The sequence below is a fragment of the Vanacampus margaritifer genome, chromosome 8 (genome assembly GCF_051991255.1).
Source record: "Vanacampus margaritifer isolate UIUO_Vmar chromosome 8, RoL_Vmar_1.0, whole genome shotgun sequence".
Taxonomy (NCBI): domain Eukaryota; kingdom Metazoa; phylum Chordata; class Actinopteri; order Syngnathiformes; family Syngnathidae; genus Vanacampus; species Vanacampus margaritifer.
In genome coordinates, this window is record NC_135439.1 from 27,644,502 (window position 1) to 27,716,590 (window position 72,089).

Here is a 72,089-nt window from a genome sequence, read left to right on the forward strand (position 1 = left end):
GTCAAAATCTTAAAAATGAGCATAAGCACAATTAAATTAATGCTGGAATCATCTTCAGGATGCTAGAATACACTAAATACAGCAAAAATTTTGAGTCTACAACGTTTAGTTTAGGTGTGAGAGCCAAAATGAACTTTTTATTGCTTTAAACGCGTTTTCAGCCCCTGATTGTACACTTAAGGTGAAAATGTCAAAATCTTTAAAATGAGCATAAGCACAATGAAATTAATGCTGGAATCATCTTCAGGATGCTAGAATACACTAAATACAGCAAACATTTTGAGTGCACAACGTTTAGTTTAGGTGTGAGAGCCAAAATGAACTTTTTATTGCTTTAAACGCGTTTTCAGCCCCTGATTGTACACTTAAGGTGAAAATGTCAAAATCTTCAAAATGAGCATAAGCACAATTAAATTAATGCTGGAATCATCTTCAGGATGCTAGAATACACTAAATACAGCAAAAATTTTGAGTCTACAACGTTTAGTTTAGGTGTGAGAGCCAAAATGAACTTTTTATTGCTTTAAATGCGTTTTCAGCCTGATTGTGCACTTTAGGTGAAAATGTCAAAATCTTAAAAATGAGCATAAGCACAATTAAATTAATGCTCGAGTCATCTTCAGGATGCTAGAATACACTAAATACAGCAAAAATTTTGAGTCTACAACGTTTAGTTTAGGTGTGAGAGCCAAAATGAACTTTTTATTGCTTTAAACGCGTTTTCAGCCCCTGATTGTACACTTAAGGTGAAAATGTCAAAATCTTCAAAATGAGCATAAGCACAATGAAATTAATGCTGGAATCATCTTCAGGATGCTAGAATACACTAAATACAGCAAAAATTTTGAGTCTACAACGTTTAGTTTAGGTGTGAGAGCCAAAATGAACTTTTTATTGCTTTAAATGCGTTTTCAGCCTGATTGTGCACTTTAGGTGAAAATGTCAAAATCTTAAAAATGAGCATAAGCACAATGAAATTAATGCTGGAATCATCTTCAGGATGCTAGAATACACTAAATACAGCAAAAATTTTGAGTCTACAACGTTTAGTTTAGGTGTGAGAGCCAAAATGAACTTTTTATTGCTTTAAACGCGTTTTCAGCCCCTGATTGTACACTTAAGGTGAAAATGTCAAAATCTTCAAAATGAGCATAAGCACAATGAAATTAATGCTGGAATCATCTTCAGGATGCTAGAATACACTAAATACAGCAAAAATTTTGAGTCTACAACGTTTAGTTTAGGTGTGAGAGCCAAAATGAACTTTTTATTGCTTTAAACGCGTTTTCAGCCCCTGATTGTACACTTAAGGTGAAAATGTCAAAATCTTCAAAATGAGCATAAGCACAATGAAATTAATGCTGGAATCATCTTCAGGATGCTAGAATACACTAAATACAGCAAAAATTTTGAGTCTACAACGTTTAGTTTAGGTGTGAGAGCCAAAATGAACTTTTTATTGCTTTAAATGCGTTTTCAGCCTGATTGTGCACTTTAGGTGAAAATGTCAAAATCTTAAAAATGAGCATAAGCACAATTAAATTAATGCTGGAATCATTTTCAGGATGCTAGAATACACTAAATACAGCAAAAATTTTGAGTCTACAACGTTTAGTTTAGGTGTGAGAGCCAAAATGAACTTTTTATTGCTTTAAACGCGTTTTCAGCCCCTGATTGTACACTTAAGGTGAAAATGTCAAAATCTTCAAAATGAGCATAAGCACAATGAAATTAATGCTGGAATCATCTTCAGGATGCTAGAATACACTAAATACAGCAAAAATTTTGAGTCTACAACGTTTATTTTAGGTGTGTGAGCCAAAATGAACTTTTTATTGCTTTAAATGCGTTTTCAGCCTGATTGTGCACTTTAGGTGAAAATGTCAAAATCTTCAAAATGAGCATAAGCACGATGAAATTAATGCTGGAATCATCTTCAGGATGCTAGAATACACTGAATACAGCAAAAATTTTGAGTCTACAACGTTTAGTTTAGGTGTGAGAGCCAAAATGAACTTTTTATTGCTTTAAACGCGTTTTCAGCCCCTGATTGTACACTTAAGGTGAAAATGTCCAAATCTTCAAAATGAGCATAAGCACAATGAAATTAATGCTGGAATCATCTTCAGGATGCTAGAATACACTAAATACAGCAAAAATTTTGAGTCTACAACGTTTAGTTTAGGTGTGAGAGCCAAAATGAACTTTTTATTGCTTTAAATGCGTTTTCAGCCTGATTGTGCACTTTAGGTGAAAATGTCAAAATCTTAAAAATGAGCATAAGCACAATTAAATTAATGCTGGAATCATCTTCAGGATGCTAGAATACACTAAATACAGCAAAAATTTTGAGTCTACAACGTTTAGTTTAGGTGTGAGAGCCAAAATGAACTTTTTATTGCTTTAAACGCGTTTTCAGCCCCTGATTGTACACTTAAGGTGAAAATGTCAAAATCTTCAAAATGAGCATAAGCACAATGAAATTAATGCTGGAATCATCTTCAGGATGCTAGAATACACTAAATACAGCAAAAATTTTGAGTCTACAACGTTTAGTTTAGGTGTGAGAGCCAAAATGAACTTTTTATTGCTTTAAATGCGTTTTCAGCCTGATTGTGCACTTTAGGTGAAAATGTCAAAATCTTAAAAATGAGCATAAGCACAATGAAATTAATGCTGGAATCATCTTCAGGATGCTAGAATACACTAAATACAGCAAAAAATTTGAGTCTACAACGTTTAGTTTAGGTGTGAGAGCCAAAATGAACTTTTTATTGCTTTAAACGCGTTTTCAGACCCTGATTGTACACTTAAGGTGAAAATGTCAAAATCTTCAAAATGAGCATAAGCACAATGAAATTAATGCTGGAATCATCTTCAGGATGCTAGAATACACTAAATACAGCAAAAATTTTGAGTCTACAACGTTTAGTTTAGGTGTGAGAGCCAAAATAAACTTTTTATTGCTTTAAATGCGTTTTCAGCCTGATTGTGCACTTTAGGTGAAAATGTCAAAATCTTAAAAATGAGCATAAGCACGATGAAATTAATGCTGGAATCATCTTCAGGATGCTAGAATACACTGAATACAGCAAAAATTTTGAGTCTACAACGTTTAGTTTAGGTGTGAGAGCCAAAATGAACTTTTTATTGCTTTAAACGCGTTTTCAGCCCCTGATTGTACACTTAAGGTGAAAATGTCAAAATCTTCAAAATGAGCATAAGCACAATGAAATTAATGCTGGAATCATCTTCAGGATGCTAGAATACACTAAATACAGCAAAAATTTTGAGTCTACAACGTTTAGTTTAGGTGTGAGAGCCAAAATGAACTTTTTATTGCTTTAAATGCGTTTTCAGCCTGATTGTGCACTTTAGGTGAAAATGTCAAAATCTTAAAAATGAGCATAAGCACAATGAAATTAATGCTGGAATCATCTTCAGGATGCTAGAATACACTAAATACAGCAAAAATTTTGAGTCTACAACGTTTAGTTTAGGTGTGAGAGCCAAAATGAACTTTTTATTGCTTTAAACGCGTTTTCAGCCCCTGATTGTACACTTAAGGTGAAAATGTCAAAATCTTCAAAATGAGCATAAGCACAATGAAATTAATGCTGGAATCATCTTCAGGATGCTAGAATACACTAAATACAGCAAAAATTTTGAGTCTACAACGTTTAGTTTAGGTGTGAGAGCCAAAATGAACTTTTTATTGCTTTAAATGCGTTTTCAGCCTGATTGTGCACTTTAGGTGAAAATGTCAAAATCTTAAAAATGAGCATAAGCACAATGAAATTAATGCTGGAATCATCTTCAGGATGCTAGAATACACTAAATACAGCAAAAAATTTGAGTCTACAACGTTTAGTTTAGGTGTGAGAGCCAAAATGAACTTTTTATTGCTTTAAACGCGTTTTCAGACCCTGATTGTACACTTAAGGTGAAAATGTCAAAATCTTCAAAATGAGCATAAGCACAATGAAATTAATGCTGGAATCATCTTCAGGATGCTAGAATACACTAAATACAGCAAAAATTTTGAGTCTACAACGTTTAGTTTAGGTGTGAGAGCCAAAATGAACTTTTTATTGCTTTAAATGCGTTTTCAGCCTGATTGTGCACTTTAGGTGAAAATGTCAAAATCTTAAAAATGAGCATAAGCACGATGAAATTAATGCTGGAATCATCTTCAGGATGCTAGAATACACTGAATACAGCAAAAATTTTGAGTCTACAACGTTTAGTTTAGGTGTGAGAGCCAAAATGAACTTTTTATTGCTTTAAACGCGTTTTCAGCCCCTGATTGTACACTTAAGGTGAAAATGTCAAAATCTTCAAAATGAGCATAAGCACAATGAAATTAATGCTGGAATCATCTTCAGGATGCTAGAATACACTAAATACAGCAAAAATTTTGAGTCTACAACGTTTAGTTTAGGTGTGAGAGCCAAAATGAACTTTTTATTGCTTTAAATGCGTTTTCAGCCTGATTGTGCACTTTAGGTGAAAATGTCAAAATCTTAAAAATGAGCATAAGCACAATGAAATTAATGCTGGAATCATCTTCAGGATGCTAGAATACACTAAATACAGCAAAAATGTTGAGTCTACAACGTTTAGTTTAGGTGTGAGAGCCAAAATGAACTTTTTATTGCTTTAAACGCGTTTTCAGCCCCTGATTGTACACTTAAGGTGAAAATGTCAAAATCTTCAAAATGAGCATAAGCACAATGAAATTAATGCTGGAATCATCTTCAGGATGCTAGAATACACTAAATACAGCAAAAATTTTGAGTCTACAACGTTTAGTTTAGGTGTGAGAGCCAAAATGAACTTTTTATTGCTTTAAACGCGTTTTCAGCCTGATTGTGCACTTTAGGTGAAAATGTCAAAATCTTCAAAATGAGCATAAGCACAATGAAATTAATGCTGGAATCATCTTCAGGATGCTAGAATACACTAAATACAGCAAAAATTTTGAGTCTACAAGGTTTAGTTTAGGTGTGAGAGCCAAAATGAACTTTTTATTGCTTTAAACGCGTTTTCAGCCCCTGATTGTACACTTAAGGTGAAAATGTCAAAATCTTCAAAATGAGCATAAGCACAATGAAATTAATGCTGGAATCATCTTCAGGATGCTAGAATACACTAAATACAGCAAACATTTTGAGTGCACAACGTTTAGTTTAGGTGTGAGAGCCAAAATGAACTTTTTATTGCTTTAAACGCGTTTTCAGCCCCTGATTGTACACTTAAGGTGAAAATGTCAAAATCTTCAAAATGAGCATAAGCACAATTAAATTAATGCTGGAATCATCTTCAGGATGCTAGAATACACTAAATACAGCAAAAATTTTGAGTCTACAACGTTTAGTTTAGGTGTGAGAGCCAAAATGAACTTTTTATTGCTTTAAATGCGTTTTCAGCCTGATTGTGCACTTTAGGTGAAAATGTCAAAATCTTAAAAATGAGCATAAGCACAATTTTAAATTAATGCTGGAGTCATCTTCAGGATGCTAGAATACACTAAATACAGCAAAAATTTTGAGTCTACAACGTTTAGTTTAGGTGTGAGAGCCAAAATGAACTTTTTATTGCTTTAAACGCGTTTTCAGCCCCTGATTGTACACTTAAGGTGAAAATGTCAAAATCTTCAAAATGAGCATAAGCACAATGAAATTAATGCTGGAATCATCTTCAGGATGCTAGAATACACTAAATACAGCAAAAATTTTGAGTCTACAACGTTTAGTTTAGGTGTGAGAGCCAAAATGAACTTTTTATTGCTTTAAATGCGTTTTCAGCCTGATTGTGCACTTTAGGTGAAAATGTCAAAATCTTAAAAATGAGCATAAGCACAATGAAATTAATGCTGGAATCATCTTCAGGATGCTAGAATACACTAAATACAGCAAAAATTTTGAGTCTACAACGTTTAGTTTAGGTGTGAGAGCCAAAATGAACTTTTTATTGCTTTAAACGCGTTTTCAGCCCCTGATTGTACACTTAAGGTGAAAATGTCAAAATCTTCAAAATGAGCATAAGCACAATGAAATTAATGCTGGAATCATCTTCAGGATGCTAGAATACACTAAATACAGCAAAAATTTTGAGTCTACAACGTTTAGTTTAGGTGTGAGAGCCAAAATGAACTTTTTATTGCTTTAAACGCGTTTTCAGCCCCTGATTGTACACTTAAGGTGAAAATGTCAAAATCTTCAAAATGAGCATAAGCACAATGAAATTAATGCTGGAATCATCTTCAGGATGCTAGAATACACTAAATACAGCAAAAATTTTGAGTCTACAACGTTTAGTTTAGGTGTGAGAGCCAAAATGAACTTTTTATTGCTTTAAATGCGTTTTCAGCCTGATTGTGCACTTTAGGTGAAAATGTCAAAATCTTAAAAATGAGCATAAGCACAATTAAATTAATGCTGGAATCATTTTCAGGATGCTAGAATACACTAAATACAGCAAAAATTTTGAGTCTACAACGTTTAGTTTAGGTGTGAGAGCCAAAATGAACTTTTTATTGCTTTAAACGCGTTTTCAGCCCCTGATTGTACACTTAAGGTGAAAATGTCAAAATCTTCAAAATGAGCATAAGCACAATGAAATTAATGCTGGAATCATCTTCAGGATGCTAGAATACACTAAATACAGCAAAAATTTTGAGTCTACAACGTTTATTTTAGGTGTGTGAGCCAAAATGAACTTTTTATTGCTTTAAATGCGTTTTCAGCCTGATTGTGCACTTTAGGTGAAAATGTCAAAATCTTCAAAATGAGCATAAGCACGATGAAATTAATGCTGGAATCATCTTCAGGATGCTAGAATACACTGAATACAGCAAAAATTTTGAGTCTACAACGTTTAGTTTAGGTGTGAGAGCCAAAATGAACTTTTTATTGCTTTAAACGCATTTTCAGCCCCTGATTGTACACTTAAGGTGAAAATGTCCAAATCTTCAAAATGAGCATAAGCACAATGAAATTAATGCTGGAATCATCTTCAGGATGCTAGAATACACTAAATACAGCAAAAATTTTGAGTCTACAACGTTTAGTTTAGGTGTGAGAGCCAAAATGAACTTTTTATTGCTTTAAATGCGTTTTCAGCCTGATTGTGCACTTTAGGTGAAAATGTCAAAATCTTAAAAATGAGCATAAGCACAATTAAATTAATGCTGGAATCATCTTCAGGATGCTAGAATACACTAAATACAGCAAAAATTTTGAGTCTACAACGTTTAGTTTAGGTGTGAGAGCCAAAATGAACTTTTTATTGCTTTAAACGCGTTTTCAGCCCCTGATTGTACACTTAAGGTGAAAATGTCAAAATCTTCAAAATGAGCATAAGCACAATGAAATTAATGCTGGAATCATCTTCAGGATGCTAGAATACACTAAATACAGCAAAAATTTTGAGTCTACAACGTTTAGTTTAGGTGTGAGAGCCAAAATGAACTTTTTATTGCTTTAAATGCGTTTTCAGCCTGATTGTGCACTTTAGGTGAAAATGTCAAAATCTTAAAAATGAGCATAAGCACAATGAAATTAATGCTGGAATCATCTTCAGGATGCTAGAATACACTAAATACAGCAAAAAATTTGAGTCTACAACGTTTAGTTTAGGTGTGAGAGCCAAAATGAACTTTTTATTGCTTTAAACGCGTTTTCAGACCCTGATTGTACACTTAAGGTGAAAATGTCAAAATCTTCAAAATGAGCATAAGCACAATGAAATTAATGCTGGAATCATCTTCAGGATGCTAGAATACACTAAATACAGCAAAAATTTTGAGTCTACAACGTTTAGTTTAGGTGTGAGAGCCAAAATAAACTTTTTATTGCTTTAAATGCGTTTTCAGCCTGATTGTGCACTTTAGGTGAAAATGTCAAAATCTTAAAAATGAGCATAAGCACGATGAAATTAATGCTGGAATCATCTTCAGGATGCTAGAATACACTGAATACAGCAAAAATTTTGAGTCTACAACGTTTAGTTTAGGTGTGAGAGCCAAAATGAACTTTTTATTGCTTTAAACGCGTTTTCAGCCCCTGATTGTACACTTAAGGTGAAAATGTCAAAATCTTCAAAATGAGCATAAGCACAATGAAATTAATGCTGGAATCATCTTCAGGATGCTAGAATACACTAAATACAGCAAACATTTTGAGTGCACAACGTTTAGTTTAGGTGTGAGAGCCAAAATGAACTTTTTATTGCTTTAAACGCGTTTTCAGCCCCTGATTGTACACTTAAGGTGAAAATGTCAAAATCTTCAAAATGAGCATAAGCACAATTAAATTAATGCTGGAATCATCTTCAGGATGCTAGAATACACTAAATACAGCAAAAATTTTGAGTCTACAACGTTTAGTTTAGGTGTGAGAGCCAAAATGAACTTTTTATTGCTTTAAATGCGTTTTCAGCCTGATTGTGCACTTTAGGTGAAAATGTCAAAATCTTAAAAATGAGCATAAGCACAATTTTAAATTAATGCTGGAGTCATCTTCAGGATGCTAGAATACACTAAATACAGCAAAAATTTTGAGTCTACAACGTTTAGTTTAGGTGTGAGAGCCAAAATGAACTTTTTATTGCTTTAAACGCGTTTTCAGCCCCTGATTGTACACTTAAGGTGAAAATGTCAAAATCTTCAAAATGAGCATAAGCACAATGAAATTAATGCTGGAATCATCTTCAGGATGCTAGAATACACTAAATACAGCAAAAATTTTGAGTCTACAACGTTTAGTTTAGGTGTGAGAGCCAAAATGAACTTTTTATTGCTTTAAATGCGTTTTCAGCCTGATTGTGCACTTTAGGTGAAAATGTCAAAATCTTAAAAATGAGCATAAGCACAATGAAATTAATGCTGGAATCATCTTCAGGATGCTAGAATACACTAAATACAGCAAAAATTTTGAGTCTACAACGTTTAGTTTAGGTGTGAGAGCCAAAATGAACTTTTTATTGCTTTAAACGCGTTTTCAGCCCCTGATTGTACACTTAAGGTGAAAATGTCAAAATCTTCAAAATGAGCATAAGCACAATGAAATTAATGCTGGAATCATCTTCAGGATGCTAGAATACACTAAATACAGCAAAAATGTTGAGTCTACAACGTTTAGTTTAGGTGTGAGAGCCAAAATGAACTTTTTATTGCTTTAAACGCGTTTTCAGCCCCTGATTGTACACTTAAGGTGAAAATGTCAAAATCTTCAAAATGAGCATAAGCACAATGAAATTAATGCTGGAATCATCTTCAGGATGCTAGAATACACTAAATACAGCAAAAATTTTGAGTCTACAACGTTTATTTTAGGTGTGTGAGCCAAAATGAACTTTTTATTGCTTTAAATGCGTTTTCAGCCTGATTGTGCACTTTAGGTGAAAATGTCAAAATCTTCAAAATGAGCATAAGCACGATGAAATTAATGCTGGAATCATCTTCAGGATGCTAGAATACACTGAATACAGCAAAAATTTTGAGTCTACAACGTTTAGTTTAGGTGTGAGAGCCAAAATGAACTTTTTATTGCTTTAAACGCATTTTCAGCCCCTGATTGTACACTTAAGGTGAAAATGTCCAAATCTTCAAAATGAGCATAAGCACAATGAAATTAATGCTGGAATCATCTTCAGGATGCTAGAATACACTAAATACAGCAAAAATTTTGAGTCTACAACGTTTAGTTTAGGTGTGAGAGCCAAAATGAACTTTTTATTGCTTTAAATGCGTTTTCAGCCTGATTGTGCACTTTAGGTGAAAATGTCAAAATCTTAAAAATGAGCATAAGCACAATTAAATTAATGCTGGAATCATCTTCAGGATGCTAGAATACACTAAATACAGCAAAAATTTTGAGTCTACAACGTTTAGTTTAGGTGTGAGAGCCAAAATGAACTTTTTATTGCTTTAAACGCGTTTTCAGCCCCTGATTGTACACTTAAGGTGAAAATGTCAAAATCTTCAAAATGAGCATAAGCACAATGAAATTAATGCTGGAATCATCTTCAGGATGCTAGAATACACTAAATACAGCAAAAATTTTGAGTCTACAACGTTTAGTTTAGGTGTGAGAGCCAAAATGAACTTTTTATTGCTTTAAATGCGTTTTCAGCCTGATTGTGCACTTTAGGTGAAAATGTCAAAATCTTAAAAATGAGCATAAGCACAATGAAATTAATGCTGGAATCATCTTCAGGATGCTAGAATACACTAAATACAGCAAAAAATTTGAGTCTACAACGTTTAGTTTAGGTGTGAGAGCCAAAATGAACTTTTTATTGCTTTAAACGCGTTTTCAGACCCTGATTGTACACTTAAGGTGAAAATGTCAAAATCTTCAAAATGAGCATAAGCACAATGAAATTAATGCTGGAATCATCTTCAGGATGCTAGAATACACTAAATACAGCAAAAATTTTGAGTCTACAACGTTTAGTTTAGGTGTGAGAGCCAAAATAAACTTTTTATTGCTTTAAATGCGTTTTCAGCCTGATTGTGCACTTTAGGTGAAAATGTCAAAATCTTAAAAATGAGCATAAGCACGATGAAATTAATGCTGGAATCATCTTCAGGATGCTAGAATACACTGAATACAGCAAAAATTTTGAGTCTACAACGTTTAGTTTAGGTGTGAGAGCCAAAATGAACTTTTTATTGCTTTAAACGCGTTTTCAGCCCCTGATTGTACACTTAAGGTGAAAATGTCAAAATCTTCAAAATGAGCATAAGCACAATGAAATTAATGCTGGAATCATCTTCAGGATGCTAGAATACACTAAATACAGCAAAAATTTTGAGTCTACAACGTTTAGTTTAGGTGTGAGAGCCAAAATGAACTTTTTATTGCTTTAAATGCGTTTTCAGCCTGATTGTGCACTTTAGGTGAAAATGTCAAAATCTTAAAAATGAGCATAAGCACAATGAAATTAATGCTGGAATCATCTTCAGGATGCTAGAATACACTAAATACAGCAAAAATTTTGAGTCTACAACGTTTAGTTTAGGTGTGAGAGCCAAAATGAACTTTTTATTGCTTTAAACGCGTTTTCAGCCCCTGATTGTACACTTAAGGTGAAAATGTCAAAATCTTCAAAATGAGCATAAGCACAATGAAATTAATGCTGGAATCATCTTCAGGATGCTAGAATACACTAAATACAGCAAAAATTTTGAGTCTACAACGTTTAGTTTAGGTGTGAGAGCCAAAATGAACTTTTTATTGCTTTAAACGCGTTTTCAGCCCCTGATTGTACACTTAAGGTGAAAATGTCAAAATCTTCAAAATGAGCATAAGCACAATGAAATTAATGCTGGAATCATCTTCAGGATGCTAGAATACACTAAATACAGCAAAAATTTTGAGTCTACAACGTTTATTTTAGGTGTGTGAGCCAAAATGAACTTTTTATTGCTTTAAATGCGTTTTCAGCCTGATTGTGCACTTTAGGTGAAAATGTCAAAATCTTCAAAATGAGCATAAGCACGATGAAATTAATGCTGGAATCATCTTCAGGATGCTAGAATACACTGAATACAGCAAAAATTTTGAGTCTACAACGTTTAGTTTAGGTGTGAGAGCCAAAATGAACTTTTTATTGCTTTAAACGCATTTTCAGCCCCTGATTGTACACTTAAGGTGAAAATGTCCAAATCTTCAAAATGAGCATAAGCACAATGAAATTAATGCTGGAATCATCTTCAGGATGCTAGAATACACTAAATACAGCAAAAATTTTGAGTCTACAACGTTTAGTTTAGGTGTGAGAGCCAAAATGAACTTTTTATTGCTTTAAATGCGTTTTCAGCCTGATTGTGCACTTTAGGTGAAAATGTCAAAATCTTAAAAATGAGCATAAGCACAATTAAATTAATGCTGGAATCATCTTCAGGATGCTAGAATACACTAAATACAGCAAAAATTTTGAGTCTACAACGTTTAGTTTAGGTGTGAGAGCCAAAATGAACTTTTTATTGCTTTAAACACGTTTTCAGCCCCTGATTGTACACTTAAGGTGAAAATGTCAAAATCTTCAAAATGAGCATAAGCACAATGAAATTAATGCTGGAATCATCTTCAGGATGCTAGAATACACTAAATACAGCAAAAATTTTGAGTCTACAACGTTTAGTTTAGGTGTGAGAGCCAAAATGAACTTTTTATTGCTTTAAATGCGTTTTCAGCCTGATTGTGCACTTTAGGTGAAAATGTCAAAATCTTAAAAATGAGCATAAGCACAATGAAATTAATGCTGGAATCATCTTCAGGATGCTAGAATACACTAAATACAGCAAAAAATTTGAGTCTACAACGTTTAGTTTAGGTGTGAGAGCCAAAATGAACTTTTTATTGCTTTAAACGCGTTTTCAGACCCTGATTGTACACTTAAGGTGAAAATGTCAAAATCTTCAAAATGAGCATAAGCACAATGAAATTAATGCTGGAATCATCTTCAGGATGCTAGAATACACTAAATACAGCAAAAATTTTGAGTCTACAACGTTTAGTTTAGGTGTGAGAGCCAAAATAAACTTTTTATTGCTTTAAATGCGTTTTCAGCCTGATTGTGCACTTTAGGTGAAAATGTCAAAATCTTAAAAATGAGCATAAGCACGATGAAATTAATGCTGGAATCATCTTCAGGATGCTAGAATACACTGAATACAGCAAAAATTTTGAGTCTACAACGTTTAGTTTAGGTGTGAGAGCCAAAATGAACTTTTTATTGCTTTAAACGCGTTTTCAGCCCCTGATTGTACACTTAAGGTGAAAATGTCAAAATCTTCAAAATGAGCATAAGCACAATGAAATTAATGCTGGAATCATCTTCAGGATGCTAGAATACACTAAATACAGCAAAAATTTTGAGTCTACAACGTTTAGTTTAGGTGTGAGAGCCAAAATGAACTTTTTATTGCTTTAAATGCGTTTTCAGCCTGATTGTGCACTTTAGGTGAAAATGTCAAAATCTTAAAAATGAGCATAAGCACAATGAAATTAATGCTGGAATCATCTTCAGGATGCTAGAATACACTAAATACAGCAAAAATTTTGAGTCTACAACGTTTAGTTTAGGTGTGAGAGCCAAAATGAACTTTTTATTGCTTTAAACGCGTTTTCAGCCCCTGATTGTACACTTAAGGTGAAAATGTCAAAATCTTCAAAATGAGCATAAGCACAATGAAATTAATGCTGGAATCATCTTCAGGATGCTAGAATACACTAAATACAGCAAAAATTTTGAGTCTACAACGTTTAGTTTAGGTGTGAGAGCCAAAATGAACTTTTTATTGCTTTAAATGCGTTTTCAGCCTGATTGTGCACTTTAGGTGAAAATGTCAAAATCTTAAAAATGAGCATAAGCACAATGAAATTAATGCTGGAATCATCTTCAGGATGCTAGAATACACTAAATACAGCAAAAAATTTGAGTCTACAACGTTTAGTTTAGGTGTGAGAGCCAAAATGAACTTTTTATTGCTTTAAACGCGTTTTCAGACCCTGATTGTACACTTAAGGTGAAAATGTCAAAATCTTCAAAATGAGCATAAGCACAATGAAATTAATGCTGGAATCATCTTCAGGATGCTAGAATACACTAAATACAGCAAAAATTTTGAGTCTACAACGTTTAGTTTAGGTGTGAGAGCCAAAATGAACTTTTTATTGCTTTAAATGCGTTTTCAGCCTGATTGTGCACTTTAGGTGAAAATGTCAAAATCTTAAAAATGAGCATAAGCACGATGAAATTAATGCTGGAATCATCTTCAGGATGCTAGAATACACTGAATACAGCAAAAATTTTGAGTCTACAACGTTTAGTTTAGGTGTGAGAGCCAAAATGAACTTTTTATTGCTTTAAACGCGTTTTCAGCCCCTGATTGTACACTTAAGGTGAAAATGTCAAAATCTTCAAAATGAGCATAAGCACAATGAAATTAATGCTGGAATCATCTTCAGGATGCTAGAATACACTAAATACAGCAAAAATTTTGAGTCTACAACGTTTAGTTTAGGTGTGAGAGCCAAAATGAACTTTTTATTGCTTTAAATGCGTTTTCAGCCTGATTGTGCACTTTAGGTGAAAATGTCAAAATCTTAAAAATGAGCATAAGCACAATGAAATTAATGCTGGCATCATCTTCAGGATGCTAGAATACACTAAATACAGCAAAAATTTTGAGTCTACAACGTTTAGTTTAGGTGTGAGAGCCAAAATGAACTTTTTATTGCTTTAAACGCGTTTTCAGCCCCTGATTGTACACTTAAGGTGAAAATGTCAAAATCTTCAAAATGAGCATAAGCACAATGAAATTAATGCTGGAATCATCTTCAGGATGCTAGAATACACTAAATACAGCAAAAATTTTGAGTCTACAACGTTTAGTTTAGGTGTGAGAGCCAAAATGAACTTTTTATTGCTTTAAATGCGTTTTCAGCCTGATTGTGCACTTTAGGTGAAAATGTCAAAATCTTAAAAATGAGCATAAGCACAATGAAATTAATGCTAGAATCATCTTCAGGATGCTAGAATACACTAAATACAGCAAACATTTTGAGTCTACAACGTGTAGTTTAGGTGTGAGAGCCAAAATGAACTTTTTATTGCTTTAAATGCGTTTTCAGCCCCTGATTGTACACTTAAGGTGAAAATGTCAAAATCTTCAAAATGAGCATAAGCACAATGAAATTAATGCTGGAATCATCTTCAGGATGCTAGAATACACTAAATACAGCAAAAATTTTGAGTCTACAACGTTTAGTTTAGGTGTGAGAGCCAAAATGAACTTTTTATTGCTTTAAATGCGTTTTCAGCCTGATTGTGCACTTTAGGTGAAAATGTCAAAATCTTCAAAATGAGCATAAGCACAATGAAATTAATGCTGGAATCATCTTCAGGATGCTAGAATACACTAAATACAGCAAAAATTTTGAGTCTACAACGTTTAGTTTAGGTGTGAGAGCCAAAATGAACTTTTTATTGCTTTAAACGCGTTTTCAGCCTGATTGTGCACTTTAGGTGAAAATGTCAAAATCTTCAAAATGAGCATAAGCACAATGAAATTAATGCTGGAATCATCTTCAGGATGCTAGAATACACTAAATACAGCAAAAATTTTGAGTCTACAACGTTTAGTTTAGGTGTGAGAGCCAAAATGAACTTTTTATTGCTTTAAACGCGTTTTCAGCCCCTGATTGTACACTTAAGGTGAAAATGTCAAAATCTTCAAAATGAGCATAAGCACAATGAAATTAATGCTGGAATCATCTTCAGGATGCTAGAATACACTAAATACAGCAAAAATTTTGAGTCTACAACGTTTAGTTTAGGTGTGAGAGCCAAAATGAACTTTTTATTGCTTTAAATGCGTTTTCAGCCTGATTGTGCACTTTAGGTGAAAATGTCAAAATCTTAAAAATGAGCATAAGCACAATTAAATTAATGCTGGAATCATCTTCAGGATGCTAGAATACACTAAATACAGCAAAAATTTTGAGTCTACAACGTTTAGTTTAGGTGTGAGAGCCAAAATGAACTTTTTATTGCTTTAAACGCGTTTTCAGCCCCTGATTGTACACTTAAGGTGAAAATGTCAAAATCTTCAAAATGAGCATAAGCACAATGAAATTAATGCTGGAATCATCTTCAGGATGCTAGAATACACTAAATACAGCAAAAATTTTGAGTCTACAACGTTTAGTTTAGGTGTGAGAGCCAAAATGAACTTTTTATTGCTTTAAATGCGTTTTCAGCCTGATTGTGCACTTTAGGTGAAAATGTCAAAATCTTAAAAATGAGCATAAGCACGATGAAATTAATGCTGGAATCATCTTCAGGATGCTAGAATACACTGAATACAGCAAAAATTTTGAGTCTACAACGTTTAGTTTAGGTGTGAGAGCCAAAATGAACTTTTTATTGCTTTAAACGCGTTTTCAGCCCCTGATTGTACACTTAAGGTGAAAATGTCAAAATCTTCAAAATGAGCATAAGCACAATGAAATTAATGCTGGAATCATCTTCAGGATGCTAGAATACACTAAATACAGCAAAAATTTTGAGTCTACAACGTTTAGTTTAGGTGTGAGAGCCAAAATGAACTTTTTATTGCTTTAAATGCGTTTTCAGCCTGATTGTGCACTTTAGGTGAAAATGTCAAAATCTTAAAAATGAGCATAAGCACAATGAAATTAATGCTGGAATCATCTTCAGGATGCTAGAATACACTAAATACAGCAAAAATTTTGAGTCTACAACGTTTAGTTTAGGTGTGAGAGCCAAAATGAACTTTTTATTGCTTTAAATGCGTTTTCAGCCTGATTGTGCACTTTAGGTGAAAATGTCAAAATCTTAAAAATGAGCATAAGCACAATGAAATTAATGCTAGAATCATCTTCAGGATGCTAGAATACACTAAATACAGCAAACATTTTGAGTCTACAACGTGTAGTTTAGGTGTGAGAGCCAAAATGAACTTTTTATTGCTTTAAATGCGTTTTCAGCCCCTGATTGTACACTTAAGGTGAAAATGTCAAAATCTTCAAAATGAGCATAAGCACAATGAAATTAATGCTGGAATCATCTTCAGGATGCTAGAATACACTAAATACAGCAAAAATTTTGAGTCTACAACGTTTAGTTTAGGTGTGAGAGCCAAAATGAACTTTTTATTGCTTTAAATGCGTTTTCAGCCTGATTGTGCACTTTAGGTGAAAATGTCAAAATCTTCAAAATGAGCATAAGCACAATGAAATTAATGCTGGAATCATCTTCAGGATGCTAGAATACACTAAATACAGCAAAAATTTTGAGTCTACAACGTTTAGTTTAGGTGTGAGAGCCAAAATGAACTTTTTATTGCTTTAAACGCGTTTTCAGCCTGATTGTGCACTTTAGGTGAAAATGTCAAAATCTTCAAAATGAGCATAAGCACAATGAAATTAATGCTGGAATCATCTTCAGGATGCTAGAATACACTAAATACAGCAAAAATTTTGAGTCTACAACGTTTAGTTTAGGTGTGAGAGCCAAAATGAACTTTTTATTGCTTTAAACGCGTTTTCAGCCCCTGATTGTACACTTAAGGTGAAAATGTCAAAATCTTCAAAATGAGCATAAGCACAATGAAATTAATGCTGGAATCATCTTCAGGATGCTAGAATACACTAAATACAGCAAAAATTTTGAGTCTACAACGTTTAGTTTAGGTGTGAGAGCCAAAATGAACTTTTTATTGCTTTAAATGCGTTTTCAGCCTGATTGTGCACTTTAGGTGAAAATGTCAAAATCTTAAAAATGAGCATAAGCACAATTAAATTAATGCTGGAATCATCTTCAGGATGCTAGAATACACTAAATACAGCAAAAATTTTGAGTCTACAACGTTTAGTTTAGGTGTGAGAGCCAAAATGAACTTTTTATTGCTTTAAACGCGTTTTCAGCCCCTGATTGTACACTTAAGGTGAAAATGTCAAAATCTTCAAAATGAGCATAAGCACAATGAAATTAATGCTGGAATCATCTTCAGGATGCTAGAATACACTAAATACAGCAAAAATTTTGAGTCTACAACGTTTAGTTTAGGTGTGAGAGCCAAAATGAACTTTTTATTGCTTTAAATGCGTTTTCAGCCTGATTGTGCACTTTAGGTGAAAATGTCAAAATCTTAAAAATGAGCATAAGCACAATGAAATTAATGCTGGAATCATCTTCAGGATGCTAGAATACACTAAATACAGCAAAAAATTTGAGTCTACAACGTTTAGTTTAGGTGTGAGAGCCAAAATGAACTTTTTATTGCTTTAAACGCGTTTTCAGACCCTGATTGTACACTTAAGGTGAAAATGTCAAAATCTTCAAAATGAGCATAAGCACAATGAAATTAATGCTGGAATCATCTTCAGGATGCTAGAATACACTAAATACAGCAAAAATTTTGAGTCTACAACGTTTAGTTTAGGTGTGAGAGCCAAAATGAACTTTTTATTGCTTTAAATGCGTTTTCAGCCTGATTGTGCACTTTAGGTGAAAATGTCAAAATCTTAAAAATGAGCATAAGCACGATGAAATTAATGCTGGAATCATCTTCAGGATGCTAGAATACACTGAATACAGCAAAAATTTTGAGTCTACAACGTTTAGTTTAGGTGTGAGAGCCAAAATGAACTTTTTATTGCTTTAAACGCGTTTTCAGCCCCTGATTGTACACTTAAGGTGAAAATGTCAAAATCTTCAAAATGAGCATAAGCACAATGAAATTAATGCTGGAATCATCTTCAGGATGCTAGAATACACTAAATACAGCAAAAATTTTGAGTCTACAACGTTTAGTTTAGGTGTGAGAGCCAAAATGAACTTTTTATTGCTTTAAATGCGTTTTCAGCCTGATTGTGCACTTTAGGTGAAAATGTCAAAATCTTAAAAATGAGCATAAGCACAATGAAATTAATGCTGGAATCATCTTCAGGATGCTAGAATACACTAAATACAGCAAAAATTTTGAGTCTACAACGTTTAGTTTAGGTGTGAGAGCCAAAATGAACTTTTTATTGCTTTAAACGCGTTTTCAGCCCCTGATTGTACACTTAAGGTGAAAATGTCAAAATCTTCAAAATGAGCATAAGCACAATGAAATTAATGCTGGAATCATCTTCAGGATGCTAGAATACACTAAATACAGCAAAAATTTTGAGTCTACAACGTTTAGTTTAGGTGTGAGAGCCAAAATGAACTTTTTATTGCTTTAAACGCGTTTTCAGCCTGATTGTGCACTTTAGGTGAAAATGTCAAAATCTTCAAAATGAGCATAAGCACAATGAAATTAATGCTGGAATCATCTTCAGGATGCTAGAATACACTAAATACAGCAAAAATTTTGAGTCTACAAGGTTTAGTTTAGGTGTGAGAGCCAAAATGAACTTTTTATTGCTTTAAACGCGTTTTCAGCCCCTGATTGTACACTTAAGGTGAAAATGTCAAAATCTTCAAAATGAGCATAAGCACAATGAAATTAATGCTGGAATCATCTTCAGGATGCTAGAATACACTAAATACAGCAAACATTTTGAGTGCACAACGTTTAGTTTAGGTGTGAGAGCCAAAATGAACTTTTTATTGCTTTAAACGCGTTTTCAGCCCCTGATTGTACACTTAAGGTGAAAATGTCAAAATCTTCAAAATGAGCATAAGCACAATTAAATTAATGCTGGAATCATCTTCAGGATGCTAGAATACACTAAATACAGCAAAAATTTTGAGTCTACAACGTTTAGTTTAGGTGTGAGAGCCAAAATGAACTTTTTATTGCTTTAAATGCGTTTTCAGCCTGATTGTGCACTTTAGGTGAAAATGTCAAAATCTTAAAAATGAGCATAAGCACAATTAAATTAATGCTGGAGTCATCTTCAGGATGCTAGAATACACTAAATACAGCAAAAATTTTGAGTCTACAACGTTTAGTTTAGGTGTGAGAGCCAAAATGAACTTTTTATTGCTTTAAACGCGTTTTCAGCCCCTGATTGTACACTTAAGGTGAAAATGTCAAAATCTTCAAAATGAGCATAAGCACAATGAAATTAATGCTGGAATCATCTTCAGGATGCTAGAATACACTAAATACAGCAAAAATTTTGAGTCTACAACGTTTAGTTTAGGTGTGAGAGCCAAAATGAACTTTTTATTGCTTTAAATGCGTTTTCAGCCTGATTGTGCACTTTAGGTGAAAATGTCAAAATCTTAAAAATGAGCATAAGCACAATGAAATTAATGCTGGAATCATCTTCAGGATGCTAGAATACACTAAATACAGCAAAAATTTTGAGTCTACAACGTTTAGTTTAGGTGTGAGAGCCAAAATGAACTTTTTATTGCTTTAAACGCGTTTTCAGCCCCTGATTGTACACTTAAGGTGAAAATGTCAAAATCTTCAAAATGAGCATAAGCACAATGAAATTAATGCTGGAATCATCTTCAGGATGCTAGAATACACTAAATACAGCAAAAATTTTGAGTCTACAACGTTTAGTTTAGGTGTGAGAGCCAAAATGAACTTTTTATTGCTTTAAACGCGTTTTCAGCCCCTGATTGTACACTTAAGGTGAAAATGTCAAAATCTTCAAAATGAGCATAAGCACAATGAAATTAATGCTGGAATCATCTTCAGGATGCTAGAATACACTAAATACAGCAAAAATTTTGAGTCTACAACGTTTAGTTTAGGTGTGAGAGCCAAAATGAACTTTTTATTGCTTTAAATGCGTTTTCAGCCTGATTGTGCACTTTAGGTGAAAATGTCAAAATCTTAAAAATGAGCATAAGCACAATTAAATTAATGCTGGAATCATTTTCAGGATGCTAGAATACACTAAATACAGCAAAAATTTTGAGTCTACAACGTTTAGTTTAGGTGTGAGAGCCAAAATGAACTTTTTATTGCTTTAAACGCGTTTTCAGCCCCTGATTGTACACTTAAGGTGAAAATGTCAAAATCTTCAAAATGAGCATAAGCACAATGAAATTAATGCTGGAATCATCTTCAGGATGCTAGAATACACTAAATACAGCAAAAATTTTGAGTCTACAACGTTTATTTTAGGTGTGTGAGCCAAAATGAACTTTTTATTGCTTTAAATGCGTTTTCAGCCTGATTGTGCACTTTAGGTGAAAATGTCAAAATCTTCAAAATGAGCATAAGCACGATGAAATTAATGCTGGAATCATCTTCAGGATGCTAGAATACACTGAATACAGCAAAAATTTTGAGTCTACAACGTTTAGTTTAGGTGTGAGAGCCAAAATGAACTTTTTATTGCTTTAAACGCATTTTCAGCCCCTGATTGTACACTTAAGGTGAAAATGTCCAAATCTTCAAAATGAGCATAAGCACAATGAAATTAATGCTGGAATCATCTTCAGGATGCTAGAATACACTAAATACAGCAAAAATTTTGAGTCTACAACGTTTAGTTTAGGTGTGAGAGCCAAAATGAACTTTTTATTGCTTTAAATGCGTTTTCAGCCTGATTGTGCACTTTAGGTGAAAATGTCAAAATCTTAAAAATGAGCATAAGCACAATTAAATTAATGCTGGAATCATCTTCAGGATGCTAGAATACACTAAATACAGCAAAAATTTTGAGTCTACAACGTTTAGTTTAGGTGTGAGAGCCAAAATGAACTTTTTATTGCTTTAAACGCGTTTTCAGCCCCTGATTGTACACTTAAGGTGAAAATGTCAAAATCTTCAAAATGAGCATAAGCACAATGAAATTAATGCTGTAATCATCTTCAGGATTCTAGAATACACTAAATACAGCAAAAATTTTGAGTCTACAACGTTTAGTTTAGGTGTGAGAGCCAAAATGAACTTTTTATTGCTTTAAATGCGTTTTCAGCCTGATTGTGCACTTTAGGTGAAAATGTCAAAATCTTAAAAATGAGCATAAGCACAATGAAATTAATGCTGGAATCATCTTCAGGATGCTAGAATACACTAAATACAGCAAAAAATTTGAGTCTACAACGTTTAGTTTAGGTGTGAGAGCCAAAATGAACTTTTTATTGCTTTAAACGCGTTTTCAGACCCTGATTGTACACTTAAGGTGAAAATGTCAAAATCTTCAAAATGAGCATAAGCACAATGAAATTAATGCTGGAATCATCTTCAGGATGCTAGAATACACTAAATACAGCAAAAAATTTGAGTCTACAACGTTTAGTTTAGGTGTGAGAGCCAAAATGAACTTTTTATTGCTTTAAATGCGTTTTCAGCCTGATTGTGCACTTTAGGTGAAAATGTCAAAATCTTAAAAATGAGCATAAGCACAATGAAATTAATGCTGGAATCATCTTCAGGATGCTAGAATACACTAAATACAGCAAAAATTTTGAGTCTACAACGTTTAGTTTAGGTGTGAGAGCCAAAATGAACTTTTTATTGCTTTAAATGCGTTTTCAGCCTGATTGTGCACTTTAGGTGAAAATGTCAAAATCTTAAAAATGAGCATAAGCACAATGAAATTAATGCTGGAATCATCTTCAGGATGCTAGAATACACTAAATACAGCAAAAAATTTGAGTCTACAACGTTTAGTTTAGGTGTGAGAGCCAAAATGAACTTTTTATTGCTTTAAACGCGTTTTCAGACCCTGATTGTACACTTAAGGTGAAAATGTCAAAATCTTCAAAATGAGCATAAGCACAATGAAATTAATGCTGGAATCATCTTCAGGATGCTAGAATACACTAAATACAGCAAAAATTTTGAGTCTACAACGTTTAGTTTAGGTGTGAGAGCCAAAATGAACTTTTTATTGCTTTAAATGCGTTTTCAGCCTGATTGTGCACTTTAGGTGAAAATGTCAAAATCTTAAAAATGAGCATAAGCACGATGAAATTAATGCTGGAATCATCTTCAGGATGCTAGAATACACTGAATACAGCAAAAATTTTGAGTCTACAACGTTTAGTTTAGGTGTGAGAGCCAAAATGAACTTTTTATTGCTTTAAACGCGTTTTCAGCCCCTGATTGTACACTTAAGGTGAAAATGTCAAAATCTTCAAAATGAGCATAAGCACAATGAAATTAATGCTGGAATCATCTTCAGGATGCTAGAATACACTAAATACAGCAAAAATTTTGAGTCTACAACGTTTAGTTTAGGTGTGAGAGCCAAAATGAACTTTTTATTGCTTTAAATGCGTTTTCAGCCTGATTGTGCACTTTAGGTGAAAATGTCAAAATCTTAAAAATGAGCATAAGCACAATGAAATTAATGCTGGCATCATCTTCAGGATGCTAGAATACACTAAATACAGCAAAAATTTTGAGTCTACAACGTTTAGTTTAGGTGTGAGAGCCAAAATGAACTTTTTATTGCTTTAAACGCGTTTTCAGCCCCTGATTGTACACTTAAGGTGAAAATGTCAAAATCTTCAAAATGAGCATAAGCACAATGAAATTAATGCTGGAATCATCTTCAGGATGCTAGAATACACTAAATACAGCAAAAATTTTGAGTCTACAACGTTTAGTTTAGGTGTGAGAGCCAAAATGAACTTTTTATTGCTTTAAATGCGTTTTCAGCCTGATTGTGCACTTTAGGTGAAAATGTCAAAATCTTAAAAATGAGCATAAGCACAATGAAATTAATGCTAGAATCATCTTCAGGATGCTAGAATACACTAAATACAGCAAACATTTTGAGTCTACAACGTGTAGTTTAGGTGTGAGAGCCAAAATGAACTTTTTATTGCTTTAAATGCGTTTTCAGCCCCTGATTGTACACTTAAGGTGAAAATGTCAAAATCTTCAAAATGAGCATAAGCACAATGAAATTAATGCTGGAATCATCTTCAGGATGCTAGAATACACTAAATACAGCAAAAATTTTGAGTCTACAACGTTTAGTTTAGGTGTGAGAGCCAAAATGAACTTTTTATTGCTTTAAATGCGTTTTCAGCCTGATTGTGCACTTTAGGTGAAAATGTCAAAATCTTCAAAATGAGCATAAGCACAATGAAATTAATGCTGGAATCATCTTCAGGATGCTAGAATACACTAAATACAGCAAAAATTTTGAGTCTACAACGTTTAGTTTAGGTGTGAGAGCCAAAATGAACTTTTTATTGCTTTAAACGCGTTTTCAGCCTGATTGTGCACTTTAGGTGAAAATGTCAAAATCTTCAAAATGAGCATAAGCACAATGAAATTAATGCTGGAATCATCTTCAGGATGCTAGAATACACTAAATACAGCAAAAATTTTGAGTCTACAACGTTTAGTTTAGGTGTGAGAGCCAAAATGAACTTTTTATTGCTTTAAACGCGTTTTCAGCCCCTGATTGTACACTTAAGGTGAAAATGTCAAAATCTTCAAAATGAGCATAAGCACAATGAAATTAATGCTGGAATCATCTTCAGGATGCTAGAATACACTAAATACAGCAAAAATTTTGAGTCTACAACGTTTAGTTTAGGTGTGAGAGCCAAAATGAACTTTTTATTGCTTTAAATGCGTTTTCAGCCTGATTGTGCACTTTAGGTGAAAATGTCAAAATCTTAAAAATGAGCATAAGCACAATTAAATTAATGCTGGAATCATCTTCAGGATGCTAGAATACACTAAATACAGCAAAAATTTTGAGTCTACAACGTTTAGTTTAGGTGTGAGAGCCAAAATGAACTTTTTATTGCTTTAAACGCGTTTTCAGCCCCTGATTGTACACTTAAGGTGAAAATGTCAAAATCTTCAAAATGAGCATAAGCACAATGAAATTAATGCTGGAATCATCTTCAGGATGCTAGAATACACTAAATACAGCAAAAATTTTGAGTCTACAACGTTTAGTTTAGGTGTGAGAGCCAAAATGAACTTTTTATTGCTTTAAATGCGTTTTCAGCCTGATTGTGCACTTTAGGTGAAAATGTCAAAATCTTAAAAATGAGCATAAGCACAATGAAATTAATGCTGGAATCATCTTCAGGATGCTAGAATACACTAAATACAGCAAAAAATTTGAGTCTACAACGTTTAGTTTAGGTGTGAGAGCCAAAATGAACTTTTTATTGCTTTAAACGCGTTTTCAGACCCTGATTGTACACTTAAGGTGAAAATGTCAAAATCTTCAAAATGAGCATAAGCACAATGAAATTAATGCTGGAATCATCTTCAGGATGCTAGAATACACTAAATACAGCAAAAATTTTGAGTCTACAACGTTTAGTTTAGGTGTGAGAGCCAAAATGAACTTTTTATTGCTTTAAATGCGTTTTCAGCCTGATTGTGCACTTTAGGTGAAAATGTCAAAATCTTAAAAATGAGCATAAGCACGATGAAATTAATGCTGGAATCATCTTCAGGATGCTAGAATACACTGAATACAGCAAAAATTTTGAGTCTACAACGTTTAGTTTAGGTGTGAGAGCCAAAATGAACTTTTTATTGCTTTAAACGCGTTTTCAGCCCCTGATTGTACACTTAAGGTGAAAATGTCAAAATCTTCAAAATGAGCATAAGCACAATGAAATTAATGCTGGAATCATCTTCAGGATGCTAGAATACACTAAATACAGCAAAAATTTTGAGTCTACAACGTTTAGTTTAGGTGTGAGAGCCAAAATGAACTTTTTATTGCTTTAAATGCGTTTTCAGCCTGATTGTGCACTTTAGGTGAAAATGTCAAAATCTTAAAAATGAGCATAAGCACAATGAAATTAATGCTGGAATCATCTTCAGGATGCTAGAATACACTAAATACAGCAAAAATTTTGAGTCTACAACGTTTAGTTTAGGTGTGAGAGCCAAAATGAACTTTTTATTGCTTTAAATGCGTTTTCAGCCTGATTGTGCACTTTAGGTGAAAATGTCAAAATCTTAAAAATGAGCATAAGCACAATGAAATTAATGCTAGAATCATCTTCAGGATGCTAGAATACACTAAATACAGCAAACATTTTGAGTCTACAACGTGTAGTTTAGGTGTGAGAGCCAAAATGAACTTTTTATTGCTTTAAATGCGTTTTCAGCCCCTGATTGTACACTTAAGGTGAAAATGTCAAAATCTTCAAAATGAGCATAAGCACAATGAAATTAATGCTGGAATCATCTTCAGGATGCTAGAATACACTAAATACAGCAAAAATTTTGAGTCTACAACGTTTAGTTTAGGTGTGAGAGCCAAAATGAACTTTTTATTGCTTTAAATGCGTTTTCAGCCTGATTGTGCACTTTAGGTGAAAATGTCAAAATCTTCAAAATGAGCATAAGCACAATGAAATTAATGCTGGAATCATCTTCAGGATGCTAGAATACACTAAATACAGCAAAAATTTTGAGTCTACAACGTTTAGTTTAGGTGTGAGAGCCAAAATGAACTTTTTATTGCTTTAAACGCGTTTTCAGCCTGATTGTGCACTTTAGGTGAAAATGTCAAAATCTTCAAAATGAGCATAAGCACAATGAAATTAATGCTGGAATCATCTTCAGGATGCTAGAATACACTAAATACAGCAAAAATTTTGAGTCTACAACGTTTAGTTTAGGTGTGAGAGCCAAAATGAACTTTTTATTGCTTTAAACGCGTTTTCAGCCCCTGATTGTACACTTAAGGTGAAAATGTCAAAATCTTCAAAATGAGCATAAGCACAATGAAATTAATGCTGGAATCATCTTCAGGATGCTAGAATACACTAAATACAGCAAAAATTTTGAGTCTACAACGTTTAGTTTAGGTGTGAGAGCCAAAATGAACTTTTTATTGCTTTAAATGCGTTTTCAGCCTGATTGTGCACTTTAGGTGAAAATGTCAAAATCTTAAAAATGAGCATAAGCACAATTAAATTAATGCTGGAATCATCTTCAGGATGCTAGAATACACTAAATACAGCAAAAATTTTGAGTCTACAACGTTTAGTTTAGGTGTGAGAGCCAAAATGAACTTTTTATTGCTTGAAACGCGTTTTCAGACCCTGATTGTACACTTAAGGTGAAAATGTCAAAATCTTCAAAATGAGCATAAGCACAATGAAATTAATGCTGGAATCATCTTCAGGATGCTAGAATACACTAAATACAGCAAAAATTTTGAGTCTACAACGTTTAGTTTAGGTGTGAGAGCCAAAATGAACTTTTTATTGCTTTAAATGCGTTTTCAGCCTGATTGTGCACTTTAGGTGAAAATGTCAAAATCTTAAAAATGAGCATAAGCACAATTTAATTAATGCTGGAATCATCTTCAGGATGCTAGAATACACTAAATACAGCAAAAATTTTGAGTCTACAACGTTTAGTTTAGGTGTGAGAGCCAAAATGAACTTTTTATTGCTTTAAACGCGTTTTCAGCCCCTGATTGTACACTTAAGGTGAAAATGTCAAAATCTTCAAAATGAGCATAAGCACAATGAAATTAATGCTGGAATCATCTTCAGGATGCTAGAATACACTAAATACAGCAAAAATTTTGAGTCTACAACGTTTAGTTTAGGTGTGAGAGCCAAAATGAACTTTTTATTGCTTTAAATGCGTTTTCAGCCTGATTGTGCACTTTAGGTGAAAATGTCAAAATCTTAAAAATGAGCATAAGCACAATGAAATTAATGCTGGAATCATCTTCAGGATGCTAGAATACACTAAATACAGCAAAAAATTTGAGTCTACAACGTTTAGTTTAGGTGTGAGAGCCAAAATGAACTTTTTATTGCTTTAAACGCGTTTTCAGACCCTGATTGTACACTTAAGGTGAAAATGTCAAAATCTTCAAAATGAGCATAAGCACAATGAAATTAATGCTGGAATCATCTTCAGGATGCTAGAATACACTAAATACAGCAAAAATTTTGAGTCTACAACGTTTAGTTTAGGTGTGAGAGCCAAAATGAACTTTTTATTGCTTTAAATGCGTTTTCAGCCTGATTGTGCACTTTAGGTGAAAATGTCAAAATCTTAAAAATGAGCATAAGCACGATGAAATTAATGCTGGAATCATCTTCAGGATGCTAGAATACACTGAATACAGCAAAAATTTTGAGTCTACAACGTTTAGTTTAGGTGTGAGAGCCAAAATGAACTTTTTATTGCTTTAAACGCGTTTTCAGCCCCTGATTGTACACTTAAGGTGAAAATGTCAAAATCTTCAAAATGAGCATAAGCACAATGAAATTAATGCTGGAATCATCTTCAGGATGCTAGAATACACTAAATACAGCAAAAATTTTGAGTCTACAACGTTTAGTTTAGGTGTGAGAGCCAAAATGAACTTTTTATTGCTTTAAATGCGTTTTCAGCCTGATTGTGCACTTTAGGTGAAAATGTCAAAATCTTAAAAATGAGCATAAGCACAATGAAATTAATGCTGGAATCATCTTCAGGATGCTAGAATACACTAAATACAGCAAAAATTTTGAGTCTACAACGTTTAGTTTAGGTGTGAGAGCCAAAATGAACTTTTTATTGCTTTAAACGCGTTTTCAGCCCCTGATTGTACACTTAAGGTGAAAATGTCAAAATCTTCAAAATGAGCATAAGCACAATGAAATTAATGCTGGAATCATCTTCAGGATGCTAGAATACACTAAATACAGCAAAAATTTTGAGTCTACAACGTTTAGTTTAGGTGTGAGAGCCAAAATGAACTTTTTATTGCTTTAAACGCGTTTTCAGCCCCTGATTGTACACTTAAGGTGAAAATGTCAAAATCTTCAAAATGAGCATAAGCACAATGAAATTAATGCTGGAATCATCTTCAGGATGCTAGAATACACTAAATACAGCAAAAATTTTGAGTCTACAACGTTTAGTTTAGGTGTGAGAGCCAAAATGAACTTTTTATTGCTTTAAACGCGTTTTCAGCCTGATTGTGCACTTTAGGTGAAAATGTCAAAATCTTCAAAATGAGCATAAGCACAATGAAATTAATGCTGGAATCATCTTCAGGATGCTAGAATACACTAAATACAGCAAAAATTTTGAGTCTACAAGGTTTAGTTTAGGTGTGAGAGCCAAAATGAACTTTTTATTGCTTTAAACGCGTTTTCAGCCCCTGATTGTACACTTAAGGTGAAAATGTCAAAATCTTCAAAATGAGCATAAGCACAATGAAATTAATGCTGGAATCATCTTCAGGATGCTAGAATACACTAAATACAGCAAACATTTTGAGTGCACAACGTTTAGTTTAGGTGTGAGAGCCAAAATGAACTTTTTATTGCTTTAAACGCGTTTTCAGCCCCTGATTGTACACTTAAGGTGAAAATGTCAAAATCTTCAAAATGAGCATAAGCACAATTAAATTAATGCTGGAATCATCTTCAGGATGCTAGAATACACTAAATACAGCAAAAATTTTGAGTCTACAACGTTTAGTTTAGGTGTGAGAGCCAAAATGAACTTTTTATTGCTTTAAATGCGTTTTCAGCCTGATTGTGCACTTTAGGTGAAAATGTCAAAATCTTAAAAATGAGCATAAGCACAATTAAATTAATGCTGGAGTCATCTTCAGGATGCTAGAATACACTAAATACAGCAAAAATTTTGAGTCTACAACGTTTAGTTTAGGTGTGAGAGCCAAAATGAACTTTTTATTGCTTTAAACGCGTTTTCAGCCCCTGATTGTACACTTAAGGTGAAAATGTCAAAATCTTCAAAATGAGCATAAGCACAATGAAATTAATGCTGGAATCATCTTCAGGATGCTAGAATACACTAAATACAGCAAAAATTTTGAGTCTACAACGTTTAGTTTAGGTGTGAGAGCCAAAATGAACTTTTTATTGCTTTAAATGCGTTTTCAGCCTGATTGTGCACTTTAGGTGAAAATGTCAAAATCTTAAAAATGAGCATAAGCACAATGAAATTAATGCTGGAATCATCTTCAGGATGCTAGAATACACTAAATACAGCAAAAATTTTGAGTCTACAACGTTTAGTTTAGGTGTGAGAGCCAAAATGAACTTTTTATTGCTTTAAACGCGTTTTCAGCCCCTGATTGTACACTTAAGGTGAAAATGTCAAAATCTTCAAAATGAGCATAAGCACAATGAAATTAATGCTGGAATCATCTTCAGGATGCTAGAATACACTAAATACAGCAAAAATTTTGAGTCTACAACGTTTAGTTTAGGTGTGAGAGCCAAAATGAACTTTTTATTGCTTTAAACGCGTTTTCAGCCCCTGATTGTACACTTAAGGTGAAAATGTCAAAATCTTCAAAATGAGCATAAGCACAATGAAATTAATGCTGGAATCATCTTCAGGATGCTAGAATACACTAAATACAGCAAAAATTTTGAGTCTACAACGTTTAGTTTAGGTGTGAGAGCCAAAATGAACTTTTTATTGCTTTAAATGCGTTTTCAGCCTGATTGTGCACTTTAGGTGAAAATGTCAAAATCTTAAAAATGAGCATAAGCACAATTAAATTAATGCTGGAATCATTTTCAGGATGCTAGAATACACTAAATACAGCAAAAATTTTGAGTCTACAACGTTTAGTTTAGGTGTGAGAGCCAAAATGAACTTTTTATTGCTTTAAACGCGTTTTCAGCCCCTGATTGTACACTTAACTCTTTCACTGCCAGACGTTTTCAGAAACGGGTTGTCCCCACTGCCAGCCGATTTAAGCATTTTGAGTGATCTTTCAAGGTCCACAGAAAATGTTGTGTTTGGACTATGGAAACACACATACTACCAAATGAAAGATTGGACTCTCAGCTTTCATCAGAAAAAAAAAGTTTGTTTCTACCTTATTCCGTTCTTCAGTAATCAACAATAGAAAATGGTTACTTTCACCGAAATGCTCTCTTTTGAAACAAAAAACGGAGAAAAAGAGCTTTTTGTGAAACGATGTTATTTCATGCACTCTAGTGAATTGTACACTTCTTTTTGTCCATGAATGATGCCACAAACACCTAAATAGTGCTTTACTTCTGTAAAACGCTTTCACCAACAATGAAAAAGTGTTTTTTGATTGCAAAATACGTTTATTTCCATTCAACAGTGTAACAATTTGACAAAACAATTTCGCAAACTATTTCCAAATGTGTGCAACTGTGGTACTACTTACAATTATGTGGATGTTTCAAATACAGTTTTTCCTTTTGTAACGCTCCCCTGCGTGCAAGGAGACGCCGCTGGACTCGCACAACAGTTTACTTTCACTTTCACATTGGTCCGTTTTGCGTGCAAACGTTACACTTTCTTGACGGCCTTTTTTTCCGGGGAATAAAAAGCAAGTAGCAGACTGTACACACTCCTCCGATGAATATGCATTGGACTCGGGGCACTCTCCGTCGTCCGATCGAACGTCCGCCTGTGCGTGCTCGGTTGCGCTCCGCGTTACGACACCGTAATAGCCGCCGCGTCAGCGGTTCCAATTTCGCCGTCAAGCTCGGATTCACCTTCATCATCATCGAGTATGATCACCGTCGTCATCAATGCACTATTTTAGCGTTGGTCGATGCCTTTCGTCTTGTAAGTGTAGAGCTGCTTGCAAACGCTCGCCATTGCCCGTTCCCTCCTCCATCTAGCTCCATCTAACGTCTTCTACTGCCGCGTCAATGCTTTCCAACCACGGAGTCACCCTCATCTTCATCATCTATGATGATCATCGTCAACAATGTGCTTTTTCAGCGATGCTTTTGGTCTTTGAAAAAAACGTCTCGGGTGTGAGCTCCTCGCGACCGGCCGCCATTTTTCCTTTGTCTTCCATTCTCATCTCCTGCTTGACGCTCTAGCTCCGCCTCTACTGACGCCCACCCGATCTTGTCAAAAGAGAGTCATCGCTGCCCTCTAGGGGCCAAAAATAGTCCTTAGGCACAACAGACAGACTTGAAACTTTGACCAGACATGCGGGAGGGTTTCCTCTACCCGTTTCAAAAAAAAAAAAAAAAATCATTGGATGACGTCTTTTGACGTCATTGGCAGTGAAGCGTAGGTTTTTACTTGACGTCTTTAAACGTCAGTGGCAGTGAAAGAGTTAAGGTGAAAATGTCAAAATCTTCAAAATGAGCATAAGCACAATGAAATTAATGCTGGAATCATCTTCAGGATGCTAGAATACACTAAATACAGCAAAAATTTTGAGTCTACAACGTTTATTTTAGGTGTGTGAGCCAAAATGAACTTTTTATTGCTTTAAATGCGTTTTCAGCCTGATTGTGCACTTTAGGTGAAAATGTCAAAATCTTCAAAATGAGCATAAGCACGATGAAATTAATGCTGGAATCATCTTCAGGATGCTAGAATACACTGAATACAGCAAAAATTTTGAGTCTACAACGTTTAGTTTAGGTGTGAGAGCCAAAATGAACTTTTTATTGCTTTAAACGCATTTTCAGCCCCTGATTGTACACTTAAGGTGAAAATGTCCAAATCTTCAAAATGAGCATAAGCACAATGAAATTAATGCTGGAATCATCTTCAGGATGCTAGAATACACTAAATACAGCAAAAATTTTGAGTCTACAACGTTTAGTTTAGGTGTGAGAGCCAAAATGAACTTTTTATTGCTTTAAATGCGTTTTCAGCCTGATTGTGCACTTTAGGTGAAAATGTCAAAATCTTAAAAATGAGCATAAGCACAATTAAATTAATGCTGGAATCATCTTCAGGATGCTAGAATACACTAAATACAGCAAAAATTTTGAGTCTACAACGTTTAGTTTAGGTGTGAGAGCCAAAATGAACTTTTTATTGCTTTAAACGCGTTTTCAGCCCCTGATTGTACACTTAAGGTGAAAATGTCAAAATCTTCAAAATGAGCATAAGCACAATGAAATTAATGCTGTAATCATCTTCAGGATTCTAGAATACACTAAATACAGCAAAAATTTTGAGTCTACAACGTTTAGTTTAGGTGTGAGAGCCAAAATGAACTTTTTATTGCTTTAAATGCGTTTTCAGCCTGATTGTGCACTTTAGGTGAAAATGTCAAAATCTTAAAAATGAGCATAAGCACAATGAAATTAATGCTGGAATCATCTTCAGGATGCTAGAATACACTAAATACAGCAAAAAATTTGAGTCTACAACGTTTAGTTTAGGTGTGAGAGCCAAAATGAACTTTTTATTGCTTTAAACGCGTTTTCAGACCCTGATTGTACACTTAAGGTGAAAATGTCAAAATCTTCAAAATGAGCATAAGCACAATGAAATTAATGCTGGAATCATCTTCAGGATGCTAGAATACACTAAATACAGCAAAAAATTTGAGTCTACAACGTTTAGTTTAGGTGTGAGAGCCAAAATGAACTTTTTATTGCTTTAAATGCGTTTTCAGCCTGATTGTGCACTTTAGGTGAAAATGTCAAAATCTTAAAAATGAGCATAAGCACAATGAAATTAATGCTGGAATCATCTTCAGGATGCTAGAATACACTAAATACAGCAAAAATTTTGAGTCTACAACGTTTAGTTTAGGTGTGAGAGCCAAAATGAACTTTTTATTGCTTTAAATGCGTTTTCAGCCTGATTGTGCACTTTAGGTGAAAATGTCAAAATCTTAAAAATGAGCATAAGCACAATGAAATTAATGCTGGAATCATCTTCAGGATGCTAGAATACACTAAATACAGCAAAAAATTTGAGTCTACAACGTTTAGTTTAGGTGTGAGAGCCAAAATGAACTTTTTATTGCTTTAAACGCGTTTTCAGACCCTGATTGTACACTTAAGGTGAAAATGTCAAAATCTTCAAAATGAGCATAAGCACAATGAAATTAATGCTGGAATCATCTTCAGGATGCTAGAATACACTAAATACAGCAAAAATTTTGAGTCTACAATGTTTAGTTTAGGTGTGAGAGCCAAAATGAACTTTTTATTGCTTTAAATGCGTTTTCAGCCTGATTGTGCACTTTAGGTGAAAATGTCAAAATCTTAAAAATGAGCATAAGCACGATGAAATTAATGCTGGAATCATCTTCAGGATGCTAGAATACACTGAATACAGCAAAAATTTTGAGTCTACAACGTTTAGTTTAGGTGTGAGAGCCAAAATGAACTTTTTATTGCTTTAAACGCGTTTTCAGCCCCTGATTGTACACTTAAGGTGAAAATGTCAAAATCTTCAAAATGAGCATAAGCACAATGAAATTAATGCTGGAATCATCTTCAGGATGCTAGAATACACTAAATACAGCAAAAATTTTGAGTCTACAACGTTTAGTTTAGGTGTGAGAGCCAAAATGAACTTTTTATTGCTTTAAATGCGTTTTCAGCCTGATTGTGCACTTTAGGTGAAAATGTCAAAATCTTAAAAATGAGCATAAGCACAATGAAATTAATGCTGGCATCATCTTCAGGATGCTAGAATACACTAAATACAGCAAAAATTTTGAGTCTACAACGTTTAGTTTAGGTGTGAGAGCCAAAATGAACTTTTTATTGCTTTAAACGCGTTTTCAGCCCCTGATTGTACACTTAAGGTGAAAATGTCAAAATCTTCAAAATGAGCATAAGCACAATGAAATTAATGCTGGAATAATCTTCAGGATGCTAGAATACACTAAATACAGCAAAAATTTTGAGTCTACAACGTTTAGTTTAGGTGTGAGAGCCAAAATGAACTTTTTATTGCTTTAAATGCGTTTTCAGCCTGATTGTGCACTTTAGGTGAAAATGTCAAAATCTTAAAAATGAGCATAAGCACAATGAAATTAATGCTAGAATCATCTTCAGGATGCTAGAATACACTAAATACAGCAAACATTTTGAGTCTACAACGTGTAGTTTAGGTGTGAGAGCCAAAATGAACTTTTTATTGCTTTAAATGCGTTTTCAGCCCCTGATTGTACACTTAAGGTGAAAATGTCAAAATCTTCAAAATGAGCATAAGCACAATGAAATTAATGCTGGAATCATCTTCAGGATGCTAGAATACACTAAATACAGCAAAAATTTTGAGTCTACAACGTTTAGTTTAGGTGTGAGAGCCAAAATGAACTTTTTATTGCTTTAAATGCGTTTTCAGCCTGATTGTGCACTTTAGGTGAAAATGTCAAAATCTTCAAAATGAGCATAAGCACAATGAAATTAATGCTGGAATCATCTTCAGGATGCTAGAATACACTAAATACAGCAAAAATTTTGAGTCTACAACGTTTAGTTTAGGTGTGAGAGCCAAAATGAACTTTTTATTGCTTTAAACGCGTTTTCAGCCTGATTGTGCACTTTAGGTGAAAATGTCAAAATCTTCAAAATGAGCATAAGCACAATGAAATTAATGCTGGAATCATCTTCAGGATGCTAGAATACACTAAATACAGCAAAAATTTTGAGTCTACAACGTTTAGTTTAGGTGTGAGAGCCAAAATGAACTTTTTATTGCTTTAAACGCGTTTTCAGCCCCTGATTGTACACTTAAGGTGAAAATGTCAAAATCTTCAAAATGAGCATAAGCACAATGAAATTAATGCTGGAATCATCTTCAGGATGCTAGAATACACTAAATACAGCAAAAATTTTGAGTCTACAACGTTTAGTTTAGGTGTGAGAGCCAAAATGAACTTTTTATTGCTTTAAATGCGTTTTCAGCCTGATTGTGCACTTTAGGTGAAAATGTCAAAATCTTAAAAATGAGCATAAGCACAATTAAATTAATGCTGGAATCATCTTCAGGATGCTAGAATACACTAAATACAGCAAAAATTTTGAGTCTACAACGTTTAGTTTAGGTGTGAGAGCCAAAATGAACTTTTTATTGCTTTAAACGCGTTTTCAGCCCCTGATTGTACACTTAAGGTGAAAATGTCAAAATCTTCAAAATGAGCATAAGCACAATGAAATTAATGCTGGAATCATCTTCAGGATGCTAGAATACACTAAATACAGCAAAAATTTTGAGTCTACAACGTTTAGTTTAGGTGTGAGAGCCAAAATGAACTTTTTATTGCTTTAAATGCGTTTTCAGCCTGATTGTGCACTTTAGGTGAAAATGTCAAAATCTTAAAAATGAGCATAAGCACAATGAAATTAATGCTGGAATCATCTTCAGGATGCTAGAATACACTAAATACAGCAAAAAATTTGAGTCTACAACGTTTAGTTTAGGTGTGAGAGCCAAAATGAACTTTTTATTGCTTTAAACGCGTTTTCAGACCCTGATTGTACACTTAAGGTGAAAATGTCAAAATCTTCAAAATGAGCATAAGCACAATGAAATTAATGCTGGAATCATCTTCAGGATGCTAGAATACACTAAATACAGCAAAAATTTTGAGTCTACAACGTTTAGTTTAGGTGTGAGAGCCAAAATGAACTTTTTATTGCTTTAAATGCGTTTTCAGCCTGATTGTGCACTTTAGGTGAAAATGTCAAAATCTTAAAAATGAGCATAAGCACGATGAAATTAATGCTGGAATCATCTTCAGGATGCTAGAATACACTGAATACAGCAAAAATTTTGAGTCTACAACGTTTAGTTTAGGTGTGAGAGCCAAAATGAACTTTTTATTGCTTTAAACGCGTTTTCAGCCCCTGATTGTACACTTAAGGTGAAAATGTCAAAATCTTCAAAATGAGCATAAGCACAATGAAATTAATGCTGGAATCATCTTCAGGATGCTAGAATACACTAAATACAGCAAAAATTTTGAGTCTACAACGTTTAGTTTAGGTGTGAGAGCCAAAATGAACTTTTTATTGCTTTAAATGCGTTTTCAGCCTGATTGTGCACTTTAGGTGAAAATGTCAAAATCTTAAAAATGAGCATAAGCACAATGAAATTAATGCTGGAATCATCTTCAGGATGCTAGAATACACTAAATACAGCAAAAATTTTGAGTCTACAACGTTTAGTTTAGGTGTGAGAGCCAAAATGAACTTTTTATTGCTTTAAATGCGTTTTCAGCCTGATTGTGCACTTTAGGTGAAAATGTCAAAATCTTAAAAATGAGCATAAGCACAATGAAATTAATGCTAGAATCATCTTCAGGATGCTAGAATACACTAAATACAGCAAACATTTTGAGTCTACAACGTGTAGTTTAGGTGTGAGAGCCAAAATGAACTTTTTATTGCTTTAAATGCGTTTTCAGCCCCTGATTGTACACTTAAGGTGAAAATGTCAAAATCTTCAAAATGAGCATAAGCACAATGAAATTAATGCTGGAATCATCTTCAGGATGCTAGAATACACTAAATACAGCAAAAATTTTGAGTCTACAACGTTTAGTTTAGGTGTGAGAGCCAAAATGAACTTTTTATTGCTTTAAATGCGTTTTCAGCCTGATTGTGCACTTTAGGTGAAAATGTCAAAATCTTCAAAATGAGCATAAGCACAATGAAATTAATGCTGGAATCATCTTCAGGATGCTAGAATACACTAAATACAGCAACAATTTTGAGTCTACAACGTTTAGTTTAGGTGTGAGAGCCAAAATGAACTTTTTATTGCTTTAAACGCGTTTTCAGCCTGATTGTGCACTTTAGGTGAAAATGTCAAAATCTTCAAAATGAGCATAAGCACAATGAAATTAATGCTGGAATCATCTTCAGGATGCTAGAATACACTAAATACAGCAAAAATTTTGAGTCTACAACGTTTAGTTTAGGTGTGAGAGCCAAAATGAACTTTTTATTGCTTTAAACGCGTTTTCAGCCCCTGATTGTACACTTAAGGTGAAAATGTCAAAATCTTCAAAATGAGCATAAGCACAATGAAATTAATGCTGGAATCATCTTCAGGATGCTAGAATACACTAAATACAGCAAAAATTTTGAGTCTACAACGTTTAGTTTAGGTGTGAGAGCCAAAATGAACTTTTTATTGCTTTAAATGCGTTTTCAGCCTGATTGTGCACTTTAGGTGAAAATGTCAAAATCTTAAAAATGAGCATAAGCACAATTAAATTAATGCTGGAATCATCTTCAGGATGCTAGAATACACTAAATACAGCAAAAATTTTGAGTCTACAACGTTTAGTTTAGGTGTGAGAGCCAAAATGAACTTTTTATTGCTTTAAACGCGTTTTCAGCCCCTGATTGTACACTTAAGGTGAAAATGTCAAAATCTTCAAAATGAGCATAAGCACAATGAAATTAATGCTGGAATCATCTTCAGGATGCTAGAATACACTAAATACAGCAAAAATTTTGAGTCTACAACGTTTAGTTTAGGTGTGAGAGCCAAAATGAACTTTTTATTGCTTTAAATGCGTTTTCAGCCTGATTGTGCACTTTAGGTGAAAATGTCAAAATCTTAAAAATGAGCATAAGCACAATTAAATTAATGCTGGAATCATCTTCAGGATGCTAGAATACACTAAATACAGCAAAAATTTTGAGTCTACAACGTTTAGTTTAGGTGTGAGAGCCAAAATGAACTTTTTATTGCTTTAAACGCGTTTTCAGCCCCTGATTGTACACTTAAGGTGAAAATGTCAAAATCTTCAAAATGAGCATAAGCACAATGAAATTAATGCTGGAATCATCTTCAGGATGCTAGAATACACTAAATACAGCAAAAATTTTGAGTCTACAACGTTTAGTTTAGGTGTGAGAGCCAAAATGAACTTTTTATTGCTTTAAATGCGTTTTCAGCCTGATTGTGCACTTTAGGTGAAAATGTCAAAATCTTAAAAATGAGCATAAGCACAATGAAATTAATGCTGGAATCATCTTCAGGATGCTAGAATACACTAAATACAGCAAAAAATTTGAGTCTACAACGTTTAGTTTAGGTGTGAGAGCCAAAATGAACTTTTTATTGCTTGAAACGCGTTTTCAGACCCTGATTGTACACTTAAGGTGAAAATGTCAAAATCTTCAAAATGAGCATAAGCACAATGAAATTAATGCTGGAATCATCTTCAGGATGCTAGAATACACTAAATACAGCAAAAATTTTGAGTCTACAACGTTTAGTTTAGGTGTGAGAGCCAAAATAAACTTTTTATTGCTTTAAATGCGTTTTCAGCCTGATTGTGCACTTTAGGTGAAAATGTCAAAATCTTAAAAATGAGCATAAGCACGATGAAATTAATGCTGGAATCATCTTCAGGATGCTAGAATACACTGAATACAGCAAAAATTTTGAGTCTACAACGTTTAGTTTAGGTGTGAGAGCCAAAATGAACTTTTTATTGCTTTAAACGCGTTTTCAGCCCCTGATTGTACACTTAAGGTGAAAATGTCAAAATCTTCAAAATGAGCATAAGCACAATGAAATTAATGCTGGAATCATCTTCAGGATGCTAGAATACACTAAATACAGCAAAAATTTTGAGTCTACAACGTTTAGTTTAGGTGTGAGAGCCAAAATGAACTTTTTATTGCTTTAAATGCGTTTTCAGCCTGATTGTGCACTTTAGGTGAAAATGTCAAAATCTTAAAAATGAGCATAAGCACAATGAAATTAATGCTGGAATCATCTTCAGGATGCTAGAATACACTAAATACAGCAAAAATTTTGAGTCTACAACGTTTAGTTTAGGTGTGAGAGCCAAAATGAACTTTTTATTGCTTTAAACGCGTTTTCAGCCCCTGATTGTACACTTAAGGTGAAAATGTCAAAATCTTCAAAATGAGCATAAGCACAATTAAATTAATGCTGGAATCATCTTCAGGATGCTAGAATACACTAAATACAGCAAAAATTTTGAGTCTACAACGTTTAGTTTAGGTGTGAGAGCCAAAATGAACTTTTTATTGCTTTAAACGCGTTTTCAGCCCCTGATTGTACACTTAAGGTGAAAATGTCAAAATCTTCAAAATGAGCATAAGCACAATGAAATTAATGCTGGAATCATCTTCAGGATGCTAGAATACACTAAATACAGCAAAAATTTTGAGTCTACAACGTTTAGTTTAGGTGTGAGAGCCAAAATGAACTTTTTATTGCTTTAAATGCGTTTTCAGCCTGATTGTGCACTTTAGGTGAAAATGTCAAAATCTTAAAAATGAGCATAAGCACAATGAAATTAATGCTGGAATCATCTTCAGGATGCTAGAATACACTAAATACAGCAAAAAATTTGAGTCTACAACGTTTAGTTTAGGTGTGAGAGCCAAAATGAACTTTTTATTGCTTGAAACGCGTTTTCAGACCCTGATTGTACACTTAAGGTGAAAATGTCAAAATCTTCAAAATGAGCATAAGCACAATGAAATTAATGCTGGAATCATCTTCAGGATGCTAGAATACACTAAATACAGCAAAAATTTTGAGTCTACAACGTTTAGTTTAGGTGTGAGAGCCAAAATAAACTTTTTATTGCTTTAAATGCGTTTTCAGCCTGATTGTGCACTTTAGGTGAAAATGTCAAAATCTTAAAAATGAGCATAAGCACGATGAAATTAATGCTGGAATCATCTTCAGGATGCTAGAATACACTGAATACAGCAAAAATTTTGAGTCTACAACGTTTAGTTTAGGTGTGAGAGCCAAAATGAACTTTTTATTGCTTTAAACGCGTTTTCAGCCCCTGATTGTACACTTAAGGTGAAAATGTCAAAATCTTCAAAATGAGCATAAGCACAATGAAATTAATGCTGGAATCATCTTCAGGATGCTAGAATACACTAAATACAGCAAAAATTTTGAGTCTACAACGTTTAGTTTAGGTGTGAGAGCCAAAATGAACTTTTTATTGCTTTAAATGCGTTTTCAGCCTGATTGTGCACTTTAGGTGAAAATGTCAAAATCTTAAAAATGAGCATAAGCACAATGAAATTAATGCTGGAATCATCTTCAGGATGCTAGAATACACTAAATACAGCAAAAATTTTGAGTCTACAACGTTTAGTTTAGGTGTGAGAGCCAAAATGAACTTTTTATTGCTTTAAACGCGTTTTCAGCCCCTGATTGTACACTTAAGGTGAAAATGTCAAAATCTTCAAAATGAGCATAAGCACAATGAAATTAATGCTGGAATCATCTTCAGGATGCTAGAATACACTAAATACAGCAAAAATTTTGAGTCTACAACGTTTAGTTTAGGTGTGAGAGCCAAAATGAACTTTTTATTGCTTTAAATGCGTTTTCAGCCTGATTGTGCACTTTAGGTGAAAATGTCAAAATCTTAAAAATGAGCATAAGCACAATGAAATTAATGCTGGAATCATCTTCAGGATGCTAGAATACACTAAATACAGCAAAAAATTTGAGTCTACAACGTTTAGTTTAGGTGTGAGAGCCAAAATGAACTTTTTATTGCTTTAAACGCGTTTTCAGACCCTGATTGTACACTTAAGGTGAAAATGTCAAAATCTTCAAAATGAGCATAAGCACAATGAAATTAATGCTGGAATCATCTTCAGGATGCTAGAATACACTAAATACAGCAAAAATTTTGAGTCTACAACGTTTAGTTTAGGTGTGAGAGCCAAAATGAACTTTTTATTGCTTTAAATGCGTTTTCAGCCTGATTGTGCACTTTAGGTGAAAATGTCAAAATCTTAAAAATGAGAATAAGCACGATGAAATTAATGCTGGAATCATCTTCAGGATGCTAGAATACACTGAATACAGCAAAAATTTTGAGTCTACAACGTTTAGTTTAGGTGTGAGAGCCAAAATGAATTTTTTATTGCTTTAAACGCGTTTTCAGCCCCTGATTGTACACTTAAGGTGAAAATGTCAAAATCTTCAAAATGAGCATAAGCACAATGAAATTAATGCTGGAATCATCTTCAGGATGCTAGAATACACTAAATACAGCAAAAATTTTGAGTCTACAACGTTTAGTTTAGGTGTGAGAGCCAAAATGAACTTTTTATTGCTTTAAATGCGTTTTCAGCCTGATTGTGCACTTTAGGTGAAAATGTCAAAATCTTAAAAATGAGCATAAGCACAATGAAATTAATGCTGGCATCATCTTCAGGATGCTAGAATACACTAAATACAGCAAAAATTTTGAGTCTACAACGTTTAGTTTAGGTGTGAGAGCCAAAATGAACTTTTTATTGCTTTAAACGCGTTTTCAGCCCCTGATTGTACACTTAAGGTGAAAATGTCAAAATCTTCAAAATGAGCATAAGCACAATGAAATTAATGCTGGAATCATCTTCAGGATGCTAGAATACACTAAATACAGCAAAAATTTTGAGTCTACAACGTTTAGTTTAGGTGTGAGAGCCAAAATGAACTTTTTATTGCTTTAAATGCGTTTTCAGCCTGATTGTGCACTTTAGGTGAAAATGTCAAAATCTTAAAAATGAGCATAAGCACAATGAAATTAATGCTAGAATCATCTTCAGGATGCTAGAATACACTAAATACAGCAAACATTTTGAGTCTACAACGTGTAGTTTAGGTGTGAGAGCCAAAATGAACTTTTTATTGCTTTAAATGCGTTTTCAGCCCCTGATTGTACACTTAAGGTGAAAATGTCAAAATCTTCAAAATGAGCATAAGCACAATGAAATTAATGCTGGAATCATCTTCAGGATGCTAGAATACACTAAATACAGCAAAAATTTTGAGTCTACAACGTTTAGTTTAGGTGTGAGAGCCAAAATGAACTTTTTATTGCTTTAAATGCGTTTTCAGCCTGATTGTGCACTTTAGGTGAAAATGTCAAAATCTTCAAAATGAGCATAAGCACAATGAAATTAATGCTGGAATCATCTTCAGGATGCTAGAATACACTAAATACAGCAAAAATTTTGAGTCTACAACGTTTAGTTTAGGTGTGAGAGCCAAAATGAACTTTTTATTGCTTTAAACGCGTTTTCAGCCTGATTGTGCACTTTAGGTGAAAATGTCAAAATCTTCAAAATGAGCATAAGCACAATGAAATTAATGCTGGAATCATCTTCAGGATGCTAGAATACACTAAATACAGCAAAAATTTTGAGTCTACAACGTTTAGTTTAGGTGTGAGAGCCAAAATGAACTTTTTATTGCTTTAAACGCGTTTTCAGCCCCTGATTGTACACTTAAGGTGAAAATGTCAAAATCTTCAAAATGAGCATAAGCACAATGAAATTAATGCTGGAATCATCTTCAGGATGCTAGAATACACTAAATACAGCAAAAATTTTGAGTCTACAACGTTTAGTTTAGGTGTGAGAGCCAAAATGAACTTTTTATTGCTTTAAATGCGTTTTCAGCCTGATTGTGCACTTTAGGTGAAAATGTCAAAATCTTAAAAATGAGCATAAGCACAATTAAATTAATGCTGGAATCATCTTCAGGATGCTAGAATACACTAAATACAGCAAAAATTTTGAGTCTACAACGTTTAGTTTAGGTGTGAGAGCCAAAATGAACTTTTTATTGCTTTAAACGCGTTTTCAGCCCCTGATTGTACACTTAAGGTGAAAATGTCAAAATCTTCAAAATGAGCATAAGCACAATGAAATTAATGCTGGAATCATCTTCAGGATGCTAGAATACACTAAATACAGCAAAAATTTTGAGTCTACAACGTTTAGTTTAGGTGTGAGAGCCAAAATGAACTTTTTATTGCTTTAAATGCGTTTTCAGCCTGATTGTGCACTTAAAGTGAAAATGTCAAAATCTTAAAAATGAGCATAAGCACAATGAAATTAATGCTGGAATCATCTTCAGGATGCTAGAATACACTAAATACAGCAAAAAATTTGAGTCTACAACGTTTAGTTTAGGTGTGAGAGCCAAAATGAACTTTTTATTGCTTTAAACGCGTTTTCAGACCCTGATTGTACACTTAAGGTGAAAATGTCAAAATCTTCAAAATGAGCATAAGCACAATGAAATTAATGCTGGAATCATCTTCAGGATGCTAGAATACACTAAATACAGCAAAAATTTTGAGTCTACAACGTTTAGTTTAGGTGTGAGAGCCAAAATGAACTTTTTATTGCTTTAAATGCGTTTTCAGCCTGATTGTGCACTTTAGGTGAAAATGTCAAAATCTTAAAAATGAGCATAAGCACGATGAAATTAATGCTGGAATCATCTTCAGGATGCTAGAATACACTGAATACAGCAAAAATTTTGAGTCTACAACGTTTAGTTTAGGTGTGAGAGCCAAAATGAACTTTTTATTGCTTTAAACGCGTTTTCAGCCCCTGATTGTACACTTAAGGTGAAAATGTCAAAATCTTCAAAATGAGCATAAGCACAATGAAATTAATGCTGGAATCATCTTCAGGATGCTAGAATACACTAAATACAGCAAAAATTTTGAGTCTACAACGTTTAGTTTAGGTGTGAGAGCCAAAATGAACTTTTTATTGCTTTAAATGCGTTTTCAGCCTGATTGTGCACTTTAGGTGAAAATGTCAAAATCTTAAAAATGAGCATAAGCACAATGAAATTAATGCTGGAATCATCTTCAGGATGCTAGAATACACTAAATACAGCAAAAATTTTGAGTCTACAACGTTTAGTTTAGGTGTGAGAGCCAAAATGAACTTTTTATTGCTTTAAATGCGTTTTCAGCCTGATTGTGCACTTTAGGTGAAAATGTCAAAATCTTAAAAATGAGCATAAGCACAATGAAATTAATGCTAGAATCATCTTCAGGATGCTAGAATACACTAAATACAGCAAACATTTTGAGTCTACAACGTGTAGTTTAGGTGTGAGAGCCAAAATGAACTTTTTATTGCTTTAAATGCGTTTTCAGCCCCTGATTGTACACTTAAGGTGAAAATGTCAAAATCTTCAAAATGAGCATAAGCACAATGAAATTAATGCTGGAATCATCTTCAGGATGCTAGAATACACTAAATACAGCAAAAATTTTGAGTCTACAACGTTTAGTTTAGGTGTGAGAGCCAAAATGAACTTTTTATTGCTTTAAATGCGTTTTCAGCCTGATTGTGCACTTTAGGTGAAAATGTCAAAATCTTCAAAATGAGCATAAGCACAATGAAATTAATGCTGGAATCATCTTCAGGATGCTAGAATACACTAAATACAGCAAAAATTTTGAGTCTACAACGTTTAGTTTAGGTGTGAGAGCCAAAATGAACTTTTTATTGCTTTAAACGCGTTTTCAGCCTGATTGTGCACTTTAGGTGAAAATGTCAAAATCTTCAAAATGAGCATAAGCACAATGAAATTAATGCTGGAATCATCTTCAGGATGCTAGAATACACTAAATACAGCAAAAATTTTGAGTCTACAACGTTTAGTTTAGGTGTGAGAGCCAAAATGAACTTTTTATTGCTTTAAACGCGTTTTCAGCCCCTGATTGTACACTTAAGGTGAAAATGTCAAAATCTTCAAAATGAGCATAAGCACAATGAAATTAATGCTGGAATCATCTTCAGGATGCTAGAATACACTAAATACAGCAAAAATTTTGAGTCTACAACGTTTAGTTTAGGTGTGAGAGCCAAAATGAACTTTTTATTGCTTTAAATGCGTTTTCAGCCTGATTGTGCACTTTAGGTGAAAATGTCAAAATCTTAAAAATGAGCATAAGCACAATTAAATTAATGCTGGAATCATCTTCAGGATGCTAGAATACACTAAATACAGCAAAAATTTTGAGTCTACAACGTTTAGTTTAGGTGTGAGAGCCAAAATGAACTTTTTATTGCTTTAAACGCGTTTTCAGCCCCTGATTGTACACTTAAGGTGAAAATGTCAAAATCTTCAAAATGAGCATAAGCACAATGAAATTAATGCTGGAATCATCTTCAGGATGCTAGAATACACTAAATACAGCAAAAATTTTGAGTCTACAACGTTTAGTTTAGGTGTGAGAGCCAAAATGAACTTTTTATTGCTTTAAATGCGTTTTCAGCCTGATTGTGCACTTTAGGTGAAAATGTCAAAATCTTAAAAATGAGCATAAGCACAATGAAATTAATGCTGGAATCATCTTCAGGATGCTAGAATACACTAAATACAGCAAAAAATTTGAGTCTACAACGTTTAGTTTAGGTGTGAGAGCCAAAATGAACTTTTTATTGCTTTAAACGCGTTTTCAGACCCTGATTGTACACTTAAGGTGAAAATGTCAAAATCTTCAAAATGAGCATAAGCACAATGAAATTAATGCTGGAATCATCTTCAGGATGCTAGAATACACTAAATACAGCAAAAATTTTGAGTCTACAATGTTTAGTTTAGGTGTGAGAGCCAAAATGAACTTTTTATTGCTTTAAATGCGTTTTCAGCCTGATTGTGCACTTTAGGTGAAAATGTCAAAATCTTAAAAATGAGCATAAGCACGATGAAATTAATGCTGGAATCATCTTCAGGATGCTAGAATACACTGAATACAGCAAAAATTTTGAGTCTACAACGTTTAGTTTAGGTGTGAGAGCCAAAATGAACTTTTTATTGCTTTAAACGCGTTTTCAGCCCCTGATTGTACACTTAAGGTGAAAATGTCAAAATCTTCAAAATGAGCATAAGCACAATGAAATTAATGCTGGAATCATCTTCAGGATGCTAGAATACACTAAATACAGCAAAAATTTTGAGTCTACAACGTTTAGTTTAGGTGTGAGAGCCAAAATGAACTTTTTATTGCTTTAAATGCGTTTTCAGCCTGATTGTGCACTTTAGGTGAAAATGTCAAAATCTTAAAAATGAGCATAAGCACAATGAAATTAATGCTGGAATCATCTTCAGGATGCTAGAATACACTAAATACAGCAAAAATTTTGAGTCTACAACGTTTAGTTTAGGTGTGAGAGCCAAAATGAACTTTTTATTGCTTTAAACGCGTTTTCAGCCCCTGATTGTACACTTAAGGTGAAAATGTCAAAATCTTCAAAATGAGCATAAGCACAATGAAATTAATGCTGGAATCATCTTCAGGATGCTAGAATACACTAAATACAGCAAAAATTTTGAGTCTACAACGTTTAGTTTAGGTGTGAGAGCCAAAATGAACTTTTTATTGCTTTAAATGCGTTTTCAGCCTGATTGTGCACTTTAGGTGAAAATGTCAAAATCTTAAAAATGAGCATAAGCACGATGAAATTAATGCTGGAATCATCTTCAGGATGCTAGAATACACTGAATACAGCAAAAATTTTGAGTCTACAACGTTTAGTTTAGGTGTGAGAGCCAAAATGAACTTTTTATTGCTTTAAACGCGTTTTCAGCCCCTGATTGTACAATTAAGGTGAAAATGTCAAAATCTTCAAAATGAGCATAAGCACAATGAAATTAATGCTGGAATCATCTTCAGGATGCTAGAATACACTAAATCCAGCAAAAATTTTGAGTCTACAACGTTTTGTTTAGGTGTGAGAGCCAAAATGAACTTTTTATTGCTTTAAATGCGTTTTCAGCCTGATTGTGCACTTTAGGTGAAAATGTCAAAATCTTAAAAATGAGCATAAGCACAATGAAATTAATGCTGGAATCATCTTCAGGATGCTAGAATACACTAAATACAGCAAAAATTTTGAGTCTACAACGTTTAGTTTAGTTGTGAGAGCCAAAATGAACTTTTTATTGCTTTAAACGCGTTTTCAGCCCCTGATTGTACACTTAAGGTGAAAATGTCAAAATCTTCAAAATGAGCATAAGCACAATGAAATTAATGCTGGAATCATCTTCAGGATGCAAGAATACACTAAATACAGCAAAAATTTTGAGTCTACAACGTTTAGTTTAGGTGTGAGAGCCAAAATGAACTTTTTATTGCTTTAAATGCGTTTTCAGCCTGATTGTGCACTTTAGGTGAAAATGTCAAAATCTTAAAAATGAGCATAAGCACAATGAAATTAATGCTGGAATCATCTTCAGGATGCTAGAATACACTAAATACAGCAAAAATTTTGAGTCTACAACGTTTAGTTTAGGTGTGAGAGCCAAAATGAACTTTTTATTGCTTTAAACGCGTTTTCAGCCCCTGATTGTACACTTAAGGTGAAAATGTCAAAATCTTCAAAATGAGCATAAGCACAATTAAATTAATGCTGGAATCATCTTCAGGATGCTAGAATACACTAAATACAGCAAAAATTTTGAGTCTACAACGTTTAGTTTAGGTGTGAGAGCCAAAATGAACTTTTTATTGCTTTAAATGCGTTTTCAGCCTGATTGTGCACTTTAGGTGAAAATGTCAAAATCTTCAAAATGAGCATAAGCACAATGAAATTAATGCTGGAATCATCTTCAGGATGCTAGAATACACTAAATACAGCAAAAATTTTGAGTCTACAACGTTTAGTTTAGGTGTGAGAGCCAAAATGAACTTTTTATTGCTTTAAACGCGTTTTCAGCCCCTGATTGTACACTTAAGGTGAAAATGTCAAAATCTTCAAAATGAGCATAAGCACAATGAAATTAATGCTGGAATCATCTTCAGGATGCTAGAATACACTAAATACAGCAAAAATTTTGAGTCTACAACGTTTAGTTTAGGTGTGAGAGCCAAAATGAACTTTTTATTGCTTTAAATGCGTTTTCAGCCTGATTGTGCACTTTAGGTGAAAATGTCAAAATCTTAAAAATGAGCATAAGCACGATGAAATTAATGCTGGAATCATCTTCAGGATGCTAGAATACACTAAATACAGCAAAAATTTTGAGTCTACAACGTTTAGTTTAGGTGTGAGAGCCAAAATGAACTTTTTATTGCTTTAAATGCGTTTTCAGCCTGATTGTGCACTTTAGGTGAAAATGTCAAAATCTTAAAAATGAGCATAAGCACAATGAAATTAATGCTGGAATCATCTTCAGGATGCTAGAATACACTAAATACAGCAAAAAAATTGAGTCTACAACGTTTAGTTTAGGTGTGAGAGCCAAAATGAACTTTTTATTGCTTTAAACGCGTTTTCAGCCCCTGATTGTACACTTAAGGTGAAAATGTCAAAATCTTCAAAATGAGCATAAGTACAATGAAATTAATGCTGGAATCATCTTCAGGATGCTAGAATACACTAAATACAGCAAAAATTTTGAGTCTACAACGTTTAGTTTAGGTGTGAGAGCCAAAATGAACTTTTTATTGCTTTAAACGCGTTTTCAGCCCCTGATTGTACACTTAAGGTGAAAATGTCAAAATCTTCAAAATGAGCATAAGCACGATGAAATTAATGCTGGAATCATCCTCAGGATGCTAGAATACACTAAATACAGCAAAAATTTTGAGTCTACAACATTTAGTATAGGTGTGAGAGCCAAAATGAACTTTTTATTGCTTTAAATGCGTTTTCAGCCTGATTGTGCACTTTAGGTGAAAATGTCAAAATCTTCAAAATGAGCATAAGCACGATGAAATTAATGCTGGAATCATCTTCAGGATGCTAGAATACACTAAATACAGCAAAAATTTTGAGTCTACAACGTTTAGTTTAGTTGTCAGAGCCAAAATGAACTTTTTATTGCTTTAAACGCGTTTTCAGCCCCTGATTGTACACTTAAGGTGAAAATGTCAAAATCTTCAAAATGAGCATAAGCACAATGAAATTAATGCTGGAATCATCTTCAGGATGCAAGAATACACTAAATACAGCAAAAATTTTGAGTCTACAACGTTTAGTTTAGGTGTGAGAGCCAAAATGAACTTTTTATTGCTTTAAATGCGTTTTCAGCCTGATTGTGCACTTTAGGTGAAAATGTCAAAATCTTAAAAATGAGCATAAGCACAATGAAATTAATGCTGGAATCATCTTCAGGATGCTAGAATACACTAAATACAGCAAAAATTTTGAGTCTACAACGTTTAGTTTAGGTGTGAGAGCCAAAATGAACTTTTTATTGCTTTAAACGCGTTTTCAGCCCCTGATTGTACACTTAAGGTGAAAATGTCAAAATCTTCAAAATGAGCATAAGCACAATTAAATTAATGCTGGAATCATCTTCAGGATGCTAGAATACACTAAATACAGCAAAAATTTTGAGTCTACAACGTATGTTTAGGTGTGAGAGCCAAAATGAACTTTTTATTGCTTTAAATGCGTTTTCAGCCTGATTGTGCACTTTAGGTGAAAATGTCAAAATCTTCAAAATGAGCATAAGCACAATGAAATTAATGCTGGAATCATCTTCAGGATGCTAGAATACACTAAATACAGCAAAAATTTTGAGTCTACAACGTTTAGTTTAGGTGTGAGAGCCAAAATGAACTTTTTATTGCTTTAAACGCGTTTTCAGCCCCTGATTGTACACTTAAGGTGAAAATGTCAAAATCTTCAAAATGAGCATAAGTACAATGAAATTAATGCTGGAATCATCTTCAGGATGCTAGAATACACTAAATACAGCAAAAATTTTGAGTCTACAACGTTTAGTTTAGGTGTGAGAGCCAAAATGAACTTATTATTGCTTTAAACGCGTTTTCAGCCCCTGATTCTACACTTAAGGTGAAAATGTCAAAATCTTCAAAATGAGCATAAGCACGATGAAATTAATGCTGGAATCATCCTCAGGATGCTAGAATACACTAAATACAGCAAAAATTTTGAGTCTACAACATTTAGTATAGGTGTGAGAGCCAAAATGAACTTTTTATTGCTTTAAATGCGTTTTCAGCCTGATTGTGCACTTTAGGTGAAAATGTCAAAATCTTCAAAATGAGCATAAGCACGATGAAATTAATGCTGGAATCATCTTCAGGATGCTAGAATACACTGAATACAGCAAAAATTTTGAGTCTACAACGTTTAGTTTAGGTGTGAGAGCCAAAATGAACTTTTTATTGCTTTAAACGCGTTTTCAGCCCCTGATTGTACACTTAAGATGAAAATGTCAAAATCTTAAAAATGAGCATAAGCACAATGAAATTAATGCTGGAATCATCTTCAGGATGCTAAAATACACTAAATACAGCAAAAATTTTGAGTCTACAACGTTTAGTTTAGGTGTGAGAGCCAAAATGAACTTTTTATTGCTTTAAATGCGTTTTCAGCCTGATTGTGCACTTTAGGTGAAAATGTCAAAATCTTAAAAATGAGTATAAGCACAATGAAATTAATGCTGGAATCATCTTCAGGATGCTAGAATACACTAAATACAGCAAAAATTTTGAGTCTACAACGTTTAGTTTAGGTGTGAGAGCCAAAATGAACTTTTTATTGCTTTAAACGCGTTTTCAGCCCCTGATTGTACACTTAAGGTGAAAATGTCAAAATCTTCAAAATGAGCATAAGCACAATGAAATTAATGCTGGAATCATCTTCAGGATGCTAGAATACACTAAATACAGCAAAAATTTTGAGTCTACAACGTTTAGTTTAGGTGTGAGAGCCAAAATGAACTTTTTATTGCTTTAAATGCGTTTTCAGCCTGATTGTGCACTTTAGGTGAAAATGTCAAAATCTTAAAAATGAGCATAAGCACAATTAAATTAATGCTGGAATCATCTTCAGGATGCTAGAATACACTAAATACAGCAAAAATTTTGAGTCTACAACGTTTAGTTTAGGTGTGAGAGCCAAAATGAACTTTTTATTGCTTTAAACGCGTTTTCAGCCTGATTGTGCACTTTAGGTGAAAATGTCAAAATCTTAAAAATGAGCATAAGCACAATGAAATTAATGCTGGAATCATCTTCAGGATGCTAGAATACACTAAATACAGCAAAAATTTTGAGTCTACAACGTTTAGTTTAGGTGTGAGAGCCAAAATGAACTTTTTATTGCTTTAAATGCGTTTTCAGCCTGATTGTGCACTTTAGGTGAAAATGTCAAAATCTTAAAAATGAGCATAAGCACAATGAAATTAATGCTGGAATCATCTTCAGGATGCTAGAATACACTAAATACAGCAAAAATTTTGAGTCTACAACGTTTAGTTTAGGTGTGAGAGCCAAAATGAACTTTTTATTGCTTTAAACGCGTTTTCAGCCCCTGATTGTACACTTAAGGTGAAAATGTCAAAATCTTCAAAATGAGCATAAGCACAATGAAATTAATGCTGGAATCATCTTCAGGATGCTAGAATACACTAAATACAGCAAAAATTTTGAGTCTACAACGTTTAGTTTAGGTGTGAGAGCCAAAATGAACTTTTTATTGCTTTAAACGCGTTTTCAGCCTGATTGTGCACTTTAGGTGAAAATGTCAAAATCTTCAAAATGAGCATAAGCACGATGAAATTAATGCTGGAATCATCTTCAGGATGCTAGAATACACTGAATACAGCAAAAATTTTGAGTCTACAACGTTTAGTTTAGGTGTGAGAGCCAAAATGAACTTTTTATTGCTTTAAACGCGTTTTCAGCCCCTGATTGTACACTTAAGGTGAAAATGTCAAAATCTTCAAAATGAGCATAAGCACAATGAAATTAATGCTGGAATCATCTTCAGGATGCTAGAATACACTAAATACAGCAAAAATGTTGAGTCTACAACGTTTTGTTTAGGTGTGATAGCCAAAATGAACTTTTTATTGCTTTAAATGCGTTTTCAGCCTGATTGTGCACTTTAGGTGAAAATGTCAAAATCTTAAAAATGAGCATAATCACAATGAAATTAATACTTGAATCATCTTCAGGATGCTAGAATACACTAAATACAGCAAAAATTTTGAGTCTACAACGTTTAGTTTAGGTGTGAGAGCCAAAATGAACTTTTTATTGCTTTAAACGCGTTTTCAGCCCCTGATTGTACACTTAAGGTGAAAATGTCAAAATCTTAAAAATGAGCATAAGCACAATGAAATTAATGCTGGAATCATCTTCAGGATGCTAGAATACACTAAATACAGCAAAAATGTTGAGTCTACAACGTTTTGTTTAGGTGTGAGAGCCAAAATGAACTTTTTATTGCTTTAAACGCGTTTTCAGCCCCTGATTGTACACTTAAGGTGAAAATGTCAAAATCTTCAAAATGAGCATAAGCACAATGAAATTAATGCTGGAATCATCTTCAGGATGCTAGAATACACTAAATACAGCAAAAATGTTGAGTCTACAACGTTTTGTTTAGGTGTGATAGCCAAAATGAACTTTTTATTGCTTTAAATGCGTTTTCAGCCTGATTGTGCACTTTAGGTGAAAATGTCAAAATCTTAAAAATGAGCATAATCACAATGAAATTAATGCTTGAATCATCTTCAGGATGCTAGAATACACTAAATACAGCAAAAATTTTGAGTCTACAACGTTTAGTTTAGGTGTGAGAGCCAAAATGAACTTTTTATTGCTTTAAACGCGTTTTCAGCCCCTGATTGTACACTTAAGGTGAAAATGTCAAAATCTTAAAAATGAGCATAAGCACAATGAAATTAATGCTGGAATCATCTTCAGGATGCTAGAATACACTAAATACAGCAAAAATGTTGAGTCTACAACGTTTAGTTTAGGTGTGAGAGCCAAAATGAACTTTTTATTGCTTTAAACGCGTTTTCAGCCTGATTGTGCACTTTAGTTGAAAATGTCAAAATCTTAAAAATGAGCATAAGCACAATGAAATTAATGCTGGAATCATCTTCAGGATGCTAGAATACACTAAATACAGCAAAAATGTTGAGTCTACAACGTTTTGTTTAGGTGTGATAGCCAAAATGAACTTTTTATTGCTTTAAATGCGTTTTCAGCCTGATTGTGCACTTTAGGTGAAAATGTCAAAATCTTAAAAATGAGCATAATCACAATGAAATTAATGCTTGAATCATCTTCAGGATGCTAGAATACACTAAATACAGCAAAAATTTTGAGTCTACAACGTTTAGTTTAGGTGTGAGAGCCAAAATGAACTTTTTATTGCTTTAAACGCGTTTTCAGCCCCTGATTAAACACTTAAGGTGAAAATGTCAAAATCTTAAAAATGAGCATAAGCACAATGAAATTAATGCTGGAATCATCTTCAGGATGCTAGAATACACTAAATACAGCAAAAATGTTGAGTCTACAACGTTTTGTTTAGGTGTGAGAGCCAAAATGAACTTTTTATGGCTTTAAATGCGTTTTCAGCCTGATTGTGCACTTTAGGTGAAAATGTCAAAATCTTAAAAATGAGCATAAGCACAATGAAATTAATGCTGGAATCATCTTCAGGATGCTAGAATACACTAAATACAGCAAAAATTTTGAGTCTACAACGTTTAGTTTAGGTGTGAGAGCCAAAATGAACTTTTTATTGCTTTAAACGCGTTTTCAGCCCCTGATTGTACACTTAAGGTGAAAATGTCAAAATCTTCAAAATGAGCATAAGCACGATGAAATTAATGCTGGAATCATCTTCAGGATGCTAGAATACACTAAATACAGCAAAAATTTTGAGTCTACAACGTTTAGTTTAGGTGTGAGAGCCAAAATGAACTTTTTATTGCTTTAAACGCGTTTTCAGCCCCTGATTGTACACTTAAGGTGAAAATGTCAAAATCTTCAAAATGAGCATAAGCACAATGAAATTAATGCTGGAATCATCTTCAGGATGCTAGAATACACTAAATACAGCAAAAATTTTGAGTCTACAACGTTTAGTTTAGGTTTGTGTGTCAAAATGAACTTTTTATTGCTTTAAATGCGTTTTCAGCCTGATTGTGCACTTTAGGTGAAAATGTCAAAATCTTAAAAATGAGCATAATCACAATGAAATTAATGCTTGAATCATCTTCAGGATGCTAGAATACACTAAATACAGCAAAAATTTTGAGTCTACAACGTTTAGTTTAGGTGTGAGAGCCAAAATGAACTTTTTATTGCTTTAAACGCGTTTTCAGCCCCTGATTGTACACTTAAGGTGAAAATGTCAAAATCTTAAAAATGAGCATAAGCACAATGAAATTAATGCTGGAATCATCTTCAGGATGCTAGAATACACTAAATACAGCAAAAATGTTGAGTCTACAACGTTTAGTTTAGGTGTGAGAGCCAAAATGAACTTTTTATTGCTTTAAACGCGTTTTCAGCCTGATTGTGCACTTTAGTTGAAAATGTCAAAATCTTAAAAATGAGCATAAGCACAATGAAATTAATGCTGGAATCATCTTCAGGATGCTAGAATACACTAAATACAGCAAAAATGTTGAGTCTACAACGTTTTGTTTAGGTGTGATAGCCAAAATGAACTTTTTATTGCTTTAAATGCGTTTTCAGCCTGATTGTGCACTTTAGGTGAAAATGTCAAAATCTTAAAAATGAGCATAATCACAATGAAATTAATGCTTGAATCATCTTCAGGATGCTAGAATACACTAAATACAGCAAAAATTTTGAGTCTACAACGTTTAGTTTAGGTGTGAGAGCCAAAATGAACTTTTTATTGCTTTAAACGCGTTTTCAGCCCCTGATTGTACACTTAAGGTGAAAATGTCAAAATCTTAAAAATGAGCATAAGCACAATGAAATTAATGCTGGAATCATCTTCAGGATGCTAGAATACACTAAATACAGCAAAAATGTTGAGTCTACAACGTTTTGTTTAGGTGTGAGAGCCAAAATGAACTTTTTATGGCTTTAAATGCGTTTTCAGCCTGATTGTGCACTTTAGGTGAAAATGTCAAAATCTTAAAAATGAGCATAAGCACAATGAAATTAATGCTGGAATCATCTTCAGGATGCTAGAATACACTAAATACAGCAAAAATTTTGAGTCTACAACGTTTAGTTTAGGTGTGAGAGCCAAAATGAACTTTTTATTGCTTTAAACGCGTTTTCAGCCCCTGATTGTACACTTAAGGTGAAAATGTCAAAATCTTCAAAATGAGCATAAGCACGATGAAATTAATGCTGGAATCATCTTCAGGATGCTAGAATACACTAAATACAGCAAAAATTTTGAGTCTACAACGTTTAGTTTAGGTGTGAGAGCCAAAATGAACTTTTTATTGCTTTAAACGCGTTTTCAGCCTGATTGTGCACTTTAGGTGAAAATGTCAAAATCTTCAAAATGAGCATAAGCACGATGAAATTAATGCTGGAATCATCTTCAGGATGCTAGAATACACTGAATACAGCAAAAATTTTGAGTCTACAACGTTTAGTTTAGGTGTGAGAGCCAAAATGAACTTTTTATTGCTTTAAACGCGTTTTCAGCCCCTGATTGTACACTTAAGGTGAAAATGTCAAAATCTTCAAAATGAGCATAAGCACAATGAAATTAATGCTGGAATCATCTTCAGGATGCTAGAATACACTAAATACAGCAAAAATGTTGAGTCTACAACGTTTTGTTTAGGTGTGATAGCCAAAATGAACTTTTTATTGCTTTAAATGCGTTTTCAGCCTGATTGTGCACTTTAGGTGAAAATGTCAAAATCTTAAAAATGAGCATAATCACAATGAAATTAATACTTGAATCATCTTCAGGATGCTAGAATACACTAAATACAGCAAAAATTTTGAGTCTACAACGTTTAGTTTAGGTGTGAGAGCCAAAATGAACTTTTTATTGCTTTAAACGCGTTTTCAGCCCCTGATTGTACACTTAAGGTGAAAATGTCAAAATCTTAAAAATGAGCATAAGCACAATGAAATTAATGCTGGAATCATCTTCAGGATGCTAGAATACACTAAATACAGCAAAAATGTTGAGTCTACAACGTTTTGTTTAGGTGTGAGAGCCAAAATGAACTTTTTATTGCTTTAAACGCGTTTTCAGCCCCTGATTGTACACTTAAGGTGAAAATGTCAAAATCTTCAAAATGAGCATAAGCACAATGAAATTAATGCTGGAATCATCTTCAGGATGCTAGAATACACTAAATACAGCAAAAATGTTGAGTCTACAACGTTTTGTTTAGGTGTGATAGCCAAAATGAACTTTTTATTGCTTTAAATGCGTTTTCAGCCTGATTGTGCACTTTAGGTGAAAATGTCAAAATCTTAAAAATGAGCATAATCACAATGAAATTAATGCTTGAATCATCTTCAGGATGCTAGAATACACTAAATACAGCAAAAATTTTGAGTCTACAACGTTTAGTTTAGGTGTGAGAGCCAAAATGAACTTTTTATTGCTTTAAACGCGTTTTCAGCCCCTGATTGTACACTTAAGGTGAAAATGTCAAAATCTTAAAAATGAGCATAAGCACAATGAAATTAATGCTGGAATCATCTTCAGGATGCTAGAATACACTAAATACAGCAAAAATGTTGAGTCTACAACGTTTAGTTTAGGTGTGAGAGCCAAAATGAACTTTTTATTGCTTTAAACGCGTTTTCAGCCTGATTGTGCACTTTAGTTGAAAATGTCAAAATCTTAAAAATGAGCATAAGCACAATGAAATTAATGCTGGAATCATCTTCAGGATGCTAGAATACACTAAATACAGCAAAAATGTTGAGTCTACAACGTTTTGTTTAGGTGTGATAGCCAAAATGAACTTTTTATTGCTTTAAATGCGTTTTCAGCCTGATTGTGCACTTTAGGTGAAAATGTCAAAATCTTAAAAATGAGCATAATCACAATGAAATTAATGCTTGAATCATCTTCAGGATGCTAGAATACACTAAATACAGCAAAAATTTTGAGTCTACAACGTTTAGTTTAGGTGTGAGAGCCAAAATGAACTTTTTATTGCTTTAAACGCGTTTTCAGCCCCTGATTGTACACTTAAGGTGAAAATGTCAAAATCTTAAAAATGAGCATAAGCACAATGAAATTAATGCTGGAATCATCTTCAGGATGCTAGAATACACTAAATACAGCAAAAATGTTGAGTCTACAACGTTTTGTTTAGGTGTGAGAGCCAAAATGAACTTTTTATGGCTTTAAATGCGTTTTCAGCCTGATTGTGCACTTTAGGTGAAAATGTCAAAATCTTAAAAATGAGCATAAGCACAATGAAATTAATGCTGGAATCATCTTCAGGATGCTAGAATACACTAAATACAGCAAAAATTTTGAGTCTACAACGTTTAGTTTAGGTGTGAGAGCCAAAATGAACTTTTTATTGCTTTAAACGCGTTTTCAGCCCCTGATTGTACACTTAAGGTGAAAATGTCAAAATCTTCAAAATGAGCATAAGCACGATGAAATTAATGCTGGAATCATCTTCAGGATGCTAGAATACACTAAATACAGCAAAAATTTTGAGTCTACAACGTTTAGTTTAGGTGTGAGAGCCAAAATGAACTTTTTATTGCTTTAAACGCGTTTTCAGCCCCTGATTGTACACTTAAGGTGAAAATGTCAAAATCTTCAAAATGAGCATAAGCACAATGAAATTAATGCTGGAATCATCTTCAGGATGCTAGAATACACTAAATACAGCAAAAATTTTGAGTCTACAACGTTTAGTTTAGGTTTGTGTGTCAAAATGAACTTTTTATTGCTTTAAATGCGTTTTCAGCCTGATTGTGCACTTTAGGTGAAAATGTCAAAATCTTAAAAATGAGCATAATCACAATGAAATTAATGCTTGAATCATCTTCAGGATGCTAGAATACACTAAATACAGCAAAAATTTTGAGTCTACAACGTTTAGTTTAGGTGTGAGAGCCAAAATGAACTTTTTATTGCTTTAAACGCGTTTTCAGCCCCTGATTGTACACTTAAGGTGAAAATGTCAAAATCTTAAAAATGAGCATAAGCACAATGAAATTAATGCTGGAATCATCTTCAGGATGCTAGAATACACTAAATACAGCAAAAATGTTGAGTCTACAACGTTTAGTTTAGGTGTGAGAGCCAAAATGAACTTTTTATTGCTTTAAACGCGTTTTCAGCCTGATTGTGCACTTTAGTTGAAAATGTCAAAATCTTAAAAATGAGCATAAGCACAATGAAATTAATGCTGGAATCATCTTCAGGATGCTAGAATACACTAAATACAGCAAAAATGTTGAGTCTACAACGTTTTGTTTAGGTGTGATAGCCAAAATGAACTTTTTATTGCTTTAAATGCGTTTTCAGCCTGATTGTGCACTTTAGGTGAAAATGTCAAAATCTTAAAAATGAGCATAATCACAATGAAATTAATGCTTGAATCATCTTCAGGATGCTAGAATACACTAAATACAGCAAAAATTTTGAGTCTACAACGTTTAGTTTAGGTGTGAGAGCCAAAATGAACTTTTTATTGCTTTAAACGCGTTTTCAGCCCCTGATTGTACACTTAAGGTGAAAATGTCAAAATCTTAAAAATGAGCATAAGCACAATGAAATTAATGCTGGAATCATCTTCAGGATGCTAGAATACACTAAATACAGCAAAAATGTTGAGTCTACAACGTTTTGTTTAGGTGTGAGAGCCAAAATGAACTTTTTATGGCTTTAAATGCGTTTTCAGCCTGATTGTGCACTTTAGGTGAAAATGTCAAAATCTTAAAAATGAGCATAAGCACAATGAAATTAATGCTGGAATCATCTTCAGGATGCTAGAATACACTAAATACAGCAAAAATTTTGAGTCTACAACGTTTAGTTTAGGTGTGAGAGCCAAAATGAACTTTTTATTGCTTTAAACGCGTTTTCAGCCCCTGATTGTACACTTAAGGTGAAAATGTCAAAATCTTCAAAATGAGCATAAGCACGATGAAATTAATGCTGGAATCATCTTCAGGATGCTAGAATACACTAAATACAGCAAAAATTTTGAGTCTACAACGTTTAGTTTAGGTGTGAGAGCCAAAATGAACTTTTTATGGCTTTAAATGCGTTTTCAGCCTGATTGTGCACTTTAGGTGAAAATGTCAAAATCTTAAAAATGAGCATAAGCACAATGAAATTAATGCTGGAATCATCTTCAGGATGCTAGAATACACTAAATACAGCAAAAATTTTGAGTCTACAACATTTAGTTTAGGTGTGAGAGCCAAAATGAACTTTTTATTGCTTTAAACGCGTTTTCAGCCCCTGATTGTACACTTAAGGTGAAAATGTCAAAATCTTCAAAATGAGCATAAGCACAATGAAATTAATGCTGGAATCATCTTCAGGATGCTAGAATACACTAAATACAGCAAAAATTTTGAGTCTACAACGTTTAGTTTAGGTTTGTGTGCCAAAATGAACTTTTTATTGCTTTAAATGCGTTTTCAGCCTGATTGTGCACTTTAGGTGAAAATGTCAAAATCTTAAAAATGAGCATAAGCACAATGAAATTAATGCTGGAATCATCTTCAGGATGCTAGAATACACTAAATACAGCAAAAAAATTTTGAGTCTACAACGTTTAGTTTAGGTGTGAGAGCCAAAATGAACTTTTTATTGCTTTAAACGCGTTTTCAGCCCCTGATTGTACACTTAAGGTGAAAATGTCAAAATCTTCAAAATGAGCATAAGCACAATGAAATTAATGCTGGAATCATCTTCAGGATGCTAGAATACACTAAATACAGCAAAAATGTTGAGTCTACAACGTTTTGTTTAGGTGTGATAGCCAAAATGAACTTTTTATTGCTTTAAATGCGTTTTCAGCCTGATTGTGCACTTTAGGTGAAAATGTCAAAATCTTAAAAATGAGCATAATCACAATGAAATTAATGCTTGAATCATCTTCAGGATGCTAGAATACACTAAATACAGCAAAAATTTTGAGTCTACAACGTTTAGTTTAGGTGTGAGAGCCAAAATGAACTTTTTATTGCTTTAAACGCGTTTTCAGCCCCTGATTGTACACTTAAGGTGAAAATGTCAAAATCTTAAAAATGAGCATAAGCACAATGAAATTAATGCTGGAATCATCTTCAGGATGCTAGAATACACTAAATACAGCAAAAATGTTGAGTCTACAACGTTTTGTTTAGGTGTGAGAGCCAAAATGAACTTTTTATTGCTTTAAACGCGTTTTCAGCCCCTGATTGTACACTTAAGGTGAAAATGTCAAAATCTTCAAAATGAGCATAAGCACAATGAAATTAATGCTGGAATCATCTTCAGGATGCTAGAATACACTAAATACAGCAAAAATGTTGAGTCTACAACGTTTTGTTTAGGTGTGATAGCCAAAATGAACTTTTTATTGCTTTAAATGCGTTTTCAGCCTGATTGTGCACTTTAGGTGAAAATGTCAAAATCTTAAAAATGAGCATAATCACAATGAAATTAATGCTTGAATCATCTTCAGGATGCTAGAATACACTAAATACAGCAAAAATTTTGAGTCTACAACGTTTAGTTTAGGTGTGAGAGCCAAAATGAACTTTTTATTGCTTTAAACGCGTTTTCAGCCCCTGATTGTACACTTAAGGTGAAAATGTCAAAATCTTAAAAATGAGCATAAGCACAATGAAATTAATGCTGGAATCATCTTCAGGATGCTAGAATACACTAAATACAGCAAAAATGTTGAGTCTACAACGTTTAGTTTAGGTGTGAGAGCCAAAATGAACTTTTTATTGCTTTAAACGCGTTTTCAGCCTGATTGTGCACTTTAGAGGTGAAAATGTCAAAATCTTAAAAATGAGCATAAGCACAATGAAATTAATGCTGGAATCATCTTCAGGATGCTAGAATACACTAAATACAGCAAAAATGTGTTGAGTCTACAACGTTTTGTTTAGGTGTGATAGCCAAAATGAACTTTTTATTGCTTTAAATGCGTTTTCAGCCTGATTGTGCACTTTAGGTGAAAATGTCAAAATCTTAAAAATGAGCATAATCACAATGAAATTAATGCTTGAATCATCTTCAGGATGCTAGAATACACTAAATACAGCAAAAATTTTGAGTCTACAACGTTTAGTTTAGGTGTGAGAGCCAAAATGAACTTTTTATTGCTTTAAACGCGTTTTCAGCCCCTGATTGTACACTTAAGGTGAAAATGTCAAAATCTTAAAAATGAGCATAAGCACAATGAAATTAATGCTGGAATCATCTTCAGGATGCTAGAATACACTAAATACAGCAAAAATGTTGAGTCTACAACGTTTTGTTTAGGTGTGAGAGCCAAAATGAACTTTTTATGGCTTTAAATGCGTTTTCAGCCTGATTGTGCACTTTAGGTGAAAATGTCAAAATCTTAAAAATGAGCATAAGCACAATGAAATTAATGCTGGAATCATCTTCAGGATGCTAGAATACACTAAATACAGCAAAAATTTTGAGTCTACAACGTTTAGTTTAGGTGTGAGAGCCAAAATGAACTTTTTATTGCTTTAAACGCGTTTTCAGCCCCTGATTGTACACTTAAGGTGAAAATGTCAAAATCTTCAAAATGAGCATAAGCACGATGAAATTAATGCTGGAATCATCTTCAGGATGCTAGAATACACTAAATACAGCAAAAATTTTGAGTCTACAACGTTTAGTTTAGGTGTGAGAGCCAAAATGAACTTTTTATGGCTTTAAATGCGTTTTCAGCCTGATTGTGCACTTTAGGTGAAAATGTCAAAATCTTAAAAATGAGCATAAGCACAATGAAATTAATGCTGGAATCATCTTCAGGATGCTAGAATACACTAAATACAGCAAAAATTTTGAGTCTACAACATTTAGTTTAGGTGTGAGAGCCAAAATGAACTTTTTATTGCTTTAAACGCGTTTTCAGCCCCTGATTGTACACTTAAGGTGAAAATGTCAAAATCTTCAAAATGAGCATAAGCACAATGAAATTAATGCTGGAATCATCTTCAGGATGCTAGAATACACTAAATACAGCAAAAATTTTGAGTCTACAACGTTTAGTTTAGGTTTGTGTGCCAAAATGAACTTTTTATTGCTTTAAATGCGTTTTCAGCCTGATTGTGCACTTTAGGTGAAAATGTCAAAATCTTAAAAATGAGCATAAGCACAATGAAATTAATGCTGGAATCATCTTCAGGATGCTAGAATACACTAAATACAGCAAAAAATTTTTGAGTCTACAACGTTTAGTTTAGGTGTGAGAGCCAAAATGAACTTTTTATTGCTTTAAACGCGTTTTCAGCCCCTGATTGTACACTTAAGGTGAAAATGTCAAAATCTTCAAAATGAGCATAAGCACAATGAAATTAATGCTGGAATCATCTTCAGGATGCTAGAATACACTAAATACAGCAAAAATGTTGAGTCTACAACGTTTTGTTTAGGTGTGATAGCCAAAATGAACTTTTTATTGCTTTAAATGCGTTTTCAGCCTGATTGTGCACTTTAGGTGAAAATGTCAAAATCTTAAAAATGAGCATAATCACAATGAAATTAATGCTTGAATCATCTTCAGGATGCTAGAATACACTAAATACAGCAAAAATTTTGAGTCTACAACGTTTAGTTTAGGTGTGAGAGCCAAAATGAACTTTTTATTGCTTTAAACGCGTTTTCAGCCCCTGATTGTACACTTAAGGTGAAAATGTCAAAATCTTAAAAATGAGCATAAGCACAATGAAATTAATGCTGGAATCATCTTCAGGATGCTAGAATACACTAAATACAGCAAAAATGTTGAGTCTACAACGTTTTGTTTAGGTGTGAGAGCCAAAATGAACTTTTTATTGCTTTAAACGCGTTTTCAGCCCCTGATTGTACACTTAAGGTGAAAATGTCAAAATCTTCAAAATGAGCATAAGCACAATGAAATTAATGCTGGAATCATCTTCAGGATGCTAGAATACACTAAATACAGCAAAAATGTTGAGTCTACAACGTTTTGTTTAGGTGTGATAGCCAAAATGAACTTTTTATTGCTTTAAATGCGTTTTCAGCCTGATTGTGCACTTTAGGTGAAAATGTCAAAATCTTAAAAATGAGCATAATCACAATGAAATTAATGCTTGAATCATCTTCAGGATGCTAGAATACACTAAATACAGCAAAAATTTTGAGTCTACAACGTTTAGTTTAGGTGTGAGAGCCAAAATGAACTTTTTATTGCTTTAAACGCGTTTTCAGCCCCTGATTGTACACTTAAGGTGAAAATGTCAAAATCTTAAAAATGAGCATAAGCACAATGAAATTAATGCTGGAATCATCTTCAGGATGCTAGAATACACTAAATACAGCAAAAATGTTGAGTCTACAACGTTTAGTTTAGGTGTGAGAGCCAAAATGAACTTTTTATTGCTTTAAACGCGTTTTCAGCCTGATTGTGCACTTTAGAGGTGAAAATGTCAAAATCTTAAAAATGAGCATAAGCACAATGAAATTAATGCTGGAATCATCTTCAGGATGCTAGAATACACTAAATACAGCAAAAATGTTGAGTCTACAACGTTTTGTTTAGGTGTGATAGCCAAAATGAACTTTTTATTGCTTTAAATGCGTTTTCAGCCTGATTGTGCACTTTAGGTGAAAATGTCAAAATCTTAAAAATGAGCATAATCACAATGAAATTAATGCTTGAATCATCTTCAGGATGCTAGAATACACTAAATACAGCAAAAATTTTGAGTCTACAACGTTTAGTTTAGGTGTGAGAGCCAAAATGAACTTTTTATTGCTTTAAACGCGTTTTCAGCCCCTGATTGTACACTTAAGGTGAAAATGTCAAAATCTTAAAAATGAGCATAAGCACAATGAAATTAATGCTGGAATCATCTTCAGGATGCTAGAATACACTAAATACAGCAAAAATGTTGAGTCTACAACGTTTTGTTTAGGTGTGAGAGCCAAAATGAACTTTTTATGGCTTTAAATGCGTTTTCAGCCTGATTGTGCACTTTAGGTGAAAATGTCAAAATCTTAAAAATGAGCATAAGCACAATGAAATTAATGCTGGAATCATCTTCAGGATGCTAGAATACACTAAATACAGCAAAAATTTTGAGTCTACAACGTTTAGTTTAGGTGTGAGAGCCAAAATGAACTTTTTATTGCTTTAAACGCGTTTTCAGCCCCTGATTGTACACTTAAGGTGAAAATGTCAAAATCTTCAAAATGAGCATAAGCACGATGAAATTAATGCTGGAATCATCTTCAGGATGCTAGAATACACTAAATACAGCAAAAATTTTGAGTCTACAACGTTTAGTTTAGGTGTGAGAGCCAAAATGAACTTTTTATGGCTTTAAATGCGTTTTCAGCCTGATTGTGCACTTTAGGTGAAAATGTCAAAATCTTAAAAATGAGCATAAGCACAATGAAATTAATGCTGGAATCATCTTCAGGATGCTAGAATACACTAAATACAGCAAAAATTTTGAGTCTACAACATTTAGTTTAGGTGTGAGAGCCAAAATGAACTTTTTATTGCTTTAAACGCGTTTTCAGCCCCTGATTGTACACTTAAGGTGAAAATGTCAAAATCTTCAAAATGAGCATAAGCACAATGAAATTAATGCTGGAATCATCTTCAGGATGCTAGAATACACTAAATACAGCAAAAATTTTGAGTCTACAACGTTTAGTTTAGGTTTGTGTGTCAAAATGAACTTTTTATTGCTTTAAATGCGTTTTCAGCCTGATTGTGCACTTTAGGTGAAAATGTCAAAATCTTAAAAATGAGCATAAGCACAATGAAATTAATGCTGGAATCATCTTCAGGATGCTAGAATACACTAAATACAGCAAAAAAATTTTGAGTCTACAACGTTTAGTTTAGGTGTGAGAGCCAAAATGAACTTTTTATTGCTTTAAACGCGTTTTCAGCCCCTGATTGTACACTTTAGGTGAAAATGTCAAAATCTTCAAAATGAGCATAAGCACGACGAAATTAATGCTGGAATCATCTTCAGGATGCTAGAATACACTGAATACAGCAAAAATTTTGAGTCTACAACGTTTAGTTTTAGGTGTGAGAGCCAAAATGAACTTTTTATTGCTTTAAACGCGTTTTCAGCCCCTGATTGTACACTTAAGGTGAAAATGTCAAAATCTTAAAAATGAGCATAAGCACAATGAAATTAATGCTGGATTCATCTTCAGGATGCTAGAATACACTAAATACAGCAAAAATTTTGAGTCTACAACGTTTAGTTTAGGTGTGAGAGCCAAAATGAACTTTTTATTGCTTTAAACGCGTTTTCAGCCCCTGATTGTACACTTAAGGTGAAAATGTCAAAATCTTCAAAATGAGCATAAGCACAATGAAATTAATGCTGGAATCATCTTCAGGATGCTAGAATACACTAAATACAGCAAAAATTTTGAGTCTACAACGTTTAGTTTAGGTGTGAGAGCCAAAATGAACTTTTTATGGCTTTAAATGCGTTTTCAGCCTGATTGTGCACTTTAGGTGAAAATGTCAAAATCTTCAAAATGAGCATAAGCACAATGAAATTAATGCTGGAATCATCTTCAGGATGCTAGAATACACTAAATACAGCAAAAATGTTGAGTCTACAACGTTTAGTTTAGGTGTGAGAGCCAAAATGAACTTTTTATTGCTTTAAACGCGTTTTCAGCCCCTGATTGTACACTTAAGGTGAAAATGTCAAAATCTTAAAAATGAGCATAAGCACAATGAAATTATTGCTGGAATCATCTTCAGGATGCTAGAATACACTAAATACAGCAAAAATTTTGAGTCTACAACGTTTAGTTTAGGTGTGAGAGCCAAAATGAACTTTTTATTGCTTTAAACGCGTTTTCAGCCCCTGATTGTACACTTAAGGTGAAAATGTCAAAATCTTCAAAATGAGCATAAGCACAATGAAATTAATGCTGGAATCATCTTCAGGATGCTAGAATACACTAAATACAGCAAAAATTTTGAGTCTACAACGTTTAGTTTAGGTGTGAGAGCCAAAATGAACTTTTTATGGCTTTAAATGCGTTTTCAGCCTGATTGTGCACTTTAGGTGAAAATGTCAAAATCTTCAAAATGAGCATAAGCACAATGAAATTAATGCTGGAATCATCTTCAGGATGCTAGAATACACTAAATACAGCAAAAATTTTGAGTCTACAACGTTTAGTTTAGGTGTGAGAGCCAAAATGAACTTTTTATTGCTTTAAACGCGTTTTCAGCCTGATTGTGCACTTTAGGTGAAAATGTCAAAATCTTCAAAATGAGCATAAGCACGATGAAATTAATGCTGGAATCATCTTCAGGATGCTAGAATACACTGAATACAGCAAAAATTTTGAGTCTACAACGTTTAGTTTAGGTGTGAGAGCCAAAATGAACTTTTTATTGCTTTAAACGCGTTTTCAGCCCCTGATTGTACACTTAAGGTGAAAATGTCAAAATCTTCAAAATGAGCATAAGCACAATGAAATTAATGCTGGAATCATCTTCAGGATGCTAGAATACACTAAATACAGCAAAAATGTTGAGTCTACAACGTTTTGTTTAGGTGTGATAGCCAAAATGAACTTTTTATTGCTTTAAATGCGTTTTCAGCCTGATTGTGCACTTTAGGTGAAAATGTCAAAATCTTAAAAATGAGCATAATCACAATGAAATTAATGCTTGAATCATCTTCAGGATGCTAGAATACACTAAATACAGCAAAAATTTTGAGTCTACAACGTTTAGTTTAGGTGTGAGAGCCAAAATGAACTTTTTATTGCTTTAAACGCGTTTTCAGCCCCTGATTGTACACTTAAGGTGAAAATGTCAAAATCTTAAAAATGAGCATAAGCACAATGAAATTAATGCTGGAATCATCTTCAGGATGCTAGAATACACTAAATACAGCAAAAATGTTGAGTCTACAACGTTTAGTTTAGGTGTGAGAGCCAAAATGAACTTTTTATTGCTTTAAACGCGTTATCAGCCTGATTGTGCACTTTAGGTGAAAATGTCAAAATCTTAAAAATGAGCATAAGCACAATGAAATTAATGCTGGAATCATCTTCAGGATGCTAGAATACACTAAATACAGCAAAAATGTTGAGTCTACAACGTTTTGTTTAGGTGTGAGAGCCAAAATGAACTTTTTATGGCTTTAAATGCGTTTTCAGCCTGATTGTGCACTTTAGGTGAAAATGTCAAAATCTTAAAAATGAGCATAAGCACAATGAAATTAATGCTGGAATCATCTTCAGGATGCTAGAATACACTAAATACAGCAAAAATTTTGAGTCTACAACGTTTAGTTTAGGTGTGAGAGCCAAAATGAACTTTTTATTGCTTTAAACGCGTTTTCAGCCCCTGATTGTACACTTAAGGTGAAAATGTCAAAATCTTCACAATGAGCATAAGCACAATGAAATTAATGCTGGAATCATCTTCAGGATGCTAGAATACACTAAATACAGCAAAAAATTTGAGTCTACAACGTTTAGTTTAGGTGTGAGAGCCAAAATGAACTTTTTATGGCTTTAAATGCGTTTTCAGCCTGATTGTGCACTTTAGGTGAAAATGTCAAAATCTTAAAAATGAGCATAATCACAATGAAATTAATGCTTGAATCATCTTCAGGATGCTAGAATACGATAAATACAGCAAAAATTTCGAGTCTACAACGTTTAGTTTAGGTGTGAGAGCCAAAATGAACTTTTTATTGCTTTAAACGCGTTTTCAGCCCCTGATTGTACACTTAAGGTGAAAATGTCAAAATCTTAAAAATGAGCATAAGCACAATGAAATTAATGCTGGAATCATCTTCAGGATGCTAGAATACACTAAATACAGCAAAAATTTTGAGTCTACAACGTTTAGTTTAGGTGTGAGAGCCAAAATGAACTTTTTATTGCTTTAAACGCGTTTTCAGCCCATGATTGTACACTTAAGGTGAAAATGTCAAAATCTTCAAAATGAGCATAAGCACAATGAAATTAATGCTGGAATCATCTTCAGGATGCTAGAATACACTAAATACAGCAAAAATTTTGAGTCTACAACGTTTAGTTTAGGTGTGAGAGCCAAAATGAACTTTTTATGGCTTTAAATGCGTTTTCAGCCTGATTGTGCACTTTAGGTGAAAATGTCAAAATCTTCAAAATGAGCATAAGCACAATGAAATTAATGCTGGAATCATCTTCAGGATGCTAGAATACACTAAATACAGCAAAAATTTTGAGTCTACAACGTTTAGTTTAGGTGTGAGAGCCAAAATGAACTTTTTATTGCTTTAAACGCGTTTTCAGCCTGATTGTGCACTTTAGGTGAAAATGTCAAAATCTTCAAAATGAGCATAAGCACGATGAAATTAATGCTGGAATCATCTTCAGGATGCTAGAATACACTGAATACAGCAAAAATTTTGAGTCTACAACGTTTAGTTTAGGTGTGAGAGCCAAAATGAACTTTTTATTGCTTTAAACGCGTTTTCAGCCCCTGATTGTACACTTAAGGTGAAAATGTCAAAATCTTAAAAATGAGCATAAGCACAATGAAATTAATGCTGGAATCATCTTCAGGATGCTAGAATACACTAAATACAGCAAAAATGTTGAGTCTACAACGTTTTGTTTAGGTGTGATAGCCAAAATGAACTTTTTATTGCTTTAAATGCGTTTTCAGCCTGATTGTGCACTTTAGGTGAAAATGTCAAAATCTTAAAAATGAGCATAATCACAATGAAATTAATGCTTGAATCATCTTCAGGATGCTAGAATACACTAAATACAGCAAAAATTTTGAGTCTACAACGTTTAGTTTAGGTGTGAGAGCCAAAATGAACTTTTTATTGCTTTAAACGCGTTTTCAGCAACTGATTGTACACTTAAGGTGAAAATGTCAAAATCTTAAAAATGAGCATAAGCACAATGAAATTAATGCTGGAATCATCTTCAGGATGCTAGAATACACTAAATACAGCAAAAATGTTGAGTCTACAACGTTTTGTTTAGGTGTGATAGCCAAAATGAACTTTTTATTGCTTTAAATGCGTTTTCAGCCTGATTGTGCACTTTAGGTGAAAATGTCAAAATCTTAAAAATGAGCATAAGCACAATGAAATTAATGCTGGAATCATCTTCAGGATGCTAGAATACACTAAATACAGCAAAAATTTTGAGTCTACAACGTTTAGTTTAGGTGTGAGAGCCAAAATGAACTTTTTATTGCTTTAAAAGCGTTTTCAGCCTGATTGTGCACTTTAGGTGAAAATGTCAAAATCTTCAAAATGAGCATAAGCACGATGAAATTAATGCTGGAATCATCTTCAGGATGCTAGAATACACTGAATACAGCAAAAATTTTGAGTCTACAACGTTTAGTTTAGGTGTGAGAGCCAAAATGAACTTTTTATTGCTTTAAACGCGTTTTCAGCCCCTGATTGTACACTTTAGGTGAAAATGTCAAAATCTTCAAAATGAGCATAAGCACAATGAAATTAATGCTGGAATCATCTTCAGGATGCTAGAATACACTAAATACAGCAAAAATGTTGAGTCTACAACGTTTAGTTTAGGTGTGAGAGCCAAAATGAACTTTTTATTGCTTTAAACGCGTTTTCAGCCTGATTGTGCACTTTAGGTGAAAATGTCAAAATCTTAAAAATGAGCATAAGCACAATGAAATTAATGCTGGAATCATCTTCAGGATGCTAGAATACACTAAATACAGCAAAAATGTTGAGTCTACAACGTTTTGTTTAGGTGTGATAGCCAAAATGAACTTTTTATTGCTTTAAACGCGTTTTCAGCCCCTGATTGTACACTTAAGGTGAAAATGTCAAAATCTTCAAAATGAGCATAAGCACAATGAAATTAATGCTGGAATCATCTTCAGGATGCTAGAATACACTAAATACAGCAAAAATTTTGAGTCTACAACGTTTAGTTTAGGTGTGAGAGCCAAAATGAACTTTTTATTGCTTTAAACGCGTTTTCAGCCCCTGATTGTACACTTAAGGTGAAAATGTCAAAATCTTCAAAATGAGCATAAGCACAATGAAATTAATGCTGGAATCATCTTCAGGATGCTAGAATACACTGAATACAGCAAAAATTTTGAGTCTACAACGTTTAGTTTAGGTGTGAGAGCCAAAATGAACTTTTTATGGCTTTAAACGCGTTTTCAGCCTGATTGTGCACTTTAGGTGAAAATGTCAAAATCTTCAAAATGAGCATAAGCACGATGAAATTAATGCTGGAATCATCTTCAGGATGCTAGAATACACTGAATACAGCAAACATTTTGAGTCTACAACGTTTAGTTTAGGTGTGAGAGCCAAAATGAACTTTTTATTGCTTTAAACGCGTTTTCAGCCCCTGATTGTACACTTAAGGTGAAAATGTCAAAATCTTCAAAATGAGCATAAGCACAATGAAATTAATGCTGGAATCATCTTCAGGATGCTAGAATACACTAAATACAGCAAAAATTTTGAGTCTACAACGTTTAGTTTAGGTTTGTGTGCCAAAATGAACTTTTTATTGCTTTAAATGCGTTTTCAGCCTGATTGTGCACTTTAGGTGAAAATGTCAAAATCTTCAAAATGAGCATAAGCACGATGAAATTAATGCTGGAATCATCTTCAGGATGCTAGAATACACTAAATACAGCAAAAATTTTGAGTCTACAACGTTTAGTTTAGGTGTGAGAGCCAAAATGAACTTTTTATTGCTTTAAACGCGTTTTCAGCCCCTGATTGTACACTTAAGGTGAAAATGTCAAAATCTTCAAATTGAGCGTAAGCACAGTGAAATTAATGCTGGAATCATCTTCAGGATGCTAGAATACACTAAATACAGCAAAAAATTTGAGTCTACAACGTTTAGTTTAGGTGTGAGAGCCAAAATGAACTTTTTATGGCTTTAAATGCGTTTTCAGCCTGATTGTGCACTTAAGGTGAAAATGTCAAAATCTTCAAAATGAGCATAAGCACAATGAAATTAATGCTGGAATCATCTTCAGGATGCTAGAATACACTAAATACAGCAAAAAATTTGAGTCTACAACGTTTAGTTTAGGTGTGAGAGCCAAAATGAACTTTTTATGGCTTTAAATGCGTTTTCAGCCTGATTGTGCACTTAAGGTGAAAATGTCAAAATCTTCAAAATGAGCATAAGCACAATGAAATTAATGCTGGAATCATCTTCAGGATGCTAGAATACACTAAATACAGCAAAAATTTTGAGTCTACAACGTTTAGTTTAGGTGTGAGAGCCAAAATGAACTTTTTATGGCTTTAAATGCGTTTTCAGCCTGATTGTGCACTTTAGGTGAAAATGTCAAAATCTTCAAAATGAGCATAAGCACAATGAAATTAATGCTGGAATCATCTTCAGGATGATAGAATACACTAAATACAGCAAAAATTTTGATTCTACAACGTTTAGTTTAGGTGTGAGAGCCAAAATGAACTTTTTATTGCTTTAAACGCGTTTTCAGCCCCTGATTGTACACTTAAGGTGAAAATGTCAAAATCTTAAAAATGAGCATAAGCACAATAAAATTAATGCTGGAATCATCTTCAGGATGCTAGAATACACTAAATACAGCAAAAATTTTGAGTCTACAACGTTTAGTTTAGGTGTGAGAGCCAAAATGAACTTTTTATTGCTTTAAACGCGTTTTCAGCCCCTGATTGTACACTTAAGGTGAAAATGTCAAAATCTTCAAAATGAGCATAAGCACAATGAAATTAATGCTGGAATCATCTTCAGGATGCTAGAATACACTAAATACAGCAAAAATTTTGAGTCTACAACGTTTAGTTTAGGTGTGAGAGCCAAAATGAACTTTTTATGGCTTTAAATGCGTTTTCAGCCTGATTGTGCACTTTAGGTGAAAATGTCAAAATCTTAAAAATGAGCATAAGCACAATGAAATTAATGCTGGAATCATCTTCAGGATGCTAGAATACACTAAATACAGCAAAATTTTTGAGTCTACAACATTTAGTTTAGGTGTGAGAGCCAAAATGAACTTTTTATTGCTTTAAACGCGTTTTCAGCCCCTGATTGTACACTTAAGGTGAAAATGTCAAAATCTTCAAAATGAGCATAAGCACAATGAAATTAATGCTGGAATCATCTTCAGGATGCTAGAATACACTAAATACAGCAAAAATTTTGAGTCTACAACGTTTAGTTTAGGTTTGTGTGTCAAAATGAACTTTTTATTGCTTTAAATGCGTTTT